Consider the following 72,089-nt stretch of genomic DNA (forward strand, 5'->3'; position numbering starts at 1 on the left):
TGTCTGTGTGCTTGGGACAGGTAAGGTTTGGATTGTGAATAGATAAGTGGTGGGAGGTATTGTGAGGGGGAAATGACTGACATCAATGAGGAGGCCAGAACCTGAAATGATCTCTGTAGGCCAGGCATGGTACTATGTATGCCTTCCAGGTACACAACCATCTGCTGAGGCTGGCTGCCCCAAACCTGGATGGCATTCAAAATGGCAGTGTGACCCACACACATACTCCTCAAGAGGTCAACAGCCTCCTCACTCAGGGCAGCAGGGGTAACAGGTGGAGGGTGTGAGGTGCCTGGGGCGATGGAAATGCCCACCCTCTTGGGTGAGCGGACATGGCCAACTGGGTGAAGAGCAACTGAGAGGGTGGAGATGGAAATGGGGGGCATACAAGGATGGAACAGGAGCAGGTCCTGAAGGGTTCACCACCACTAGGGAGTGGCCACTGGAGGAAGAATCTGGCTGTGGCGTTATGTATTCTCTGAAGTCTAGTTTGGAGTTTGTTGTTGATTTTGGCATAGCGAGCGTTGCCATGGTTGAATTTACTGCTGATGAGTGCGTGGGTGACTGTCCTTCTTGCTCGATGGGTATCCACTTTAAGATCTTCCGGAGCAGGCGGAGAGTGTGGAAGCATGTGGATGAGACGGTGTTGACTTAACGGGGCATGGAAAGTGGCAAGTCGAGGTTGATGATGCCGAGGTTGCATGCGTGGCCGGTAGGAGAGGGGGCAGTTCCAAGCACACTAGTCCACGCGAGTTGTCCCAAGCAGTGGCAGTGGGGATCAGGATGAGGTTCTCCATCTTGTCCAAGTTGAGCTTGAGGCAGCTGTCTCTCATCCAGTCGGTGACTGCCTTAATTCCGTTGTGAAAGTTCTCTTTGGCTGTTGATGGTTTGTCGGTGAGCGAGAGAATGACCTGTGTGTCGTCGGCATATGAGATGATGTTGAGCCCGTGGTGTCTGATGATTTTGGTGAGCAGGGTCATGTAGAGGTGGAACAGTGTGGGGCTCAGGGAGGATCTCTAGGGCACTCTCCATCTGGTTTCTGTCTGCATTGAGGTGAAGGGTGGGAGTCTGACTCTCTGGGTTTGGCCTGTGAGGAAGGATCGGATCCACTCCAGGGCTTTGCGCGGATGCCAGCATTATGTAGTCTGGTGCACTAGGTGGTATGTGAGACAGTGTTGAAGGCAGCAGAGACGTCTAGGAGGATGAGGGCTGCTGTTTCCCCACAGTCCAGCAGAGAGCGGATGTCATCCGTAGCTGCTAGGAGTGTGGTTTTGGTGCTTGGGTTGCTCCTGAATGCGGCCTGGGAGGGGTCGAGGATGTGGTTGGTCTTAATTAAGTCAGTGAGCTTTTCTTTGATTGCTTCCTCAATTACCTTGGCTGGAAAAGGGAGCAGTGTGATAGGCCTTTAGGTTTCCAGATCTGTTGGGTTTGCGGAGGCTTCTTCAGTGGGGGATTTATCTCCGCGTGTTTCCAGGCGTCAGGGAAGGTGGCAGTCTCAATGGAGCAATTGATGGTGTGGCATAGTTCGGGTACGATGGTGGGGCCGGCTCAATTGAAGATGTGGTGGGGGCATAGGTCCAAGGGTGCCCCAGAGTGGATGGTGTTCATGAACTTGATTGGTGGCTAGAGTCCGTGGTGTTGCTGGTGGGCAAAGGGGTGGGCCTTTGTTTGTGAATTCCTCGTAGATGTCTCGTATCTTCCGGTGGAAGAAAGTGGTGAGGTTATTGTAGAGATCCTGGGAGGGCGGGAGGGTGGTGGAGTCCGTGCCAGGTTTAGTGAATTCCTTGACTATGGTGAAGAGTTCCTTGCTGTTGCGTGCATTGGTATTGATTCTCTCCTGAATGTCCGATTTTCTAGCTGTACTGATGAGTCTGTGGCGTGTTGTGTTGGGATGGTGTCCTTGAAGGCTTTGTGGTCTGTTGGGCTTTTTCCTGCTTCTCCACTTTTGTCTCGAGTCGTCTGCATGCGCTCTTTGATTCTTGGAGGTCAGGGGAGAACCAGTTGGGTCTCATTGCCAGTTGCTTCCCCACTTGGTCCTACCCTGTCTCCTCTGCTTGCCTGGGATGATGCTGAAGTTACAAAGACAAACAGGGTCTCTACATGTTCCTGATCACACTTGCACACCAGCTGTGATTAGCAAACATTACCATGATGTACAGTAGCCCCTAGCCAAAAGCTCCAGCAAAGTGGCTCCAACATTTGCCCCACCATATACATGAACTGTCAACAGTTTCCCACAGGAAATTTAGAATCACAGACAACCAGAGTTGCACGGGTGAAGTTGTGCAGTCACAGTTGCCATTGAACAGGTATGAGTCCTTATCACCTTCAATGGTTTGCCTCACGTAGTATCCCTCAGTTACCTGTTGTCACACAATGGTAGGGCAATGCCAAGTTAATCTACACAGATCCCACATAAGGTAATGCATCTAGCTAATCTACATATACCCAATGCCACATCATGAAGAAATGATGGCCAAATAATCCAGCCATGTTGCTGACAGAAGTACAACAGCCTGAAGAAGGTGACATGGAAACACCCATGTCACACTGGAAACAAATCCACAGTGGTCAGTTCGCTATGTGTACATTGTCCAAATGGACTTACAGAGGTTGTGCTAATGTTGCTCAGATAGATAACACATCTTGCACTGAAATGTGCACTGGAGATAAGTTGGGCAAAATGTCAGGGAGAAATGTCTACAAAATCCACACTACAATGAATCAGCTAGCCCAGGGATAACAGCTCTCTCGACTGGTACTCCTAACAATACCATACTCTGATTGCATCAATAGAAGCCAATAGTCCTTTCAATGTTGCAGAGGTCCAGGGATTCTCAAGTACTTGTAGAAGGCACTTAGCATGTTAGATATGCCGTTATGAACAAGGCTACACTGTTATCAACAAAGTTTTATTGCTGCACCCAGGGATGGAATAGTGATGACTGAAGTTACGATGTCAGGAAACAAAGATGTACTGTGGCATCTAAGAAGCAAAAGTGTGTTTACTGTACTGATACATATATGAGTGACACTGTGATCCAGGAACTTGTTGTATCAAAAAGATCGATGGTGGACATAAGGACTTACAGACGCTACTAGCATTGGGTTGCTCTGAGGATATTTAGAGTCTGTATTTAAGAAGCATTTTGCTTCTGATACCAAGGTTTTTCTGATGGCTGCCAAGTCCTCCTGGAAGCACCTAATACTGGCTGGACTTAACTCTAGAAGGGTATGCAAGGGTTTGTGCCATTTTACCCCTGGCCACCTCCTTTAAACGTCTGTCACATGTATGATGGCCACCTTCACATGACAGACAGTAGTGAGGTACCAGTACTCGTGACACCCTGAAGACAAGTGGCTTCAGGAGGACAGATGCTAATATACTCACTTGAGCAGGCACATGACTGACAACAGTGATCTATTATTTCATGTTGTTTGGGCTATCACACTGAAGAGTAGTGGGCTGTGTACATATTACACCCACAACAACAAACAGCATCACCTGATTGATCACTGTACTCAGCCATGTGTTGGCCTTGGAGAGTAAATTGGTTGCAGACTGTACTCTGTTGTGTCCTAGGTCACTAGGCTAATAGGCAAGGCACATCAGCATGCACCAAGTTCCATACCTACACAGTTACTCATCATGTGTGTCACACATGGCCCATCCCCAATCTTCAGGGGGAGATGGCAGAACCTAACACATTAACGTGGCAATGATACAGGCAGGAATATGCCCTGGACTCCCCCCTTGTAGCTGTTGTGCTCCCCTCAAACACCCATCAAGCTCTGTGGGCCATTAGAGAAGTCAAGCTTCTACATGCACCCCTCCTACACTGGGAGAACAGCCCCAGCAGGACTTCAGCGATCTTCCAGGCCCAGGGTCTCAGGTCCTCCAACCTTTTGCGACAGTGGGTGCTCCATCAGCTATGGACCTCCCCGGGGCCACACCTTCTGGGGGATGGCTCTCCAAATCCCCTTCGTCTGATGGGCATTGACCTGTATGGCTGCAAAGGCAAATCAAAAGTTTACAAACGCAAGTTTTTGCCCAAATGGTTGTGTCACACATGTCAGAAATACCAGGCACAAAATGTATAACTTGTCAACACATCACAATTGTAAAGCACACATGCTGATATGTACAGGGACATGACTACACACTTTTGGATTCATCTGCAGGCTAACCCACTACCCTGCTCATGGCATACTCTGACTAAGTAAGCCTACTGATATCAAGTATCCCAGGCTCAAGCAATATAGACTGTGATGTGAGCCACAATGACACACAACACACCATTGTGGCCTTCTGAAGGGTAAACTCCTTGAGCCTAACTAGACAGACACACGTACACTCTGCAACACTGACTCACTGCACACAATCTCTACAGGCAATTACCATAGAACGGACTTCACCCTAAGACTTGAGTGACAATGAAAGGGCTGCCATGGTGGGCACGGAAAGATTCTTCCCTGTGCATGTGTGGACACGTGGCCTACAAAATGTAGACTCATGCCACTTCAGGGTGGGTTGTGTGGTATGTACTTGTACCACAGAACACACATTTGACCATATGTGGCAAACCTACAGACATGCCACCCAACATACAAAGGTATGTTTGGTCTACATTTTGGCATGTAACCAAGCTGCTGAGTCACATGTCATGGCCTCCCTGTAATCTAGAAACTATATGCACTGTGAGTTTGTCACTTGTGCAATACGCCTGAACTGGACAAATGCGACAACAAAGCTCTGGGGGTAAGGGACCTGTCATAAGTCAATGACACACATTGACAATGATGCAAACTGCACCTATGTACTAGTTCAGGTATTTACCTCAGTACCCATTCCTAATCTAGTCAATGGGCTAAGGCATTCAGGCCACTTCTTGCCACTAGAGCCTTATATTGGCCGCATGCCAGGATCTGCAGGTCTACTGGGAGTGGGCACAGTGCCACAGTTACATAGCCACAGCAACTCTACCCCAGCCTGGACTATGCCCCATACTGGAAGATACATTTGACAGGCCCTGGTCACTGCAGGCTGGGAATACAGATCATACATGACACTCACATTTCCATCACTTCCATGCATGACAGTACCTCATTTGGCCATCATCGATGTGGCTTGTGACGTGTGTACCGCTCTGAAGGGCAGAGTGATTCATTATATGCCTCTGATACAAAAGTTTGGTAAGGCTAGAGGTGGGCTGAATTATTTGTGGCACTATACACATTCTTTAGAAGATCTTCAAATGACTCAAATAATATGCATACACAACTTGTGCTGTCATGAACTTACATGTCATTTGACATTTACAACCATCATATCCTATGATGTATCATTGTATGGCTGTAAAGTCTCCTTGCCTAGATATATGAATGCAACACAAGGATGATCTAGGCCTCAAAACACATCACAGAACACAATGTGAAGGTGCAATATATAGAGTACTTTTCTCCAATACCTGCACCATGTACGTCCCATTTATGCCACACAAAATTTGACAACATGCACACAAGAAGTCTAACTGGCACAGAGGGGCACATTGTAGCCTGTGAGGAGGGAAAGGATGGTGTTGAACAGAGTCAAATACGCCTATATGGTTCTTACCTGCTCCTCTGGTGAGCCATAGAGCTGATCATACAGGGGAAGGACCTCGTCCAAAAGTTTCTTCAGCTCCTCGGGGGAGAAGGCAGGAACCCTTTCACCTGCTGGCCATAGCATGATTTCTCTTAGAGGTGGCACAAAGCAGCTGAAGTGGTGGAGGTGTTGATGGCAGCAGTGTCAGGAGTCAAGTGAGTGAATTTGCAAAACATGGCGTACACGTACGCCACATATGCGGTCATCACTATCGACGGGCACAACTATTGGCCCGTGACTGACACAGGCAACAACATTAGCCAAAGGCTGCATCCTCCATAGTTGAAACCACCCACTGGGTGGACAACTTCTGCCGGCGGCTGCAGGCAGTTCCTAATGTCCAGTGAAGTAGGTCAGGCATCTGCCATTTTGCCGATTCGAAGTGTAGTATTGGGCCCTGTTAAATGCATCACAACACCAATATATGTGTTGGATCATCCTCAAGCAGTCTTGTTGTGTAGGTTATACTACAAAATCACCAGTGTAGTGTAGTTTTTTGCTGGGCACAGATGACATATGATGGTGGTGCACTGTCTACCCCTGTTGATGGTATTTTTGGTGGTCCACACAGACTGTTAAATTTTGTGGGGCAATTGAGGAGCAGATAGTTGGGTGTTGCCCAAATCTATGTTGTGGACACATGTTGACAACCATAGGGGTCACATTTGACCTTGCGTAGTTGACAGCTGTGATGTGTACTGAATGTAATGTATTTCCAGTCAGAAATGCCTTCTCACATGAATTTGTTTCTATCCATCATGTATGTTGTGTGGACACAGTGACTAATGCTCCAACTCATGTATTTTCACACATAGGTACCCTGGGAGAGGTAGGAGGCTACAACCTCCAGTGTGTCATCCATTGCAGACCTTTAAACCATGGAAGAACGTCACATCATAAAACAGTACCTCCTGAATGGGAAAACAGTTGTGGATTCATGCCGTCAGTTGGAGCCAGATTTGATGCCTGAAAACAGTAATCCAACCTGCATACCACACATTGTCCAACTCATGGCAGTATTGCACTTCCTGGCCACAGGGTCATTCCAATATACAGTGCCCATATCTAGTGATATGTCGAAACCTATTTTCAGTCTTGTATTAAGACATGTCCTATCAGCAATGATTAAACACATTGACAGTTATATCAGGTTCCCCCAAAGGGAGGATTTCGCTAATGTGAAGGCTGATGTCTATGGTTTTGCCGCCTACCACATGTAGTGGGAGCCATTGATGGCACACATGTTGCCTTAATGGCACCGCAGGCCAGTGAACAAGTGTATCGCAACAGGAAAATCTTCCATTCTATGAACATGCAATCTGCTTGTCAGATCTCTACATCTCAAAAATCTGTGCCCAATTCCCTGGTTCAGCCCATGAGTCCTTTGTAATGTGGAACAATGCCATACTCCAGCTGATGTCACAACTGCAACCAGAGAGGGCCTGGCTGGTTGGTAAGTCATATCTGTCCTGACTTTGTGTGTGAAATGTCAGGTGCTACAATCATGAAGTGAGTGACTCATTTTTGCACTTATGTCTCATTCCTGAACAGGCCACAGTGAGACTCACTGTTGCTGTCTGACCAGGTTGCCTGGATGGGAAAGTGAACCCTGGGACGTTGGTTGGAATTACAGACATAGGGCCTCCCGGGAGTTGCAGTCAGGTCACTTCCTCTACTTCCAAACACTTGACAAATATTGAGTATTACATATCTATAGGGAGACTGCATTTAGGTTTGTGCACACATTTACATGTTGAAACATACCATAAATCCTAGGATGATTTCATGATATGGAAAGACTTACAGGCACCATTTTGAGTTATGACATGTGATGGGCCTTGGTAGCTGTGCTGTTGGGCCCAACGATACACATTGACAGTGTTATAGCTCAGACACTCTGGGTATTTAATGTTGGTGAAGTACATAAACAACACAATGGCAAAGGCTGAGCTGTGAACATGCAGGACATTGCATTTTTGCAACAGTTTTTGTGTGGTAACTTACCAGACGCCATTCCCCCAGGTATTCCTGTCAAGCCCTCAGGATGCAGGATTGGCAGGACCTTCTCCTCTCCAGGAAAGGGTCTTAATGAGGCACTGAGAGGGCCGCATCCTGTCTTCTTGGCATGCAGCTGACGCCTGGAGGCCAGGGAAAGCACCTTGCCTCTCAGGTAATTCCACCTCTTCCTAATGTCCTCTATGTGTTCAGAGCGGTGCCTACAGCATTCACTCTGCTGATGATCCTTTGCCACAGTTCTATTTTTATACTGAGAGAAGCATGCTGGACTTGGGCTCCAAACCATTTTGGCTTTACTCGTATGATTTCATCCACCATGACTCTCAACTCATCTTCAGAGATACGGGGATTTTTTTGCATGTGACGTGGTAGACAACTAAAGTGGGTGACAAGGACTTACTTAACAGGTGACCTGCAATAGGGAGTGAATGGACAAAAGTGTGTGCAAGGTGTGAAATGGAATGGTGAAAAAAGGGAGCCTTATCTGTCAGTATTAACAAAATGGTGGTCTCTGGTGTCTTTCTTGCTGGGGAGGTGTAAAGGATTGTGGTCTGTGACAGGGTGTGTTTTATAGTGTGATTTGAAGCTGTGTCCACTGGACCAATGTGTCTCAGCTGTGTTGTTTTTTAATTTGTCCATTATCCGTTTGTCTGTTACTTTGCAGAACGCGTACCATGGTGGTCGACTACCATTGGCCAACCACTGCTTGGAGACGGTGACTGTGTGTTTGTGATAGCCTGGGTAGTCGGCTGCTGCGCTGGAAGTTTGACCACTTAGATACAAGACCGCTGCATCGCTGGAGTTCTGTCTTTTTGCTTGGCGGGCAGTGGTTCTCCCTTTTTCAATCGTAACACGACGGGATAGGGACTGCCAGTGTAGCAGCTTTTTTTAGACTACTAACATGGCAGTCTGGCGGTCCCTAGCCCGCCATAATCTGGCCCATAATGACAGAACGTGTAAAATTTATAACATCAGAAGGGGGAAAGATCTACTGTGTTACATGGGATACATGTAGAGTCAAAAAAAAACTTTTTGTTAACATATTAATTGGAAATGTACCAATTATAATTCTAATGCATGTTATGAGAGAACAACTGCCAAAGAAACTGTAGTAATCAGTGTTAAAAAGCATAACCACCCTCCCAATGTAACAGAACTAGAAGTGAGAGAAGTATTAGAACCTATAATGGAAGCAAGCACTAGTTACCACGGACCCACAGCACAACTGCATAAAGACATACTACCCCATGTACCAGGTCATATAACAGGCCAGTTACCATCAATACCCACCCTAAAATGCCTGATAACACAAACTAAAAGAGCCACCATCGAAACCTTACCTGCTCCTTAAACATTCAGAGAAACAGACATCCCACCCAAGCTTATAAGAACCCACAGAGAGGAAGAATTCCTATTCCATGATAATAAAAGCCATGACAAATGTATACTTATATTTCCTACCCCTGAAAACCTACTAATACTAGCCCAATTTCAAATATGGATGATGGATGGCATATTTAAAATGTGTCTCAAACCATCCCATCAACTACACACCATACATGGTGAACCTCATAAAGCGAATATACCTTTTGTGTATGCATTACTCCCAAACAAACAAGGCAGTACCTATGTGGAACTGATAAGCTACATTAAACAACATTTAAACAACTACTATCCCCCCAAAAATTATTATTGATTTTGAGCAGCCCATGATATACTCTATGCTTAAAATATACCCCCACACAACCATACAAGGATGTTACTATCATTTTAATCAAAGTACCTGGCATCACCTACATAAATCTGCACTTAGGGCCTGATTACGAGTTTGGCGGTTGGACCGCCGTATTGCGAGTTTGGCAGTCATAACAACAAAAGTGTGCCAGTGCTCTGCCGACACCGCTAGGCAGCACAGACCGTCATGGTCACGAGGAAGCACAAACAGGCCAGCAGAGTCCATGATTCCACCGCACCCATTACGAGGTTGCAAACCGCCAAAGTGACCATGGCGGACCAATCACCATGTGCAAGCTGGCGGAAATGGACAGTATGAAGGGAGTCACTCACCTGCAGAAAGCCTTACATGTCCAGTGCTGCCATGGAGCCCTTCACAAACATCATGCCACTGCTCATCGAAAGACAACGAAATCAACGCTGCCATTGATGCAAACAAAAGTACACACACCTACCTGTATCATAAACCTAAAAACTGTCTTTTGTGCCAGCTCACACATCAAAGGGGGGGGCACGCCAAGGGCAGCAGGTACACATCTCAATCTACACACACTCACAAACATACATCAACACGAACACGCAAACAGTCACAATATGTACCCTTTGGGCAGCACACGTACACTGCACTGCAACACTACACAAATACACACGGCCACACAGCTCAGGCACAGGCAGACTGAAGGCTACACAACATTGTCATACACATCAACCACAACACACCTATAGCACCTATACAAATACAAATCAAACACTCACATTCACCACTGGCCAGTGTCCGTCCTCACATGCAACGCACACATGTATCTATGTGGATTGCAACATAAACACCACCACCATTAAACAACCCTGCAATGGACATATACTTCACACACACACAGCACAATGGAAGCACAATGGCATGCAGAAAACACAGAGATGTAAAAAGACAAAGAACAACAGGCCAACTATACCATCTCAATTGGGAGGGGAGCATCTGGGATACCCAGGGAAGGAGTCTGCACTGGCCCTTCAAATAATATGTGCATAGGAAATGGCCATACATGGGTCTCAGGGGCAAACAGTGCTAAACACAAATGTCATGCACATCTGCACAATGTGAAAGGGAAAGTCAACAGAGCACATAAAGCTCATACTTCATGGGACATACCTCTACAGGAACTAGCTGCAAGGGACACACACCTAAATGGATACATGCACAGACAAATGTAAACACATCTAGCACAACTTATCAAACTCTGGCGGTCATTACAACATTTGCGGTAAATGCCGCTTACCGCCGTTCAGAAGACCGTCAACACACCGCCGCGGCCGCGGAAATCCGCCACAGCTATTATGACCCACAGCTCGGAATCTGCCAAAGTTCAGACACCCACACAAGTCCGCCACACCAAAGGTCAGTGATAAACTGGCGAAAACAAAACCTCCACCTTCACGCCAACAGAAATACGCCCACACTATCATGACACACGAATCCACGCAGCGGTCTTTCAACCGCCGTAGTCCATTGGTGGTACACACCGCCACGCTCAAAATACACACATGTTTACAAAACACAGCCACATTGGACAATTCAAAATACACACACCTGATACACATACACACACCACTCCCACACACCCATTACAATGTAAAACACACACCCACATCACCCACAAACCTCTACAACCACAATTACTGAGAGAAGGCCAGAGAGAGACACTACAAACAACTACCAAGCATCCACAGGCACACAATACCATCACCCACATAACTTCCACGCACCTCACACAACACACCACTAAATACCACCCCACTTATCACTACACACACCACCCCACACATCACCCACACGACCCCATGGCACGACAAAGACACCCCAGGTTCTCTGAGGAGGAGCTTAGGGTCATGGTGGAGGAAATCCATAGCTAGGAAGATGGAGCTATGGCGAACAATAGTGGACAGGGTGAACGCAGTGGGACAGTACCCAAGAAATAGGGATGACATCAGGAAGAGGTGGAACGACCTACGGGGGAAGGTGCGTTCTGTGGTCTCAAGACACCACCTTGCGGTTCAGCGGACTGGCGGCGGACCCCCACCTCCTCCCCCACAACTAACAACATGGAAGGAGCAGGTCTTAGCGATTCTGCATCCGGAGGGCCTCGCAGGAGTAGATGGAGGAATGGTCTCTGGTAAGTCAAATCTTAACTATTACATCCCCCACCCTACCTGCATGCCACACATACCCCCACCCCCACCCCATCACTCCAACTCCTCACAAAAGTCCCAACATCACAAACCACACATCCTAACACCAATCCCTGTATGCATCAACAAAGCATGGACACCCATCACCAAAGCATGGCCACTGCACATACCCATACACCCCCCTAAACCACCATCACACAAGGTCTCACACAGGAATGCAAGCACTGGGGTACACGGTCACCCACCTATTGCACACCATGGCACACACAGATGTAATAAACATCCTTGTACCACTGCAGGACCCCTACCCAATGTCACCGGACTGGAGGGTCCACACATGTCCACACCACCAACAGAAGAGGCCCACAGTGATGACAGCAGCTCTGTCCAACTGGATCTAGATGACCAGCCTGGCCCATCGGGGACCTTGGGACAGTCGGTTCCCCTGACACAGTCACAGGCCACTACAGAGCTTCCCCCCTCTGGAAACACCAGCACAACACCCACCCAGCGGGCTCATACCTCTGTCCCCAGGACACATCAATCAGCAGTGTGTCCACCACTACAGGGAACCCAGGCTAACCCACCACCCCAACAACAACAGGGACCTGGGGGCAGTGGTAGTGGGCACACGGTCCAGGGGACGAGGCCCAGGAACAAAGGGGAACTGGGAGGGCTGCTGTGCGATGGGGGAGGACAGGCCAAGGGAGCCCACTCTCCACAAGGCCCTCTCCAACATCATGGGAGCCTACCACCACTCCGAGGAGATGATGGCAACGGTACTGGCCAAGTTTCAGGAGACCCAGCGCCTGCAGGAGGAGCAGTATTTGGGCTTCAGGGAGGAACTCAGAGCCATCAGTTCCACCCTGGGCACCATAGTAGGGGTGCTGAAGGAAGCACTAAACATCAGGAGGGACACTGTGGCACAACAAGGGGCCCCTGACACTAGCCTGGACGATGAACTGCCCACCGCCTCCGCCGGCGCTAGTGGACAGGAGGCACCGCCACAGGACTACCACACCAGCACCCCACCCCCTGCAGAGGGAGAACCACCCCACAAACGGTCCCTGAGATCCAGGAAAAAGACAGAGAACGATGCCAAGACCCCCGCCAAGAAATTAGACCACCCTGAATGTCATCCTTCTGTCCCACTTTGTCACCCTGTCCATCCTCAAAGTGCCCCAGCTCCACTTCCTATGCCCATTTGGCCAATGCACCTGTGAGACTAATAGACTGGACTCTGCCATGGACATTCCTCCACCATCACCCCTCACCATTTTACAACCCCCTCCAATATTGAGCACTTAAATAAACACCCTTGAAGCACAAAACAATCTGGAGTCAGTCTGTGATTTCGAAATAGTGTAGTAGCAATTACAGTGACAAAATGCTCTTTCAAATGTAATGTCAACATACCTATGTCACACAGCTCTAGTCCACGAGGAAACAAAGCAGATGTCACACTGTGGGACCCACATCTGTGAAATCGTAAGGGAAAGTGACAACTCAGTGACCATACACTTGATGAAAACGACAGACAGTAGAGAGGTAGTAGTGTTAAAGTACATGTAGTAGGCAGGTTTGTATTCTTACCTGTGTCTCACTGGAAATATTGCAGGATCACCGAGTTTCTGTTGTCGATGTCCTCTTATTCTGCTTCCTCGTCTTCACTGTCCACAGGCTCCACAGCTGCAACAACACCGCCATCTGGACCATCCGCCTGCAGAAAAGGCACCTGTCGTCGCTAAGCTAAGTTGTGAAGCATACACAGGCCACGATGATCTGGCACACCTTCTTTGGTGAGTAGAATAGGGATTCACCTGTCATATGGAGGCACCTGAACCTGGCCTTCAGGAGGCCGAAGGTCCGCTGTATTATCCGCCGAGTTCATCCATGGGCCTCATTGTAGCGTTCCTCTGCCCTTGTCCTCGGATTCCTCACTGGGGTCAGTAGCCATGACAGGTTGGGGTAACCAGAGTCACCTGCAAATGGCGAGGGACAACTGTTAGACACACACTAACCTGTAGGGATATCCCCAGACTCAGACAACCATTCCCACTGACTTGCTTCCAGGTGCTCACCTAATAGCCACACACAGTGCCTCTGGAGTTGAGACATCACATAAGGGATGCTGCTATTCCACAGGATGTAAGCGTCATGCACTGAGCCAGGGAATTTGGCATTAACATGGGTGATGTACTGGTCTGCCAAACACACCATCTGCACATTCATGAAATTATAACTCTTCCGGTTTCTGTACACCTGTTCAATCCTGCGGGGGGGTACCAAAGCCACATGTGCCCCATCAATGGCACCTATGATGTTGGGGATATGTCCCAGGGCATAGAAGTCACCTTTCACTGTAGGCAAATCCTCCACCTGAGGGAAAACGATGTAGCTCCGCATGTGTTTCAGCAGGGCAGACAACACTCTGGACAACACGTTGGAAAACATAGGCTGGGACATCCCTGATGCTATGGCCACTGTAGTTTGAAAAGGCCCACTTGCTAGGAAATGGAGTACTGACAGCACCTGCACTTGAGGGGGGATTCTTGTGGGATGGCGGATAGCTGACATCAGGTCTGGCTCCAGCTGGGCAGACAGTTTCAGGATTGTGGCACGATCAAGCCTATAGGTGATGATCACATGTCTTTCCTCCATTGTCGACAGGTCCACCAGCGGTCTGTACACCGGAGGATGCCGCCATCTCCTCACATGTCCCAGCGGATGGTGCCTATGAAGGACAACCAACTCAGAGGTACGTACCCACAGCTTACACAGAACAGAAATCATAATCCGAAATTTGGCCTGTATGAGTGTTGAGGCAAGGCCTAGGTATGTGTGACACAGTTAAAAATTAAGCCATGTGGGCCCCTGAAATGGCGGCTGCCTGACCTGTAAAGTGGGACAATGGGTTGTGAGGTAACTGCGCTGGTGTTGTACACCGTCGCGGTAGGCGGTCAAAGACGGCGGCACAATTCTGCATTGGTTAACATTGGACCCTATGGGTTCCAGGAGCCACTGACGATGTACGCCGGCGGTGACAGTACGCACGGCTGTGGATGTGACTGCCATTTTCTATCTGTGCAATCACTCGATACCTGATCTTCGACAGAAGAGAACCTACACTGCAAGTGCTGCTGTGACCTCGGTCTGGAAGAGACAATGGCTAGTGCGTCTGGGGAAAGGGCCCCTGCCTTCACATCGGAGGAGTTGGAGAAACTTGTGGATTGGGTCCTCCCCCAGTACACACTACTCTACGGTCCTCCAGACAAACAGGTAAGTACACTGGGAGCATGCTGTATGGGCTATGCCTGTGTGCAGTGGGGTGGATGAAAGATGGGGGGAGAGATTGAGGCGTGCATGAAACAACGGTGAGTGCATGTGCATCATGGCAAGGCTAGGGATGGGGGCCAATTACTGTGACGGTCCATTTGGTAATAACTTTTCTTTTCCCCGTGTAAAATTCATGTAGGTCAGCGCCCACCAGAAAAAAGATATTTGGCGTGCCATCGCCAAGGACGTCCGGACCCTGGGGGTCTATCACAGACGGAGCACCCACTGCCGGAAGAGATAGGAGGACATTCGCCGCTGGAGCAAGAAGACGGCGGAGGCCCAGCTAGGGATGGCCTTCCAACGTGGGAGGGGTGCCCGTCGCACCATGACCCCCCTGATGTTCAGGATCCTGGCGGTGGCGTACCAGGAGTTGGATGGGTGCTTGAGGGCGTCACAGCAGCCACAAGGGGGTGAGTACACTCTCATTCAGCTGAATTTGCGCGCATTGGAGGTGTCTGGGTGGGGTAGGTGGGCTGTGGGTTTCCCTAGGACAGGGCGCGTATGCTAGTTAGGTCCCCTTGTTCTGGAAGACCCTGTGGCACCCCACCCCACCTGTGTCATCCATATTTGCAGATGTCGGCCATAGTCTTGTAGGCCATGTCCCAGTGATTGTACTGTGGAGCCCAAGTGCGCGGTGTAGTGCAGGGGGCTTCTGTGTCTGTCGTGTCCGCCAACGGTAGCGGTAATGCATGCACTCAACATGTCTTTCTTCTGTCGTCCCCCCCCATTTTTGTGGTCTCCCTGTTCTTGTGTGCATTAGCGTCATCATGCGGAGGAGCAGTGGCACCGGAGCAGGAGGGAGCTGCATCCCACATGGCCCTGGAGGGCGACACTATGGACTCGGAGTTCACCAGTGGGACGGAGGGCGAGGGGAGCTCCACGGCGGGGACAGGAGCTGACACCAGTGACAAGGACTCATCCTCTGATGGGAGCTCCCTTGTGGTGGCGGTAACATCTGTGCCCCCCACATCCACAGGTACAGCCGCCACCCTCCCTACCAGCACCACCCTCCCAGCAGCCCCTCAGCCTTTGTCCCGTGCCCGCTCACCCAGGAGGGTGGGCATCACCTTCACCCCAGGCACCTCAGGCCCTGCCCCAGTCAGCCCTGCTGCCCTCAGTGAGGAGGCCATTGACCTCCTCAGGTCCCTCACTGTTGGGCAGTCTACCATTTTGAATGCCATCCAGGGTGTAGAAAGGGAGTTGCAACAAACAAATGCATTCCTGGAGGGCATTCATTCTGGTCAGGCGGCCCTTCAGTGAGCTTTTCAGACCCTGGCCTCAGCACTGATGGCAGCCATTGTCCCTGTCTCTAGCCTCCCCCCTCCAACTTCCTCCACCCAGAGCCAATCCCCTGTACCTCAGCCTTTCCCAAGCACACCTTGAGACCAGCATGCACACAAGTCAACACTCAAGGGAAGCTCTGGCAAACATAAGCACCACACATCCCACAAGTACTCACGCAAGCATCACACACATGCAGACACACCAACATCCAATGCCTCCACTGTGTCCCCCTCCTCCTCGTCTCCCTCCTCCCTCCCAATCTTGTCTACACTCAGACCTGCATGCTCTACATCTACAGCCACTACTTCCATCACCAGCACACCCACCACCACACCCCACTCACGTGCAGTCACCACCCCCACTGCCATTCACACGTCCCAAGATAGACAAACGCAGGCACACAGCCACCCAACAGCCACCCACCTCACGACAGCCTCCAGCGCATGCACCTTCACCCAAAGTCACCAAACGAACACCTCCTACAACCACAACCTCTTCCTCCACTCCCAAACCCCCTCCACCTACCCGTCCCAGTGTTTCCAAGAAACCTTTCCTGTCCAACCTTGACCTCTTTCCCTCACCTCCCTCACCCCGTCCGTCTCCTAGGGCCCGACTCTCCAGGTCCCAACCCAGCACCTCAGCCACAACATCTCCGGGACCAGTGGTGCCTGTAGTCACCAGAATCTGGAGTGCACCGGCCACCAGGGCAGCCAGTGTGGCACGGAGCCACAGCACGGACAGTCCCCCACCTGTGAAGCATCAAAAGTTGGCCAGTGCCCGGCGGGAGTGGGGGAAGACTCCAGCCACCAAAGCCGCTCCAAAGGGTACAGGTGAGAGTATGTCAGCTGCGACACCTTCCAAGGTGTGAAAGGGCCACAAGAAAGTCAGCAAGTCTGGGAAGAGCAGCACGGCGTAGAAGACCGCCATCATCCCCGCTGCCCAGGAGGCCAGCACCAGCCCAGCTGCCCAGGAGACGACCGCCATCATCCCCGCTTCCCAGGAGGCCACCGCCACCAGCCCTGCTGCCCAGGAGGCCACCGCCACAAGCCCAGCTGCCCAGGAGGTGACCGCCATCATCCCCGCTGCCCAGGCGGCCACCGCCACCAGCCCTGCTGCCCAGGAGGCCACCGCCACCAGCTCTGCTGCCCAGGAGGCCACTGCCAGCACCAGCCCCGCTGGGCCAGCCAGGACTGCCAGCACCAGCCCCACTGGGCCATGAAGGACCGCAAACACCAACCCCGCTGGGCCAGACAGGACCGCCAGCACCAGCCCCGCTGGGCCAGACCGGACCGCCAGCACCAGCCCCGCTGGGCCATGAAGGACTGCCAGCACCAGCCCCACTGGGCCAGACAGGACCGCCAGCAGCTGAGTCACTGCAAAGGACCCCTCCGCCACAAGCACCACTGAACAGGGCACCGCCGCCACAAGCACTGCTTAACAGGGCACTGCCGCCACAAGCACCGCTGAACAGGGCACCGCCACAAGCACCGCTGAACAGGGCACCGCAACAACAAGCACCGCTGGCCCATGAGCGCCAAGGGCACTGACGCTACTGAGTCTGTCACGAGCAGGATGAAGCACTCTGGTCACCAAGCCCCCTCCAGAACCAGTGGAGTATCACATCCACTACCTCTGTCATTGGCAGGATGAAGCATTCTGGGCACCAAGCCCCCTCCAGAACCAGTGGAGAAAGGCATCCACTTGAGAGGCTGTGGCTTTGCAGTCCCCAGGATTGAAAGGGGGCAAACCACCCACTGTAGAGATTTGAGGGACTGTGGCTTTGCACTCCCCAGGATGGAACAGTGGGCAAACCACCCACTGTAGAGACTTGAGAGACTGTGGCTTTGCACTCCCCAGGATGGAACAGTGGGCAAACCACCCACTGTAGAGACTTGAGAGACTTTGGCTTTGCACTCCCCAGGATGGAGCAGTGGGCATGTGGCCCCCTCGTGGATTTGACGTTGTGCCCCCCCTTTCCCTTCCCCCTGAGGTGCCTGTTTTATTGCTATCTGATGTCCCTGCAGTGTTCTCTCCGTCATGTTCGGGGATTGAGTGTGGGCCTCGCCCAAACCGTGTGGGCCCAGTGTTCCACGGACTTCAATGGAGCACTACCTGGACTACTATTCTTGGTGTACATTTTGTTTATAGTGTATATATATATTTTTGCGTACTGGATTTTAATATATTACAATGGTTACACTCATTTTCTTTGGTCTTTGCATTCTTCCGGTGGGGGTTGCAGGGTGTAACTGTAACGTATCATGCTGTATTAGTGTGTGTGTTGTCGTGGGTGAGGGTGGGGGTGGGGGTGTTGCGTATTGCGTGTGTGTGTCCATGTTTTTTCCCTCCCCCTCCCCTGTGTTGTAGGTGCAGTACTCACCATTGTCTTCGCCACCGGCGTCCGTGCTCCTGGTAGAGGAGCAAGAAGATAAGGGCTGGCAGGATCTGGAGCTCGGGTTCCATGGCGTCCTGGTTCCTCGTGGGGTGTGTAGTGGTGAGCGTTTTCCCTTCAAAGTCCTGCTTCCGCCGTGTTTTTGTCTGCGGTGAATCCGCCCCGGAAAATATGGCGGATTGGTAGGTTGTGATACTGTGGGCGGTACATTGGCCTCCGCCTGTCTGTTGGCGGTGACCGCCAAGCTGTTTGTTTGTACCGCCGTGGCGGTCTGAGTGTTAAAGTGGCTGTCTTTGTTGGCGGTTTCCGCCACAGTCGTGATTCCATTTTTTTTTCCGCTGGCCTGTTTGCGGTTTTACTGCCGCTTTAACACCGACCGCCAGGGTTGTAATGACCACCTCTATGTCTGTGCAAACAGAAATCCAGCTGACACACATCACATGAATGCATAAGCCATATCAGGGTTAGAAGTCTAAAACCATACATTCCCACATTGGGCAACACAAAAAGACAGTACTACAACAATCAGTACACAATGCCATTACACCACCATTGCATACACATAAACCCATCCACACAACATATACCCTCCTCTTCAGGGACACCAGCACTGACCACAAACTCACATACTGCTCACAACAGCACATGGAGCAGCAAGCAGGCTCAAACACACACAACTGGAGGCATACAATACAAGTAAATCAGGTACAACATTAAGGTAGGAAAAGAGTTGCAGGACAAATGTATTCCCAAAATAACCAACTGTTTCAGGTCTATTCAATAGAAAAATATAAATGTTCAAAGGCCATTGGCCAGTCTATACATATAGTCCCAAAGATAGAACAGTATTGTACCAAAACGTGATTCCTAACTGCCAGGGAACCCCCAAAGGAAGGGGCATCAAGGGGGCAAGCAGGCACTTCAGTGATTATCCAGGGGTGGGGTGGATCGGATTTGGGAGGGGGAGGTTTGGGATTGGGAAGGGTAGGGTGGTCTTCTTCTTGGGAGTGGAGGGGTGGACTTCTTCGTCAGTATGGCTACTTGCAGGGGGCAGTAGAGGCCCTAGAGGTGGAAGGAATGGCCTGGGAGCTAGGTGGGGTCCTTTTGGGTCTGGGATGGTTGGGAGGGAAAGAGGCCAAAGGTCAAGGCTAGTCAAAAAGCAATTTTTGGACACATGAGGATGGTCATCAGAAGATTTTGAAGTTGAGGGAGTGGTTGTAGGCTGTGTAGATGTGGATGTCCTGGGTGCCTGCTTATGGGAGGTGTGCTTGTGTGTGGTCTGTGTCTGTTAGGTTTGTGAGTTTGGGCGTTGGTGGGACGGGAGGAGGAGGAGGTGCTGTGTGATGTAGGAGTGGCAGTTGTGTGTGTCTGTTGGGGTGGTGACTGTGGGTTGGCAGGATGTGGTAGATATATGTGTGTCTGTAGTTGTGGTATCTGCAGGTGTGGTGCTTGTGGTGGACATCTACGCATCTGCTGGGGTGGTGTCCGCAGGCTTGATGGGTGTACTGGGTGTGCATGTGGCTGTTGGTGTTGTACCTGTCAGTGTGGTTGATGTAGTGTCCTGTGATGCTGGGGGTGGTGGGAGTGTCCAGGAAAGTAGGGAATGTTGTGTCTGTAGGTGGATGTTGTTTGTGTGTGTTCTGTGTGTGTTTTGTGGTGCTTGTGTTTGTGTGAAATACTTTTGATGGTTAAGATGGATGTCTGTGGATCTGTCTGTGTGCCTTGGGTAGGTAAGGGGAGGGGAGATTTGTATTGGGAAGAGGGAGGAGGAGGGGAAGAAAGGTGGGGGGTGCTGTCAGTGAGGAGGACAGAGCCTAAAAAGATCTCTGTAGGCAAGCCAGTGCACCATGAATGCCTTCCAGAAATGCATTTGTCTTTTGGAGAGAAGTCGCCAATACTTGGATGGCATTCACAATGGCTGACTGACCCACAGAGATACTCCTCAGGAGGTCAATAGCCTCCTCACTGAGGGCAGCAGGGGTAACAGAGGCTGGGGCGGAGGTGCCTGCGACGAAGGAGACACCCAACCTCTTAGGTGGGTGGGCATGGCCAACTGGGTGTGGAGCAACAGAGAGGACGGTGATAGAATGGGGGTGGCAGACAAAGATAGTACAGGTGGTTGCCCCAATGGGTCCACCACCACTAGGGAGTGGCCACTGTAGGAGGAATCCAAGGATGATGAGCATGCAGATCCGGTCTCCCCCGTGGCACTCCCCTTGACCTCCAGGCCACTGGGTCCCTCTGTGTTGGTAGAGTCTTCACCTGAGGTCCTGTGGCCAGATGCTTCCCCACTTGGCTCTGTCCTGTCTCCTTGGCTTGCTGCTGCAAGGACCAAGAGGAATCTGGTCATCACATGTCCATGATAACACTTGACCCACAACTCTGCTTGATAAACACTACTAGTATGTCAAGTAGGCCCCAGCAAAAACTTACACCTTAGAGTCACCTACATGTGCCATTACTTATGCACCCATGCCATGTGGATTTCCAAAAGATGCCCTCAGGAAAATCAGGATCTCAGACAGTTACCATTGAATGGCTGAAGTCTTGGAAACACAATAACCATACAACAACTAGGAGACCTCTTCATCCTCAAAGCTGTCCCACATGCAGCAGACCTCAGTCAGCTAATGGAAATCAATAGTATCCCATTGCCACATACCCCACACAAGGTCATGCACACATCCCCTTGGCACATATGTAATGAACCAACAATTAGAAATGATGCCCTGGCATCCTGCAATGTTTCTTAGAAAATTATAATATCCTGGAGTAGGTGACATGGAAATACCTATGTCACACTGGAAACATATCAACACTGTACACTTTTCAAAGTGACATCTGTCGCAAAAGAGTCAAGGAGGTAGTATCACGTCACTCAGATAGTCCACACATGACGCATTGAAAGGAACACTGTTGAGGTTGGGTTCAAAAAACACAAAACAATGAATCAGCAACCCCAGGATAGTCAGCACTAATGTCTGACACACATTACAATGACATCCTCGGAGTGTTTCTGTTGAAGCTATCTGTCCTTTGCATGTTGGAGAGACACAGAACATGCAAGGACTAATGGAAGGCCCTTGACCTGTTGCCCAATGAGAAGCCACAATACTATCCACATCTTGGACATAGCAAGCCTGGTGGCTGTCTGTGGATGAATGACTGCTCCCAAACACATGTTATGTCAATATCACTGCAAGTCACTGTATGATGCATGCCAACAGTCAGGCCACAATCCTTAACCATTACACATGTGCAGTGCACTCTTCCACATGATTCCACATTAAGGACATAGATATACACAAAGTGGTTACACACTCTAGGTCTACCCGTCATGCCCCTCATTGCTAGATGATAAATGACATGTCACGACACATGTAGTCATTTGTCAGACAAATACAATGGTGACACTCTCCTGGCTGTGACACAAGATGAAATCTATCCCCATTGTAAATGTGCAATTCCACAAACAGGTTGCCATGCACATTTATGTGAGGGAATACAGACATCATCCCATCAACATACCTAGAACATGCATGAAACTACAGCTTACAAATGTTTCCCAAAGAGAAAGGGACACATGCCGACATGTTGGCACAAGGAAAGTTGGAAAGAGTGATAGAACATAAATCCAGCCATTTGACATTCCCCACTTACTAAGGGAAAGTACTTTCCTACACCAGCAAACAATTAGCCATGTAAGCCATGTCACATGTATGATGGACACCTACACATCACACACTCCAATAAGGCACCAGCATCCATCACATACTGAGAATAAGTAGCTTTTGTATGGCAGATATCTACATACACAAATATACAGACACATGGCAGAGTATAGTGATCCATATCCTACCAACCTTTGAGCCTGTGACATGGAGGAGTAGTGATCTCCTGGAGATAAATTACATCCACTACAACAACAAACAGTACATGAATGATCACTGAACACAGTCATTTGTGCTCCCTGCATAGCAAGTGGTTTGTGGATTCAACCTGTTTTGTCCTAGGCCCCAGGTCCAAAAGTCTAGGCACACCAGTTTAATGCACTTGACAAGTCAACACAAACGGTCTCCCATCTACTCTGTGATGCATAGCTCTTCCCTCATTGTCAGGGGGAGCAGTCAGTACCTTACTCAATCACCTGGAAAAGGGCAGACAGGAATGTTCTGTGTACTCACCCCCTTGTGGCTGCTGTGGTGCCCTCAAATCTCATCAAGCTTTGGGTAGGCCACCTCCAAAATGCCAAACGTGTACCCCATCCACATAGGGAGGACAGCCCTAGCTGGGCCTCCAAAATCTTTCAGGCTCAGCATCTCAGGTCCTCTCACCTCTTGGGACAGTGGGCCCTCCGCCAGCTGTGGACCCCCAGGGTCCACACCTTCTAGTCAATGTCTCTCCACAACCCTTTCTTCTGATGGGTGTTGACCCGCATGGATGCAATAGACAAGGCAAGAATTTATTTCAAAGGTCTCATCCTAAATGTCTGAGTCACATACATGTCAGTACACCAAGCGGATGATATTCTGTTTTGTCCATACTGCCAAAGTGTGGCATACACTAGCTATCGAGTACAGGGAGATGACCACAAACACTTCCCAGTCAGCATACCATCCCACCACCCTGCTCAGGGCCTGCACTGACTAGCTAGGTCAACTGTCACCTTGTGGGACATGATCTAGCTAACTGACAGAGATCTGATAAACTATGTGATACGTCACACCTCTCTGGCCTCTGAAAGGTAGACTCATTAGGCATGAATGCATTAAAACACCCTGCAATCGCTGAGTATGGTCCTCTGCATACAGTCCCTACAGGCTACTGCCAGGGCACAAGCTGAAATATTGCACATGGGTAACAATGAAGAGAATGGCTTGGTGGGTACTGAAAGAGTCTAGCCTGTGCATGTGTGGACATTTGCAGATACAAATGCAGACTCATTCCACTTCTGGGGGCGGGGTTCTGTGTGTCTTATCATTAACAAATAACACACTTTTGGAAATATGTGTCCATATTACATAGATTGCAGCCAAAACAACATAGGCATGCATTATCCATTTCCAGCTATGTGACCAGACTACTGAATCACATATCATAGGTTCCCAGGAAACAGCACATAGTTTGCACTTTTGAAATGTCAGCAATGCAATGAGCCTGCACAGGACATAGGTGACCTGTATGAAGGTGACAACAAGGCTGTGGGATTAAGGTACCTGTCAGGGGTCGGAGACACACGTTAACAATGATGGCAAGTGCACTTTAGTCTCCCCTGACTCTCCCCTAAAACCATTTACATTCTTTTCAGAGTAAAGAGCCTCATTTAGCTGAATATAAGCATGTAGCCAAGATGTGGCCTCATAATTGTATATGCTGGGATACAGGGAGTAGGCACAGTGCCACACTTGCATAGCAAAAGTAATTTAACACCAGCCTAGACTTGGACCCATTCTGTGAGATATATTTGACAGGCCCTGGTCTCTGCAGACTGAGCAGACAGAACCTACATGAAACTCCTTTCCCATCACTTCTATGCATGACAGTACACCATGTAGCCAACAGCATTTTGAGATGTGGTGTGTGTTTAGCAGAGGTAATGTGGATTGGAATCTCTGTGGAAACAATCACATAGCTCACTTCAAACACAACTGACACATACAACATACATACACAGTTCATGCTGTCATGCAAATACATGTTGTCTCACATTGACAACATCCATGAGGTAAGAGATGTCTAAGGATGGTTGTTATGTCACCTCAACTAGTCATGCATCCAACACAAGGTGGATCAGACAACACTCAATGCACACACACCACAATGTATTAGAACTAAACATCTGGCACAGAACACAAATACATGCACATTGACTTTCCTATTAAAGCCACAGTGACTGCACCTACATGCCCTTCAATTGACATTCTGGCACACATGGGCACCATCCAGCCTGTGAGGGGGGAATATATGGTGAAGTAACCAGAACATTTGTGCACATGAGGCACTTACCTGCTCCTCTGGTGCACCACAGAGTTGTTCATACAGGGGTAGGACCTCAGACACCAGCTTCTCCAATGCCTGTGGTGAGAAGGCTGCGGCCCTATCACCTGCTGGTCGTGGCATGATTGCTCCCAGAGGTGTTACACAGCAGCTCAGCTAGTGGAAGTTTTGCTGGCAAGAGTGTCAGGAGTCAAGTAAGGGATTTTACAGAACATGGCGGTCATGTCTGCCACGTACATGGCCGTCACCACAAGCGGATACAGCCATTGGCCTGTGATTGCCACTGGCAACAATGTTAGCCTATGGCTGTGTCTGCTGCGGTTGCAAACGCCTACTGCCGTGATGACTTCTGCCGGTGGTCGCAGATGGTTCCTATTGTCCAGTCAAATCAAATCAAATCAAATCATTAACATTTATAAAGCGCGCTACTCACCCGTGCGGGTCTCAAGGTGCTAGGGGAAATGGGGCGGTTATCGCTGCTCGAACAGCCAGGTCTTTAGGAGTCTCCGGAAAGCGGAGTGGTCCTGGGTGGTCCTGAGGCTGGTGGGGAGGGAGTTCCAGGTCTTGGCCGCCAGGAAGGAGAAAGATCTCCCACCCGCCGTGGAGCGGCGGATGCGAGGGACAGCAGCGAGGCCAGAGGAGCGGAGGAGGCGGGTGGGGACGTAGAAGCTGAGGCGTCTGTTGAGGTATTCCGGTCCCTTGTCGTGGAGGGCTTTGTGTGCGTGGGTGAGAAGTCGGAAGGTGATCCTTTTGCTGACTGGGAGCCAATGCAGGTGTCTCAGGTGTGCGGAGATGTGGCTGCTGCGGGGTACGTCGAGGATGAGGCGGGCCGAGGCGTTTTGAATGCGTTGCAGGCGATTTTGGAATTTGGCTGTGGTCCCGGCGTAGAGGGTGGACCAGTGGAGTAGGTCAGGCTGTCGCCATTTTAGAAACTAGTTTTAAGGCTCTGAATGATGCGTCACACCTCCAAAAATGTTTGTATATGCAGTAACTAGTGCTTGTCTTGTCATGCCATGTAGTTCCTACTACTCAAACACCATTGGTGTACATTGCTAGGCTCATATGGCAATTTGCATTGGTGTTCAGCCCCCCTCCCCGACAAAGGTCATTTTTAAGCTTGGTACATCGAGTCACAATATGAATGAACTTTTTTATGCACAAAATGTTGATTACCGATACATAATGGGGGTCATTCCGACCCTGGCGGTCCATGACCGCCAGAGCCGGGGACCGCGGAAGCACCGCCAACAGGCTGGCGGTGCTTCCAGGGCCATTCTGACCGCGGCGGTAAAGCCGCGGTGAGAAAAGGGCAACCGGCGGTTTCCCACCGGTTTACCCCTGGCCCAAGGAATCCGCCATGGCGGCGCTGCTTGCAGCACCGCCATGGGGATTCCGACCCCCTTCCCGCCATCCTGGTCCTGGCGGTAAATACTGCCAGGAACAGGATGGCGGGAACGGGTGTCGGGGGACCCCTGGGGGCCCCTGCACTGCATGGGCAGTGCAGGGGCCCCCTCACAGGGCCCCATAATGATTTTCAGTGTCTGCAAAGCAGACACTGAAAATCGCGACGGGTGCCACTGCACCCGTCGCACACCAGCAACTCCGCCGGCTCCATTCGGAGCCGGCTTCATCGTTGCTGGGGTTTTCCCGCTGGGCCGGCGGGCGGCCTTTTGGCGGACGCCCACCGGCCCAGCGGGAAAGCCAGAATGGCCGCCGCGGTCCGCGGTGCGGTCATTCGGCGGTAACCGCATGGCGGGCGGCTACTGCCGCCCGCCACGGTTGGAATGACCGCCAATGTGTACATATGTGTTGCAAAGCAAGGCGGTAAAATGAGACTTATGTGTGATCATCAGTTGTGATGTGTACTGGATATCATGTCCTCACGTTACTACATGCTTTGTCACATTTTATCATTGACATTCATCCTGTATGTTGGAAGGGACATAGGTGGTCATTACAACGCTTGCGGTCGGGGTTAAAGCGGCGGTAAAACTGCCAACAGGCCAGCGGAAAATAAAATGGAATTACGACAGTGGCGGAAACCGCCAACATAGACAGCCACTTTAACACTCCGACTGCCACGGCGTTACAAACAAACACCGCGGCGGTAACCACCAACAGACAGGCGTAGGACAATGTACCGCGCACACTATTACAACCGACCAATCCGCCACCTTTTCCAGGGCGGATTCACCGTGAACAAAAACACAGAGGAAACAGGACTTCGAAGGGAAAACGCTCACCTCTACATACCCCACGAGGAACCAGGACGCCATGGAACCGGAGCTCCAAATTCTGCCAGCCTTTATCTTCCTGCTCCTCTACCAGGAGCACGAACGCCGGCGGCGAAGACAACGGTGAGTACTGCACCTACGACACAGGGGAGGGGGGAGGGAAAAAACAGTGACACACCCACGCAACACGCAAAACCCACACCCCCACCCTCACCCACTACAACACACACACAAGTACATGTTGATACATCACAGATACACTCCCCAACCTCCCCTGGAAGAATGCAAGGACAAAAGGAAATGAGTAGAATAATTGTGATATATTCAAAGACATGAATCAAAAATATATACAAATATATACATTTATACTATATACAATTATATACACCAAGAACACAAGTCCAAGGGATTCCACCATCATAGTCCGTGGATCACTGGGCCCAAAAGGCATGGGCGAGGCCCACACAAGATACACGATCAAGACGGAGAGAACACTGCAGGGGCATCAGTTGGAAATAAAACAGGCACCTCAGGAGGAAGGGAAGGGGGGGCACCTCAGCCAGTTGAGTGCACGACACCAGATCCACGAGGGGGCTCCATGCCCACAGTGCAATCCTGGGGAGTGCAAAGCCACAGTCTCTCAAGTTTCTACAGTGGGTAGTTTGCCCACGGTTCAATCCTGGGAAGTGCAAAGCCACAGTCTCTCAAGTCTCTACAGTGGGTGGTTTGCCCACTGTTCAATCCTGGGGAGTGCAAAGCCACAGTCTCTCAAGTCTCTACAGTTGGTGGTTTTCCCACTGTTCAATCCTGGTCGATAACATTCTCCACTGGTTCTGGAGGGGGCTTTGTGCCCAGAGTGCTTCATCCTGCCAAGGACAGAGGTAGTGGATGTAAGTCTCCACTGGTTCTGGAGGGGGCTTTGTGCCCAGAGTGCTTCATCCTGCTTGTGGCGGTCTCAGTAGCATCAGAGCTTTTTACGCTCATTGTCCTGCGGTGCTGGTGGCGCGGTGTCCCGTTCAGCGGTGCTTCTGGTGGTCTTGTCCTGTTCAGCGGTGCTGGTGGCGGCTGTGTCCTTGGCAGCGGTGCTTGTGGTGGCGGTGTCCTTGGCAGCGGTTCAGCTGGTGGCGGTCTTGTCCTGTTCAGCGGTGCTGGTAGCGGCGGTGTCCTGTTCAGCGGGGCTTGTGGCGGTCTTGTCCTGTTCAGCGGTGCTTGTGGCGGTGGTGTCCTTGGCAGCGGTTCAGCTGGTGGCGGTCTTGTCCTGTTCAGCGGTGCTGGTGGCGGCGGTGTCCTGTTCAGCGGGGCTTGTGGCGGTCTTGTCCTGTTCAGCGGTGCTGGTGGCGGCGGTGTCCTTGCTGCTACAGAGGCAAGGATGTCTGAGGCAGGTCCATCCACTGACAGGGCCTTCCTTCCTGTGACTGCCATTGATGTTGAAGGGACTTGTGTTACTTGGCCAAAGGAAGGGGTGTGGTGTTGCTCACGGCCCTTGATCAGGGTACTGCTTATCTTCCTGAACACTCCTGATAGGGAGGCCAGGATGGTGTTGGTGACCTCCCTCTTTTACAGTGACTCATCATGGAAGTCTCTCTGCAGCTGCTTTCAATCAATCAATCAAGAAATTTGTATAGCGCGCTACTCACCCGGAGGGTCTCAAGGAGCTGGGGGAGGGGGGAACGCTACTGCTCGAACAGCCAGGTCTTGAGTTGCTTCCTGAAGGAGAGGTGGTCTTGGGTCAGGCGGAGGTGGATGGGGAGGGAGTTCCAAGTCTTGGCTGCCAGGTAGGAAAAGGATCTACTTCCCATGGTGGCTTTTCTAATGCGTGGCACGGCGGCGAGGGCGTGGCTGGTCGATCGTAGCTGGCGGGTGGGAGTGTAGAAGGTCAGGCGGTTGTTGAGGTACCTGGGGCCCAGGTCGTGGAGGGCCTTGTGTGCGTGGGTGAGGAGACAGAACGTGATTCTCTTGCTGACGGGGAGCCATTGCAAGTCTCTCAGGTGTCCGGAGATGTGGCTGTGACGGGGGATGTTAAGGATGAGGTGTGCGGAGGCGTTCTGGATGCGTTGGAGTCTTTTCTGTAGTTTGGCCGTGGTTCCGGTGTAGAGGGTGTTACCGTAGTCCAGTCGGCTGGTGACGAGTGCCTGGGTGACCGTCTTCCTGGTTTCGGTGTGGATCCATCGGAAGATCTTTCGGAGCATGCGTAGGATGTTGAAGCATGATGATGAGACGGCGTTGACTTGTTTGGTCATTGAGAGGGAGGAGTCCAGGATGAAGCCCAGGTTGCGTGCGTGGTCCATTGGTTTGGGTGCGCTGCCCAGGGCAGGGGGCCACCAGGAGTCGTCCCAGGCAGAGGGTGATGATCCAAGGATGAGGACTTCCGTCTTGTCTGAGTTCAGTTTCAGGCGGCTGTTCATCATCCACTCGGCTACGTCTTTCATCCCTTCGTGCAGGTTGGTTCTGGCGGTGGCTGGGTCGTTGGTGAGGGAGAGGATCAGCTGGGTGTCGTCGGCGTAGGAGATGATGTTGAGGTTGTGTTGGCGTGCGATGGCTGCGAGGGGGCTCATGTAGACGTTGAGGAGGGTGGGGCTGAGTGATGATCCTTGTGGTACGCCGCAGCTGACTTCGGTGGCCTCGGATCTGAACGGGGGGAGGCGGACTCTCTGGGTTCTTCCGGCGAGGAACGAGATGATCCACTCTAGTGCCTTCTCTTGGATTCCGATTTTGCTGAGGCGCTGCACTAGGGTGCGGTGGCAGACAGTGTCGAACGCTGCGGAGAGGTCCAGGAGGATGAGGGCCGCTGTCTCTCGTTGTCGAGCAGGGCTCGGATGTCGTTGGTGGCTGCGATGAGGGCGGTCTCGGTGCAGTGGTTGGCTCGGAAGCCGGACTGCGAGTGGTCGAGGGATCCATTAGTCTCGAGGAAGGCAGCTAGCTGTCTGTTGACGGTCTTCTCGATGACTTTGGCAGGAAACGGGAGGAGCAAGATGGGGCGGTAGTTCTTGAGGTCGGTGGGGTCTGCTGATGGTTTCTTCAGGAGGGCGCTGAGTTCGGCATGTTTCCAGCTCTCCGGGAAGGTGGCGGTATTGAAGGAGCAGTTGATGATGTCCCGGAGATGGGGTGCGATGACTGAGTCGGCTTTGTTGAAGACGTGGTGGGGGCATGGGTCGGTTGGAGAACCGGAATGGATGGTGTTCATCATCTGGATGGTATCTTCGGTGCTGACCGGGGTCCAGGCGCGGAGGGTGGTGTTGGGGGGCGTCGGTTTGGTGGTTGGGTGCGTGGTCTGTGCGCCAAAGCTATTGTTTATGTCGGCGATCTTGCGGTGAAAGAACGAGGCGAGTGAGTCGCAGAGGTCTTGTGAGGGAGTGATGTCGTTGTTTCCGGCGCTGGGGTTGGAGAGCTCTTTGACGATGCTGAAGAGTTCCTTGCTGTTGTGTGCGTTTTTGTCTAGTCGCTCTTTGAATGCTGTCTTCTTGGTGGTGTGGATCAGCTGGTGGTGTTTGCGGGAGGCGTGCTTGAGGACGGTCATGTTGTCTGTGGTCGGGTTTTTTCGCCAGGCTTTCTCGAGGGTGCGGCAGTTCTTCTTGGAGTTCTTGAGGTCGTTGTTGAACCAGGAGGCTTTCTTGCTATTGGGCCTGGTGGGATGGGTTTTCAGAGGTGCGAGGTTGTCAGCGCAGTTGGTGATCCACTGTGTGAGGTTGTTGGCTGCTTGGTTGGGGTCCGCTGAGCTGGCGGGAGGGTTCTGGCTCAGTGATGTGGAGAGCTGGTCGGTGGTGATCTTGTTCCAGCTCCTGCGGGGAGCCTGTTGTGGGTGGTGGTGAGTCGTGGTTCTTCTGAAGCTGAAGTGGACGCAACTGTGGTCTGTCCAGTGGAGTCCGGTGGAGTGGCTGAAGGAGATGTACTTGCTGGAGGAGAAGACTGGGTCAAGTGTGTGTCCGGCGTAGTGGGTGGGGGTGTTCACCAGTTGCTTGAGTCCGAGGTTGGCGAGGTTATCCAGCAGGGTGGTGGTGTTGTGGTCGTTGTTGTTCTCCAGGTGGAAGTTCAGGTCCCCTAGGAGGATGTAGTCATGGGAGGGGAGGGCGTGTTGGCTGATGAAGTCTGCGATGTCTTCGCTGAATTGTGTGCTGGGTCCTGGGGGTCTGTAGATGAGGGTGCCTCTGAGTGTGGTCTTGGGGTCGGTGTGTATCTGGAAGTGGAGATGTTCGGCGGCTGTGAGGGTGTCGTCAGAGTTGGTCGTGATGCGGATGGTGTTCTTGTGGACGATGGCAATGCCTCCTCCTGTCTGGTTGACGCGGTCCCGCCGGGTTATCTTGTATCCGTCTGGGATGGCGATGGCGATGTCGGGCGCTGAGAAGGCGTTCATCCAGGTTTCTGTGAGGAAGGCGACGTCTGGAGATGTGGTGTCGAGCAGGTTCCAGAGTTCCACGGCGTGTCTGTGGATAGAGCGGGTGTTGAGCAGGATGCACTTCAGGTGGTTGCTGCTGGTGCTTGGCTTGGCGGGAGCGGTCCGTGTCTGAATGCAGGAGAACTTGCAGGATTGACAGGTGAAGGGCCCGTGGGTGCGTCTAGGGGTGGCTCTGCAGCAGCCGGGGATCCGTCCGGTGTTGATTGCGATGAGGGTGGCGGCGTTGTAGGTCTTGCGGGTGGGCTGGCCTCTGCAGGGGCCAGGGGGTCTGGCGCTGGGCGCGGGCCAGGTGCGGACGGGCGCAGACGGGCTTGCCTTAGGCGCGCCTTAGGCGGCCTCCATATGAGTGGGAGAGGGAGGGAGGAGCAGCTGGGAGGTGGGAGCGGGGCGGCCAATGGGGTGCGAGGGGGCGGAGCTACGGGACGCGGCGGCGGGAAACGGGCAGCGAGGGGGAGACGCGGTGCGCAGGGAAACAGAGATTTAGGACCACAAACTGGGCAGAAAAAGGTGAGGGGAGCAGTACAAGGCAGCAAAAGGACACAGGAATAAAGCAGCGGTCAGCGGTCTCACAGGGGCTGCATGGCGGTGAGGGGAGCGACCTGCCTGGTAAACAGGGTCAGAGGTCGCTCTCTCTACCACTGCGCGGCCTCCATATGAGTGGGAGAGGGAGGGAGGAGCAGCTGGGAGGTGGGAGCGGGGCGACCAATGGGATGCGAGGGGGGCGGAGCTACGGGACGTGGCGGCGGGAAACGGACGGCGAGGGGGAGACGCGGTGCGCAGGGAAACAGAGATTTAGGACCACAAACTGGGCAGAAAAAGGTGAAGGGAGCAGTACAAGGCAGCAAAAGGACACAGGAATAAAGCAGCGGTCAGCGGTCTCACAGGGGCTGCGTGGCGGTGAGGGGAGCGACCTGCCTGGTAAACAGGGTCAGAGGTCGCTCTCTCTACCGCTGCGCGGCCTCCATATGAGTGGGAGAGGGAGGGAGGAGCAGCTGGGAGGTGGGAGCGGGGCGGGCAATGGGGTGCGAGGGGGGCAGAGCTACAGGACGCGGCGGCGGGAAACGGGCGGCGAGGGGGAGACGCGGTGCGCAGGGAAACAGAGATTTAGGACCACAAACTGGGCAGAAAAAGGTGATGGGAGCAGTACAAAAGGACACAGGAATAAAGCAGCGGTCAGCGGTCTCACAGGGGCTGCGTGGCGGTGAGGGGAGCGACCTGCCTGGTAAACAGGGTCAGAGGTCGCTCTCTCTACCGCTGCGCGGCCTCCATATGAATGGGAGAGGGAGGGAGGAGCAGCTGGGAGGTGGGAGCGGGGCGGCCAATGGGGTGCGAGGGGGGCGGAGCTACGGGACACGGCTGCGGGAAACGGGCAGTGAGGGGGAGACGCGGTGCGCAGGGAAACAGAGATTTAGGACCACAAACTGGGCAGAAAAAGGTGAGAGGAGCAGTACAAGGCAGCAAAAGGACACAGGAATAAAGCAGCGGTCAGCGGTCTCACAGGGGCTGCGTGGCGGTGAGGGGAGCGACTTGCCTGGTAAACAGGGTCAGAGGTCGCTCTCTCTACCGCTGCGCGGCCTCCATATGAGTGGGAGAGGGAGGGAGGAGCAGCTGGGAGGTGGGAGCAGGGCGGCCAATGGGGTGCGAGGGGGGCGGAGCTACGGGACGCGGCGGCGGGAAACGGGCGGCGAGGGGGAGACGCGGTGCGCAGGGAAACAGAGATTTAGGACCACAAACTGGGCAGAAAAAGGTGAGGGGAGCAGTACAAGGCAGCAAAAGGACACAGGAATAAAACAGCGGTCAGCGGTCTCACAGGGGCTGCGTGGTGGTGAGGGGAGCGACCTGCCTGGTAAACAGGGTCAGAGGTCGCTCTCTCTACCGCTGCGCGGCCTCCATATGAGTGGGAGAGGGAGGGAGGAGCAGCTGGGAGGTGGGAGTGGGGCGGCCAATGGGGTACGAGGGGGGCGGAGCTATGGGACGCGGCGGCGGGAAACGGGCAGCGAGGGGGAGACGCGGTGCGCAGGGAAACAGAGATTTAGGACCACAAACTGGGCAGAAAAAGGTGAGGGGAGCAGTACAAGGCAGCAAAAGGACACAGGAATAAAGCAGCGGTCAGCGGTCTCACAGGGGCTGCGTGGCGGTGAGGGGAGCGACCTGCCTGGTAAACAGGGTCAGAGGTCGCTCTCTCTACTGCTGCGCGGCCTCCATATGAGTGGGAGAGGGAGGGAGGAGCAGCTGGGAGGTGGGAGTGGGGCGGCCAATGGGGTGCGAGGGGGGCGGAGCTATGGGACACGGCGGCGGGAAACGGGCGGCGAGGGGGAGACGCGGTGCGCAGGGAAACAGAGATTTAGGACCACAAACTGGGCAGAAAAAGGTGAGGGGAGCAGTACAAGGCAGCAAAAGGACACAGGAATAAAGCAGCGGTCAGCGGTCTCACAGGGGCTGCGTGGCGGTGAGGGGAGCGACCTGCCTGGTAAACAGGGTCAGAGGTCGCTTTATTTCCCTGAGTTCGGTAAGTACCTGGCCCATCATGCCTTGGGATTCATGATAGGCTTCCAAGACTTGGCTGATGGTGTCCTGGCCAGGACCATCCCCAATGGCCTCATTCCTCTGGCCCACAACATTCCTCCCACGCACCCCACCATCACATGCCTGCATTCTTGCCTCAGATTGCCCACTACCACTGGTTCCAGGACCGTCATTGTCAGAGGTGTGTTGTTGTGACTCAGGATCCTGGAGTGAGGGACGAATGGCTATCTGCGATGTTGATGCAACCGGGCTGGGAGGAATTGATGTGTTCATGGTGAGGCTCACTGGTGTTTTCTGACCAGGTTGTCCTGATGGGCCAGAACTGTCCTCAATGTCCAGACATCCAGGAGTGTTGTCCTCACTGAAGGTTTCATCCATGGGGGTAGTGGCAGTCTCTTCAGTGGTCTCAGTGTCCCCAGTGGCAGCTCCACCTGTTGATGTGAGCGATACAATGGTACAGTTGTATTTTGACACATAACACCAATAGTTGAAAGTGACATTTAGCAAAGGCTATGTACACATTGGATTAGCAGGTTTCCCTTTTGTGAAAGGTACACATGGTATACATGTCAGTGACCTAACATTTGTGAAACGTACTAATTCCATTTCAGCCAACCAGCTGCAGGATCTTATGAATTCATTAGCACTTGGGAGGATGGGCATAGACTTATATATTGGCACCGGTGCAGGCAAACCAGTGGCTGGGCAGGATGTGGCTTTGAACCTTTTAAGGCCTTGCTGACTATTATGCAGGCAGAGCCAGCACTTTGTTGTAAATGTAATTGCAGTCATCATGTGGTCAGTGCACTGGGAATGTGTCTGCTGCCAATAACAATTAGTTGTTGAATTTTGAGACCTTTGGTTCTTGTTTTTTTTTCACACAGGTTGAGCTGTCCTTCCTGTCTACAATATTTTCATCTTGGCTTAGCTATTCAAGTTGGATCTAGGTGGTTAGCCACTTCACAGAGTGTACCATGATCTGTATCTTGGCTAGTCCCAGGTGAGTAAACTTTATTTGTGAGTTCACAAACAGATACTGGAATGGTGATTTAAGTTACAGGGACTGGCCCTCCTGGGATTTACAGTCATGTTACTCCATGTACTACACACAGTATACATAAATCATCCTCCCAGGGTGAGATAACTTCCATTGTGAGTTAACAAAGATATTTGAACAAATGCACACTATGGCCCTCATTACAACCCAGGCGGTTGGTGTAAAAGTGGCGGTAATACCTCCAAAAGGCTGGTAGCTATTACTGCCAAATTATGGCCATTCTGGATAGATCTCAGATAGACAGCCACTTTACCACACTGACCGCCAGGGCGGAAACAACAGGCACCACGGCGGTAGCCACCTACAGCCAGACAGAAGTCAATGTTCCTCCCACCATATTAAGACATGCCAATCTGCCTTTTCCCTCGGCGGTACCAATGACATCAAAAGCCTGGAAGAAACTGAGCTCAGAAGGGAAAGGACTCACCATTGGAGACACAGGGAACAACCATGCTACCATGGAGCCCGCATGATCTTCTGTGTGCTGCTCCCCCACGAACACCAACAACAGCGAAGATGATGATGGTGAGTACAGCCGCCTAGCTCACAAGGGGGGAAGGAAAAAGAGAGCGGCACACACACGCACAACACACACCCGACATACGCACACCATACACACAACCAAATGCACAAGTTATTCCCCCTAAATCGGCTGAGTAATGCAAGGACAAAATGAATTTACTAAAGTGAGTGTAATAATATCAACACAGTATAAAAATAATTCAGCCAATGTTACAGATATTTACAATTGTACAGTTCAAGGGACACTGCCCAGTCCACAGTTTGCGTGGCCAAAGTCCAAGGCCCCACTTGTCACCTGCATTAACACAGAGAGAACACTGCAGGGGCATCAGCTGGTAAATAGGCAGGCAAGGCAGGGGGACGGAAGGGGGCACCTCCGCCGGGAGATGAAACAAGACCACTGGTTCTGGAGGGGGCAAGATGCCCTGTGCTTGGTCCTGGGGAGTGCAAGGCCACAGTCTCTCCAGTGGGTGACTTACCCACATGCTCTGGAGGGGGAAACTTGCCCTGTGCTTGGTCCTGGGGAGTGCAAGGCCACAGTCTCTCGAGTGGGTGTCTTGCCCACATGCTCTGGAGTGGGCAACATACCCTGTGTGTGGTCCTGGGGAGTGCAAGGCCACAGTCTCTCGAGTGGGTGACGTGCCCGGATGCTCTGGAGGGGGCAACATGCCCTGTGCTTGGTCCTGGGGAGTGCAAGGCCACAGTCTTTCGAGTGGGTGACTTCCCCACTGGTTCTGGAGGTGGTATCGTGCCCTGTGCTATTGATCCTTGGGAGGCTGGGGTTGGTGGGTGTCTTATCCACTCATTCTGGAAGGGGCATCGTGCCCTGTGCTCTTGATCCTGGGGAGGTTGGGGTTGATGGGTGTCTTACCCACTGGTTCTGGAGGGGGCATCGTGCCCTGTGCTGTTAATCCTGGGGAGTGCAAGGTCACAGTCTCTCAGGTGGGTGTCATACCCACTGGATTTGCAGGGGGCAGGCCGCACAGGAGCCCATGGAGGCAGGACTACATACAGTCCGCTAGCGGTGACGGCTGCTCAGTGGTGGTAGTGGTGGTGCTGCAGCCTCTGGTGGGGGGAAGCTCAAGCCCATCCCCTGCAGCCTCAGACGGCTGCCCAATGGAGGTGGTGGTGCTGCTGCTGCTGGTGGAGGGAGGCTCCAGCCCATCCCCTGCAGCCTCGGAAAACTGCCCAATGGAGGTGGTGGTGCTGCTGCTACTGGTGAGAGGAGTCTCCAGCCTATCTCCTGCAGCCTCGGATGGCTGCCCAATGGAGGTGGTGCTGCTGCTGCAGGTGGGGAAGGCTTCTGCACATCCCCTGCAGCCTCAGACGGCTGCCTAATGGAGGTGGTGGTGGTGCTGCTGCTAGTGGGGGGAGGTGCCTGCCCATCCCCTGCAGCCTCAGACTGCTGTCCACTGGTGGTGTTGGTGCTGCAGCTGCTGGTGGGGGGAGGCTCCTGCCCATCTCCTGTAGCCTCAGATGGCTGCACAACCATAGTTGGTGGTGGGGGATCCATCAGAGTTCTTGTCCCAGGCCCCTTGCCCTTCCTGCCTGTTGGTGCTGGCTCCTTGGTCTTCCTGGCAGCAGCTGGGGCAGGCTCCTAACCCTTGAGTCTGCCTGGTGCAGGCTCCTTCACCCTCAGGACATGTGCTCTGGATCCATTCCTACCACGAGTGGGTGTGGTGACTACTGGGCCATTGGACTGGGTACTTGTCTGGGTTTTTGCCACCCTGGCCAGATGTGCAGGCTGCGGAGCAGGGGTAGGGAACAGGTCAATGGTGGATAGGAAAAGCTTTTTAGGGACATTAGCCCGGGAAGAGGGAGAAGATTTGGGAGTGGAGGAAGAGGGAGTGGTTGTAGGAGGTGTCTGTCTGCTGATTTTGGGTGCAGGTGCATGGGCTGTATTCTGTTGTGAGGTGGATGGCTGTTGGGTGGGGGGACAGACACAGTGGGAGAGGACACAGGGGACGTGTGCATGGCTGTTATGGAGGTGTCTGCCAGTGAGGTGTGTATTCTGCTAGGTGTGGTGGTGATACTGTAGTGGATGAGGATGTAATGAATGCAGGTGTGAGTGTAGACAGAACTGGGAGGGAGGTGGAGGCCGAGAGTGAGACAGTGGAAATTGTGGATGTTGGTATGTCTGCATTTGGATGGTGTTTGTGTGAGTGCCTGTGGGATGATGTGTGGTGCTTCTGTTTGCCTGTGCCACTCTTGTGTGTTGTTTTGTGTGCATGCTCGTCTGCCTGTGTGCTTGGGATAGGTTGGGGTTGAGGGGAATGGGATTGGGAAGAGGAAGTTGGAGGAGGGGAGGGTGGAAACAGGGACAATGGCTGCCATCAGAGAGGAGGCCAGAGCCTGAATCCATCTCTATTGGACCGCCAAGCCAGTGTGAATGCCCTCCAGAAATGCATTACTCTGTTGCATCTGGGCATCCAGCCCTTGGATTGCATTCACAATGGTTGACTGCCCTACAGAGATGGATCTCAGGAAGTCTTTAGCCTCCTTACTCAGGGCAGCAGGGGTCACTGGGGCAGGGCCTGAGGTGCCTGGGGCGAAGGAGATACCCACTCTCCTGGGTGAGCGGGCACGGGCAACTTGATGAGGGGCTGCTGGGAGGGTGGTGCTGGGTGGCAGCTGTACCTGTAGATGAGGTGGTCACAGAGGTATCCGCCACCACCAGGGAGCTTCCATCGAAGGAGGTATCTGTGTCTGAACTGTCCCCTCCAGTCTCCTTGTGGTGCTCCCCTCGCCCTCCGTCCCACTGGTGCCATCACCATCAGTGGACTCTGCCTCATGGGTCCTGTGGATGCAGCTCCCTCCGTCACCGGAGTCTCTGCTCCTCCACCAGATGATGCTAATGCACATAAGGACAGGGTGACAAAACAAAAAGGAGGGGGGTGGGACAAAGGATACACTTGGTCAATTCCTGCACCAACACCACTGTTGGCATACAGAGCACACTCACACACAGGGTACAGGCCTAAGCACTATGCATTGCACTACCAGTGATATTGCTAGCCACCAAGGCATGGAGAGGGGCACACACCAGCAAATCCAGCACACCTAGGACCCACGCAGCCTTGACCAGTAGTGGATGCCTACGAGATAGGTAGCAGGATTATACCTTCTGGACCCTTGCCACCAGGGGACCTATGCTGCAATGTCAGGCCTGGCCTAGGGGCACCCACTGACACACATCCCCCACCCGTATACCACCTTACCATGCATAAGCTGTTATGATGGGCACTGTACTCACCCCCTTGTGGCTGCTGTGATGCCCTCAAACGCCCATCCAGCTCAGACTAGGCCACCGCCAGTATGCGGGCCATCAGCGGGAACAGGGTTCGACGGGCACGCCTTCTTCGTTGGAAGGCCATCCCCAGCTGGTCCTCCGCTGTCTTCCATGCCCAGGGTCTCAGGTCCTCCCACTGTTTCCGACAGTGGGTGCTCCTCCTGCCATGGACCCCCATGGTCCACACCTACTTGGCGATGGCACGCCATATACCCTTCTTTTGATGGGCACTGACCTGCAAAGGGAATACAGACAGGAAAATAGTATTAGTCAAACAGTCCTGCCTGTTACACTTATGGCCCACCATACCCCTTCACATCACATTTACACACACATGGCCCAGCACACAACCTGTAGGCCACCCAGGGGACATCCACCCACCCCCCCTTACACAAGGCCTTTACACACCACGCATTGTGCCAACAGTGTACTCACCTGTTGGTCTGGAGGCCCATACAGCAGTCCGTACTGGGGTAGGACCCCATCCACCAGTCTCTCCAACTCCGCCAAAGTGAAGGCAGGGGCCCCTTCCCTAGTGACACAAACCAAGGTAGGTTCCAGACACAGGTCACAGACAGCACATGCAGTGTAGGTCCTCTCCTGTTGAAGGTCAGGTAGCAAGTGAGGAATCAGATAGAAAATGGCGGTCACGTCCACGACGGTGCATACCGTCACCACTGACGTACATCACCATTGGCCACTGTAACCCATAGGGCCTAATGTTAGCCAATGAGGAGTTGAGTTGCACGGCACTTCCCGACCGCCTCCTGCAACGGCGCACAACGTCAGCGGAATAACCTCACTTCCACCTGTCCCTCCATACAGGACAGGTAGATGCCATTTCAGGGGGTGGGGGGCAGGCCCTGGATAATTACTGAGTCACTGTTTAAATTTGGACAAACAGGACAATTCTCACTGACCCATTACAATTTGACAGCATGCATTTTACTGTTGTTGCCCCATTGTTCAGTTTGTGACTGGCTCCTCACTCTTTTGTCCCTTAGATTGCTACCACTGCGGATGAATAGGAGATGGAGGCATACCTCCATGTACAGACCCCTGGTGGACTTGGCAACAATGGAGGACAGGCACATTATCCTCACCTATAGACTGGACAAGGCCACCATCACAGAGCTGTGTGCCCAATTGGAGCCTGACCTGATATCTGCTATCTGTCACCCCACTGGGATCCCCCCTCTTGTGCAAGTTCTATCAGTGCTCCATTTCCTGGCAACTGGTTCTTTCCAAGTGACAGTGGGCTTGGCAGCAGGAATTTCACAGCCAATGTTCTCAATTGTGCTGACAAGAGTGTTGTCTACCCTGATTAAACACATGTGCAGCTGCATTGTATTTCCCCAGGTGGAAGATTTAGCCACAGTGAAGGCTGACTTCAATGTAACATAATTGGGGCGATTGGTGGAACACATATTGCATTTATTCCCCCCCCATCAAAATGAACAGGTGTACAGAAATCGTAAGAGCTTCCACTCAATGAATGTACAGATGGTGCGCTTGGCAAACCAGGACATCTCCCATGTCAATATTAAGTATCCTGGGCCATAATGCCTTTGTCCTGAGGAATAGCAGCATCCCAAATGTGATGGGCCAACTACAGAGGCACAGGGTGTGGCTAATAGGTGAGCCCTGGTCCCCACCTAATATATGTTGGTGCATGGGTATGGTTTGGGTCGTATGGGATAGTTTGTAGCTAAATGTTGTCCCTCAGTATTTGCAGGTGACTCTGGTTACCCCAACCCATCATGGCTACTGACCCCTGTGAGGACTGTCAGGACAAGGGCAGAAGAATGTTACAATGAAGCACATGGGTGAACCAGAAGGATCAACGAAAGAACCTTTGGCCTCCTGAAGACTAGGTTTTGGTGCCTCCATCTAACAGGTGGATCCCTGTGCTACTCACCCAATAAGGTCTGCCAAAAAATAGTGACAAGCTGCATGTTTCACAACCTTGCCCTGAGCCGTCATGTCCCTTTTCTGCAGGAGGAGGAGGCTGGAGATGCCGGTGTGGCAGCAGGGACCCTGTGGATAGTGAGGATGAGGAGGCAGAGGATGAGGACAAAAGAACAGCATTGATCAGACAATATTTCCAATGACACACAGTTAAAACAGTGTTACTTCACATTTCGCTGTCATAATTTTGAAATTCTTTAGCACTGACATGCTGTTATTTCCTACTTCTATGCCCACTTACTGTACCCTTTGGCAATTCATTTTACAGTTGTTGGCCACACAATAGCTCCTGGTGTGATCACTGCAGCCGACTACAGGTCTTTCATATGTGCTCATTTACTGTAGAGTTGAATTGCAACATTTGCACATGGTTAACGTAAACATACTTTAAAAATGTGACATACTCCATAAGGGGAACAATGGCAGTTCAAGGTGGACAGGGTGACAGAGTGGGGCACAAGGGTGACAATCAGGAGAGTCTCATTTCCTGATGGGGGTCTTGACAATAGTCTCTGGATTCTGCCTGGATCGCAGGGAACATTTGCGGGGTAGTTCTCCTTCCATAGGGGGATGGGTGATGGTGGCCTGTGAGTCCTGTGGCGGGCCTCCTGTCCACTAGTGGCAGCGGAGGTGGAAGGCAGTTCAGAGGTCTGGCTAGTGGCTGGGACCCGCAGTTGTGTGACTGCCTCCCTCATAATAGTGGCCATGTCTGCCAGCACCCCTGCCATGGAGACCAGGGTGGTGTTAATGGCGTGCAAGTCCTCCCTGATCCCCTGGTACTATCCCTTCTGCAGCACATTGTTCAGGATATGGCCCATCGTGTCCTGGGAATGTTGGTATGCTCCCAGGATCTCTGCAAGTGCCTCCTGGAGACTCGGTTCCCTGGGCCTGTACTCCCTCTGGCGCACAGCAGTCCTCCCAGTTTCCCTGTTGTCATGTGCCTCTGCCTCTGTCCCCTGAACCGTATGCCCACTGCCACTTACCCCGGGTCCCTGATTGTCATGGGTTTGAGGTGTGCCGTGGGGTCCCTGTAGAGGTGGACACACTGCTGATTGACGTGGCCTGGGGACAGAGGTGTGGGTACGCTGGGTGGGTGCTGTGGTGGTCTTTCCAGATGGGGGAGGCTCTGTGGTTGTCTGTGCCTGGGCTTGGGTAACCAACTGTCCAGAGGTCCCTGATTGGCCAGGTTGGTCATCCAGATCCAGGCGGCCAGAGTTGCTATCATCACTGTGGACCTCTTCAGTTGGGGGACTGGATATTGCTGGCACCTCCTCTCCGGTGACATTGGCTGGGGTACCTGTGGGGATGTAAATGATGTGTTATTGTTTCTGTGTGTGACATATTGTGCATTAGTTGTGTAAGTTGGTATGTGGTGGGCTAGCTGATTCTCTCTCTAGAATGCATGCTTTAGTGATAGGTGTCCATGCAGGGCTGTGTGTAATGTCCATGCATTGGTAGGGCATGCAGGGCTTGGCATTGTGATGAGTGAGATGTTATGGTGGGGTGTGTGGGAGGTGGTGGAGTGATGGAATGAGGGTGAGGGTGAGGGTATGTGATGGCAGTGGGGTTAGTAGTAGTAGAGAGTTGACTTACCAGAGTCCAGTCCTCCTCCTACTCTGGCCATGATTGCCAAGACTTGCTCCTCCCATTCTGTGAGTTGTGGGGGAGGAGGTAGGGGTCCACCGCCAGACCTCTGTACAGTGAGTTGGTGTCTTGCAGCAATGGAACGTATATTCCCCCTTAGGTTGTTCCACCTCTTCCTGATGTCATCCCTAGTTCGTGGGTTCTGTTCCACAGCGTTGACCCTGTCCATGATTCTCTGCCATAGCTCCATCTTCCTAGCTATCGATATCTGCTGCACATGTGCTCCAAATAACTCCACAATGACCCTTAGCTCCTCCTCTAAGAATCGGGGGTGTCTTTGTGCTGCCATGGGTGTTGTGTGAGGTGTGGAGGTGAGGTGTGTAGGGTAATGTGTTGGGGTGTGTGATGTGGGATACGTGAGTGGTGTGTAGGTGTGAGTAGTGTGTGGCTCTGGTTGTGTCAGTGGTCTTGCTGTCTCCCTCTGGTGGCAATTGTTTGTAGTCATAAAGGGTTGTGGGTAAGGTGGGTGTGTGTTTTATAGTGGTGTGGGTGTGGTGTGTGTATGGTTGTCAGGTGTGTGTAGTTCGAATTGACCAACGTGGTGTTGCTTTGTTTGTGTGTGTGTATTTTGAGCGCAGCGATATGGACCGGCAATGGTTTACCGCCGTTGAATGTCCGCCGTGGTGATTCGTAGGTCATAATGTGGGGGGCATTGTTCTGTTCACGTAACGGTATGGGTTTGGATACCACCAGTTTATCACTAACCGTTGGCGCGGCAGAATTGTGTATGTGGCTGAATAGTGATGGATTGGTGTGTGTGTGTCATAATATGGCGAACGGATATCCGCCGCTGCGTTGGTATGTTGGTGGCACTCAGTGTGGCGGTAAGTGGGATTTACTGCCAATGTCATAATGAGTGCCTATGTGTTTGGAGTTAGAGAGACAGAGCTTCCTGGCCTTGGCATTCATGTCACTTTCTGTACTTCATGCACTTGTTATATGTCATCCCCCTAGGTGAATGGACTTCATGTGTTAATTCCCAAAGAAGGGTATATTTGCAACTGTGCGACTGTACACCCTAATATTGGTTGGAGTGACAGTAAAGGAACCTCCTATGATTTTCAGCCATTTTACTTCCTGTCTTACACACACTATACTTATGGTTTCCTCCCAGGTGACAACATTTCAATTATGATTTGGTACACATGGGTATTTTGGGGAGAACACTGTTTTGTTGCTTGGAGATGGGGGGACGGTGCCTGCTGTGAGTTGCAGTCCTGTCACTCTCACTGCTCCCCAATACCTGACAGATGCCTACTTCCCCAGTGAGTACACATCATATGAGAAGAGGGCACTGTTCTAGTGTTTGTAGTGACAGTATCGGTGCCTCCTGGCCTTAGCAGTCTTGTCAGTCCCTGTACAACACACAAAATGCAGATGTTACCCATCCAGGTAAGTAGATGTGACACAGGGCTATTTGTTGCAGGGGACACTGGGCTGATTGAGTGGAGTAACAGTGACAGAGCCTCCTGGCCTTAGCAGTCATGTCAGTCCCTGTACTACACATACAATACAAATGTTATCCACCCAGGTGAGTACACTTCAATTGGGAGCTGACAAACAAGGGTCTTTGGAGTAGCTGTCAATGAGCTGGTTGAGTGGAGTAACAGAGCCTCCTGGCCTTGGCAGTCCTGCCAGTCCCTGTACTACACCCGCTGCACAAATGTTATCCTCCGAGGTGAGTAGACTTCAATAGAGGGTTGGGACACAGGGGTCTTTGGTATAGGGGACCCTGGTATTCAGAGTAGAGTTACAATTACAGTGCCTGCTGGGAGCTGTAGTCCGGACAGTGCCTGTATTACACACACACTATACAAAGGTCATCCTCTCAGGTGAGTACACTTCAATGGAGAGTTGACAAACAAGTTAATTTAGAGAACGATACACTGTTCTGGTTTTAGTGACTGTAGAACAGTGCCTGCTGTGAATTGTAGTACTTTCAATCCCTGTACTACGCACACTATATACAGATGTTATTCCCCCAGGTGAGTCTACTTCACATGTGAGATGCCAGTCAGGGGTCTCTGAACAGGTGGACACTGGGCTGGTGAGCAGGGTGACAGTGAAGGTGGCAAAAGGTGAGCAGTGAGCATGCATGACAATACATTTTGGTGAAATATGTTTGTGTTGTGACTTATCAGACTCCACTACCCCAGGTATTTCTGTCAAGCCCTCAGGATGTAGGATGGCCAACATCTTCTCCTCCCAGGATGTGAGTTGTAAGGGAGGAGCGGGTGGACCACCGCCAGTCTTCTGGACCTGCAGCTGGTGCCTGGATGCCATGGAAAGGGACCTTCCCCCTAAGGCCGTTCCACGTATTTCTGATGTTGTTCCTTGTGCCTGGGGTGGGGCCTACAGAATTCACTCTGTCGACTGTCCTTGCGCTCATTTTCATTTTCCTGGTGATAGCAGTGTTTTGGACTTGGGCTCCAAATAAATGTGTCTATAATCTTCAGAGTTTATCCACCATGAATCTTTACTCATCTGCAGTGAAACTAGGATTTTTCTGCGGTGACATGGTGGTGACAAAAAATAAGGGGCAAGTTAACAGTTGACGGTGAGTTTATGAATTTGGGAAGTGCAAATGGTTGTGATAGAAAACAGAAGTGTGTTGAGGGTGTGGGATATGTGCTAGGATGGAGGGCAGCTTATTCTGCTGTTTAATATTATTTGGATGCGCTCTGGCTTCTGTGTTTCACGTTGGAGATGCAAAGGATTGTGATGTGTGAAGGTGTGTGTACTTTGCAGGTGTATCGAGTGTGGCAATGTGTGTCAGCTGTGTTGTTTTTAAATCCACCAAAAGTGTTGCTGTGTATTACTTTGGTGGATGCGAACTGCCGTGGTTTGGACAGCCATTGGCAGACCGGTACAGCTGACCACCGCTATGACTTTGACTTGTAATACGGTCAGTGGTTGGTCAAGGGGCTGTCAGTGCTGATGATCTGACCGCCCAATTCCTGCCCTCAACAGAACTGGTGGGCTGACATTTTTGGCTGAAATTTGGCGAGCCTTCCTGTGTAACTCGTAACACGGAGATCTGTAAGTCTGCCAATATGGTGGTCTTTTGGCGACCGCCAATATGGCAATCTTTTGGCGACTGCCATTATGGCGGTCTGACCGACAAACTCATAATGAGGCCCTCAGTATGGAATACACCATAAGCAGTCAATTTGCCTTTGAAATAAAAAAAACAAAATACACTAACCTATGTCCTGGAGACAGAAGTAGCCAACCATTACAACATCTTGACAGAAAGTCCCTGTTGCCAAAATAATGAAGAAAAATTATCTCCCTTAATGGACTACTTTGAGGACACATGGGTAAGCAGACTACATGGGTCAGGAGGCAAAATAAACAACACAGTGAAAAGATGGCATGGTGCTTTCCAATCCATCCGACACAGAACTCAACCAGGACTACACAAATTTATAGAAGATATACAAAAAATACTAAGCTACCAAAAACTTAGAATAGAACAATCTGTTACAGAAATATGTCCTAAAGTACCCAAACAAACAAGAAACAAATATGAAATGCTACAATTCAAAGTAAGACTATTTCTAAACAACAAAGGACTCGGCTACCTAGAACTAATAGCCAAATCTATCCCCTAAACCACATATTCAATCTACAAGGCAGCTAACAAACTACAACATAGTACACCATAAAAAATTAAATATATTGTTTAAAACAATAGTAAAATATTACTACATCAGTGAAAAATAATTCTAAATTTAGCATTACTCACTGAGATAATAAAAATATTAATACTATTTTTAGATATGGCATCCTTGGCATGGTCTCCCCTAACTTTTTGCCTCTGTTTCCCAGGTTGTTGATATGTGCTAGACTCTGTTTTTGCTGTTTTATGATACTATGGGCACTTTACCGCTTCTATCCAGCACTAAAGTGCAAGTGCTCCTATGTAAAAAGTATGTACTATTGGCTTTCCATGATTGGCATATTTGATTTACTAGTAAGCCCCTAGTACAGTGCACTACAGCAGCCCAGGCCTGTAACTCAAATGCTACTAGTGTGCCTGCATCACTGGTTGTGCCACCCATATTAGTGCCCTATGAACATGGCTCGGACCTGCCACATGCAGTGTCTGTGTGTGCAATTTTAAACTGACAATTCAAATTGGCAAGTGTACCCACTGCCAAGCCTAAACCTTCCCTTTTCTTACATGTAAGTCATTCCTAAGGTAGGCCCTAGGTAGCCCTATGGGCAGGGTGCAGTGTATGTTTAAGGAAGGACATATACTAATGTGTTTTATATGTCCTGAGTGAAATACTTCTAAATTAGATTTTCACTGTGCCAGGCCTATTTCTCAAATAGGTTCACATGGGGGCTGCCTTTAAATATTATTAAAGTGCAGTTCCCTTTGGGAGCAGATAGAAATTTGGAGTTTAGGGTCTCTGAATTTAAATTTTAAAAATACATCTTTTAGTAAAGTTTGTTTTTGGATTGTGTGTTTGAAAATGCCACTTTTAGAAAGTAGGCATTTTCTTGCTTAAACCATTCTGTGACTCTGCTTGTGGATTCCGTGTCTGGGTCAGTTTCACAGTTTGACTGTTTGCACCTCTCCTCTAGACAGTGACTCAAAGGGAGCTGGGGTGTAGCCTGCATATCCTGATGAGCCATCTGTGCTAGGAGGCAGGGGTGGAGTGGACACTCACACATGAAAGGGCTATGCCTGGCCTCACACAATGCAGTCTCCAACTCCCTGGTGGGTGTCTGGGGCCTGGCCTGGGCAAGGAAGGATCTTACAAACAAGAGAGACTTTCCTTTGATGTCTGCCTACTTCAAAGGCAGAAAGGGATATAAGTAGTGGACCTAAAGCCCCTGAAAAATAGATCACTTCTGGAATCAAGAGGAACCTCTGCCAAGGAAAAGAGCTGAAGAGCTGAGAAGTGCTGCCCCTGCCTGTAACTGTGCTTTGTTGGGCTATCCTGCAGTTGCTGTTTCTATCTGTGAAAGGGGACAAAGAATGGACTTTGTTGTGTATTCCTGCTTGAGAAGAATCTCCAAGGGCTTGAACTGAACTTGCCTCCTGTTATTGAAGTCTCAGGGCCACCGAAGACTTCCCCTGTCAGCACCTGGACTCTTTGCTGAGACTCCTGCCCTGCCAAGTGGTGCCATATCCAGTCCCTAGGCCCTTAAGAGGTAAAGCTGGCAGCTGAGAACTGAAAATCCACGCGCAGACCGCCATGGGGGAAATTTTAGACACACCTTCTGCAGCATGGCTGATAAACAACACACTGTGAGAGTTGCAGCTGAAATCGACACTCCTGGATCGTGGCTGGGAGATCGACGCATTGCGGCTGGAGAAATGATGCACACCACCCCCTTTCATAGGCTGATAATGTCGCAAACCCCATCACAGCGTGGTTTTCCGATACCGTGCAACCGGATTTTCCATGCATCGTCCTGGGGTGTCAAAGTCAACCCGACTCTGCGCGGATCCGAGGTGCCCCACCCAGAAATCGATGCATCGTTCTCCTGCAAGGGAGAAAAACAACGCATCGCCGACTGGACCGGAGAAGCAAACGACGCACGGCCTCACTTGCGAGTGAGGAATCAACGCATCGCTACCCTTTTCCAATGCACTCTTGCCTGTGCAGCTTTATATTTGATGCTAACCAGGTACTTTGCGTAACAACAGCATTCTTACTGTTTTCTAAGGATTAGGACTCTTAGGCCCTTATTTTGACCTCAGTGGTCTTTTGGCGGAGGTACCGCCGCACTGAGGACCGCCAGTGCAGTCGGTTTTCCGCGCAGTGTATTATAACTGCTGGCAGCCTTCCATCCTTTTTTGGACGGAGAGCCACCAGCAGCCATGCTGGCAGTCGGCGGGGAAGTGGAGGCTGCTCCACCCCCACCGCCCTGTCATCAGAACACCGCCCACTGAATCATGGGACGTGATTCTGGTGACGGGGTGCTGGTGGTGGAGCAGCCCCCATGGATCCCGTCCCCTCCCGGAGGATCACCGGAACAGGTAAGGTGATCATCCGTTAGGGGAGGGGGGTGGACGGTGCTATGTGGTGTGTGCGTGCATGGGGGTGTGTGTGTGTAGAGGGGGTGTGTGAGTGCATGTATGCATGCAGGGGGTGTTGTGTGTTTGGAAATGTGTGCGTGTCTGTCTGTATGTTTGACTGTGAGTATGTGTGCATGTATGTCTGCATGTATGTATTTGTGCTCGTATGACTGTGTGTGTCTGCAGGAATGTTTGTGAGTATGTGTGCGGGTATGTGTGGTGGTGGTGTCTGTGTGCGTGAAGGGGGGGTGTGTGTCAATGTGGGGGGGTGGGGAGTGGGGTACTACCACCATTCGCTGTCACTGAAAGTGCCTACGGCCATGGATTCTGTGGCGGTTCCAAACCACATGAAATCCATGGCGGTATGCAGGGTCATGATACTGCCAGCGGTCTGGTGATGGCCGCCTGGCTGGAGACCGAAGTCTCCAGCCCAGTGGTCGTCACCGCCCTGGCGGTCGGAGTGGAGAAGTGGCAGATGACCATGGCGGTAACCGCCATGGTCATAATTCCATATTTTTTTCCGCCGGCCTGTTGCCGGTATTACCGCCACTTCTCCCCCGTCCGCCAGGGTCGTAATGAGAGCCTTAGTGTTTTTGAAAATTCATATCTTGACTTGTGTATGTTGGATTTTTGTCATTTGTGGTCTTATTTTGTTTAGATAAATATTACCTATTTTTCTAAACCTGTGTTGTGTCATTTTTTAGTGGTTCACTCTATTAAAGTGTGTGTTCAAATACCTTACACATTGCTTCTTAAGTTAAGCCTGCCCGCCTGTGCCAAGCTACCAAGGGGGCAAGTGGGGGTTAACTGAGTGTGATTCTCCTTTACCCTGACTAGAGTGAGGGTCCTTGCTTGGACAGGGGGGTGACCTGACTGCCAACCAAAGACCCCATTTCTAACAACTATTATTTAAAAAAGATTTGACATTATTTAATACATAAAGCAAACTAACAAACTACCTACACATAATTTTTAAAATACAACACATAGTTCAACAAACCAACATAATAAATATATCAACATAACATAATTACCAATATTTAACATTTTCCACCCACAGTAAATTAATGGAATTAACTTATGATTTTACTGCTGCAGATCTCTCCCCAAATCCGCATACTTCTAAAAAGTATTCCACCAAAAAGTTGGAAAGACTATAGTAAAAAGCCCCTAAAAATGCAAAAATTTAAAATCCAAACACTAAAGGCAATCAACATTCTGTAGTTTCCATAAAGACCCACAACATTGTTGTAAAAAAAAGAACCACTCCAGGAAACCTGAAAAACAAGGAAATCTATTTTAAAAAAATGAGTTTATTGAAAAACAAAGGGCCCTTTTATGAGTTTGGCGTTAAGGTCAGCACTGTGGGAACAGCCTGGTTCTCCATGACTGCCAATTCGGCAGCCCAATTACAAGTTAAAGGGGTGCATATATGAGAGAGCACTGTGAAATTACATCACCGCCATGAAATCCAGATCGTGGTAGTCGACGTTAATGTTTATGACTGAGGGCGAATCACCAGTTCCACCTCCGGTCCAATCATGATGAACCTTGAAGCCGTCATGACTGTGGTGACCAAACCTCCAGACCTGATCTGGAAGAAAAAGAAGGATAAAGGGCAGAAAGTCACCTGCCCACATCCACTGCCATCATGGAGCCAATCGTACATGTGCTGCTGCTGCTGGTGCTGCTTGATGACCACCATCATGGACGCAGGCGACAGTAAGTCCCCATCTCACCTTTTTCTATTACTTTCCAGTTAACGGATGCACAGACAGGTGCAAGATAAGGTTCGGGGGACCCTAGAACAAAGTTATTTTGTTGGTCCCTGTCTGGAACAGCTAATAATGCTTGCTCCCAAGTAACCTCTCGGATGACCTCTTTGGCCAGCTCACTGACAATGCACAGGGACACTCCTTCAATATTTAAATGTGCGCCTCAAAAATTGTCAGGGATAGTGATGTGTGTCCATAGTACAGTAACACAACAGCAGGTCCACACTAATATCACAGCAAATAATCACGGTGACACCTTCCAACTTCTCACAGGCTAGGTCCAGTATCGAAAAGACAAGAAGCTTAAGTAGAGATGTTGCAGAAACTGAAAAACACCTTCTATGTTACATTACTGCAATAGACTTTTGCACATCAGGCACACTAAGCAATCCCATTTGTAAAATGCTGTCCTAAATAATGCACCTGAGAAGTAATGCAACCCCACCATGGAAACACCATCTGCAGAACAGGGCCGTCTCAATCAGGGGCATTCTTAAAGTCTGGGTCCCTGGGCCACAGACCACTTTGACCAAATCTCAAAATGTCTCTGTGCACAGACCCATGGCTTAAAGTATGGTATGGATAACCAATAGCATCACCAAGTGCATCACCATGCATATGTCTTTAATGTGGAAATGCAAGATATGTGAACAAACACATCAGTAACTACATTCCTCACATTCAACTAAAGTAGGTGTATGCTACAGAGAAAACAATAGACACATGTCACAAAAAGAAGACAAAAAGCCATGCCAACAAACTACGCAGGTGTGAATAAATAAATGACTAACTTGCACACAGTCAACACATATCCAACATACATCATGGGGAGAAGTGTAAGACAAATGAAGTTGACAACGCGCACAACTAGATGAACCCTCTATTATTTGAAATACCACACAAAACAATACCTGGCACAAGTTGGAGATATCACACATATACATCCCTGCAACAGTGCCCCTTAACCTATGTAAGTCATGTATGCGTCACAAAATCAAAATATACAACCTGGTCACATTGATCACCATTAAGGGGGAAAATAACACACCTGCAGTCACGCATCCCAATGTCACAAATCACAAAAAATAGGTGGGGAAAGTGCGTACCACCATGATGAATGCCTGCCCAGAAAAGTCCATCTCCAACACATACCTTTAAAATTTGTGCATGTCCATAATAAAGTACATCAAAAACATATGTGTAGCAAAACCTGCCTTAATGTATCGACATTATGACATTGTGTCACAATCAAACTGTTGTCACATTTGCATGCACCCAAAAGTAGCTGGGAAAAAGTAAAACAAGGACCAACGTGTTCCTGTAAAATACTCTTCATAATTGTGAATGAAAAAACAATTAATACATTACACAAAGGCCAATGGGCAGTCCAAACAGAATGTGTTGTGCACAGTGCTGTGCCACAACACTTACCTCATCAGACAATGCCAGGTAACCTCCTCACAAAGAGGCATCCGTTGGGCATGGCAGGCACCACTAAGATCTAATTTAGGTGGGGGACACTTGGGTTTGCAGGGGTGGACTTGGTCTGCTAAGTGTTGGGTTGGGAAGAGGAAGGGGTGGATCAATGCTTAGGAGAGGGGTCTGGGAAGTGGAAGGGGTAGAAACTCTTTTGGATGGGATGGCTTGAGACCTGGAACGAGTGGATGGGTGGATACTAGAGGTGTTTTGGGAGGTGGGAGAGGTGGTCTTCGGTGTGGGAGTGATGTGAATCTTTTTGGGGTTGAGGCATGAGGTTTGGGAGGGTTCAGGGACAGGGAAAAGGAAGGGTCATCCACAGGACTGGGTTTAGCAAGAGGGGGGCTCTTGGAGGGAGACGGAGTGACTTGGTCTGATGTCCCTGGGACTGTTGTGGGTGCAGGTGCATTGGGCCTGGTGAATGTGCTGCAAGTATGTGTGTGTCAACCAAACAGACTGTGTGTTGGGTACCTGCTTGTGTGCGTCTGTGTTTTTTTGGTGTGTAAGAGTTGAATGTTGTGTTAGTGGTGCTTGCTGCTGTGGAAGTGGAGGGTATGGTGGCTGTTGATGTGAGGGTGACTGTGGGTGTGGTTGTGTGTGCTGTGTGAATGGATGTGACTGGAGGGGGTGCATGTGGTTGTGGTGTTGTCAATACTGGCTGTGGATGAGGTGGTGGGTGTATGTTGTGTGCATGTGTGCATAGTATCAGATGTGCTGTGTGTGGATGTAATGGAGGAGTGGTGTGAGTAAGTGGATGTGGTGTTGTCAGTGGTGGTTGTGGTGGTAATGCATGTGACAGAGGTGGTCATTCTGACCTCGGCGGTAAAAGGCGCCTACCGCCGGTCAGAAATCCTCCATAATCCCGCCGCGGTCGCGGAAACCCGCCACGGTCATTCTGACCCGCAGAAGGCAAACCTCCGAAAATCCGACCGCCACAACAGACCGCCAGACCAGCGGTCGGCGGAAAGGTGGAGATGACCAAACCTCCACCGCCACTCCAACAGAAATACGCCCATCCCATTACGACCCACGAATCCACGCGGCGGTCATTCAAACGCGGTATTCCATTGGCGGGACACACCGCCGCGGTCAGAATACACACAAACGAACAAAACTCAGCCACATTGGACGATTTGAATCCCACACACCTGATACACATACACACACCACTCCCACACACACAATACAATATAAAACACACACCCACATCACCCACAAACCCCTACGCTAAAAAATTCGGAAAGAAGGCAAGAGCGAGACACCAGCATCCAAAAAATAACAGCCACAGCCACTCAACACCATCACCCACACACTATCCACACACAAAACAACACACACCACCACACTCAACTCACTTAAATACACATACTCCACCCCACACATCATACACACCACCCCATGGCACCCCAAAGACAACCCCGCTTCACAGACGAAGAACTCAGGGTCATGGTGGAGGAAATCGTTCGGGTAGAGCCCCAGCTGTTCGGCACACAGATACAATACACCAGCATTACCCGGAGGACGGAGCTATGGCAGAGGATTGTCGACAGGGTGAACGCAGTGGGACAGCACTCCAGAAATCGGGAAGACATCAGGAAGCGATGGAACGACCTACGGGGGAAGGTGCGTTCCATGGTATCCAGGCACAACATCGCCGTGCAGAAGACTGGCGGAGGACCCCCACCTCAACCCCCACAATTCACATCATGGGAGGAGGAAGTCTTGAACATCCTGCATCCTGACGGCCTCGCAGGAGTCGGCGGAGGAATGGATACTGGTAAGTTGAAGCTTCAATACTGCTTCCCCCCCACCTGCATGCCAAATCAGACCCCAACCCTCACCCCCATCCTCGAACCCCACCCTCACCCCCACCCCCATCCTCACCCCCACCCTCACCCCCACCACCATCCTCACCCCCACCACCATCCTCACCCCCACCACCATCCTCACCCCCACCCCCAGCACACCTATTCCCCGCCAATGTCTCACCATCACAACCCACACATCCCAAAACCTAGGCCTGCATGCGTCCACTAAGCATGGACACCCATCACCAAAGCATGCCCAATGCATATACACATCCCCCCCACAAGCCACCCTCACCAAAGCCCCCACACACGAATGCCAGCACTTGGGGACACGAGAACCCACAGATACACCCATATGCGACACATTTAAACTATAACCATACCTCTATACCCCTGCAGGACCCGACCGTCAACACACCGCGGCGGAGGGGCCAGAATTCTCCACACCCCCCACCCAAGAGGCCGTCAGCGATGACAGCAGCTCTGTCGACCTGGACACCGATGACCAGCCCGGACCATCGGGGACCTCTGGACAGTCGGTTCCCCTCACACAGGCCCAGGCCACTACAGACCCAAACCCCTCTGGGAACACCAGCACAGCTCCCACCCAGCGGGCCCATGCCTCTGTCTCCAGGGCGCGTCAATCTGCGGTGTGTCTACCACTACAGGGCACCCAGGATAACCCACCACCCCAACAACAACAGGGACCTGGGGGCAGTGGTAGTGGGCACACCGGCCAGGGGGCAGAGGCCCAGGGAAACAGGGGAACTCGGCGGGCAGCTGTGCGACAGGGGGGGGAGGAGAGGCCCAGGGAACCCACTCTCCACGAGGTCCTCACCACCATCATGGGAGCATACAACCGCTCCCAGGAGACGATGGCGACGGTACTGGCCCGGTTCCAGGAGATCCAGGTGCTGCAGGAGGAACACTATCGGGGGTACAGGGAGGACATCAGAGCCATCAACACCACCCTGGTTACCATGGTAGGGCTGCTGCAGGACCTCGTAAACAGCAGGGCGGACACTGAACAACACCCAAGGGCCCCTGCCACTAGCCTGGACCAAGAACAGCCATCCACCTCCGCCGGCGCTAGTGGACAGGAGGCCCCCGCACAGCAGCAGCCCACCAGACCCCCACCTCCTGCAGGAGAAGAACCACCCCGCAAGAGGGCCCTGAGATCTCGCAAGAAGACAGAGTAGGATGTCAAGACCCCCGCCAGCAAAGGATACCACCTGATGTCATCCCACTGTCCCACATTGTCACCCTGTCCATCCTTGAACTGCCCATGCTCCATCTCTCCACAGGCCTCTGGACAATGCACCTGTGTGACTGTTACTCTGGACTCTGCCATGGACATTCCTTCACCATAGCCCCCACCCACTTGAAACCACCCATCCCATTTTGAGCACTTCAATAAACACCTATTTTGCACCAAAATATCAGGAGTCTGGTTGTGATTTCAATAGATTGTAATTGACATGACAGTGCAAATATGTCCTTGTACATGGTGAAGTCAACAAACAGCTGCCACAAAGCTGTAGTCCATGGGGAAACGAAGCACAGGACTCGTAGTGGGGACCCCAGATCTGAAATAGGGAGGGAAAAGCCAAAACTCAGCCATCATACACTGGGGCAAATAGACAGGCAGCAGAGATGCTGGAGAGTAGTTAACATTTACTAAATTATCTTTGAAATGTTACCTGTGTCCTATTGGAAGTACTGTTCAATGATTCTGTCCCTGTTGTCTGTTTCAGCCCCGTCGTCTTCCTCCTCGTCACTCTCCTCAGGTTCCACCGCTGCCACAACACCACCGTCTCGACCATCCTCCTGCAGGAAAGGCACCTGGCGGCGCAAAGCCAGGTTGTGAAGCATGCAGCAGGCCACGATGATGTGACACACCTTCTTAGGTGAGTACATTAGGGATCCACCTGTCATATGCAGGCAGCGAAACCTGGCCTTTAGGAGGCCAAAGGTGCGTTCGATCACCCTCCTAGTACGCCCATGGGCCTCATTGTACCGTTCCTCTGCCCTTGTCCGGGGATTCCTTACTGGGGTCAGTAGCCACGACAGGTTGGGGTACCCAGAGTCCCCCACTAGCCATACACGGTGTCTCTGTAGCTGTTCCATCACGTAAGGGATGCTGCTATTCCTGAGGATGTAGGCGTCATGCACTGACCCTGGGAATTTGGCATTTACATGCGAGATGTACTGGTCAGCCAAACACACCACCTGGATGTTCATTGAATGGTAATTTTTTCTGTTCCTGTACACCTGCTCCCTGTCTCTTGGGGGAACCAAAGCCACATGGGTCCCATCAATGGCACCAATTACGTTGGGAATATGTCCAAGGGCGTAGAAATCACCCTTCACTGTAGCCAATTCGCCCACCTCAGGGAAAATGATGTAGTTCCTCACGGATTTCATCAGGGCAGACAACACTCTGGATAACACCTTCGAAAACATGGGCTGAGACATCCCGGAAGCAATTCCCACGGTTGTCTGAAATGACCCACTTGCCAAGAAATGTAGTACTGACATGACCTGCACCAGAGGGGGAATCCCTGTGGGTTGGCGGATGGGGGACATCAGGTCGGGCTCCAGCTGGGCACACAGTTCATGGATAGTGGCACGGTTAAGACGGTAGGTCAGGATAATGTGGCGTTCTTCCATTGTCGACAGGTCCACCAGCGGTCGGTACATGGGAGGATTCATCCCTCTCCTCGCCCAACCCAGCGGACGGTGCCTAGGAAGGACAACATGGAGCACACAGTCAAGCAACCCACAGGTACGTACTCACAGCTAGCACAGTATACGATTCTCTATGCAGTGAATGGCGTGTCTGAGTGGCTATGCAAGGCCTAGGCTTGTGTGACGCAGTTGAAATTGAGCCATGTGGGCCCTGGAAATGGCGGCTGCCTGACCTGTGAAGTGTGACAATGGGATGTGAGGTCAATGCGCTGGCGTGGCACACCACGGCGGGCGGCGGGCGAAGACCGCGGCGCGAAGCCGCATTGGTTAACATTGAAGCCTATGGGTTTCAGGAGCCAATGGCGAAGGGCGCCGGCGGTGGCGGGACGCACCGCCGCGGTACGCACCGCCGCGGACGTGACCGCCATTTTCTATCTACTTATCCACTTGCGACTTGAACTTTCACAGGAGAGGACCTATACTGCAAGTGTTGCTGTGACCTCGGTCTGGAAGGGACAATGGCTGCTGCGACTGGGGAAAGGGCCCCTGCCTTCACTGGAGAGGAGTTGGAGAAACTTGTGGATGGGGTCCTCCCCCAGTATGCGCTACTCTACGGTCCTCCAGACCAACAAGTGAGTTTAATTCAATATGGATTTGGGGCCACTGGCTGGCTTGGGGGCCTGGCGGGGATGGGGGGCATGTTGGGGCTGGCGGGGGGCCTGGCGGGGGGCCTGGCGGGGATGGGGGGCATGTTGGGCATGGCGGGGGGCCTGGCAGGGATGGGGGGCATGTTGGGCATGGCGGGGGGCCTGGCGGGGATGGGGGGCATGTTGGGCATGGCGGGGGGCCTGGCGGGGATGGGGGGCATGCTGGGCATGGCGGGGGGCCTGGCGGGGATGGGGGGCATGTTGGGCATGGCGGGGGGCATGGCGGGGGGCCTGGCGGGGATGGGGGGCATGGTGGGCATGGCGGGGGGCATGGCGGGGGGCTTGGCGGGGATGGGGGGCATGTTGGGCATGGCGGGGGGCCTGGCGGGGATGGGGGGCATGTTGGGCATGGCGGGGGGCCTGGCGGGGATGGGGGGCATGTTGGGCATGGCGGGGGGCATGGCGGGGATGGGGGGCATGTTGGGGCTGGCGGGGGGCCTGGCGGGGGGCCTGGCGGGGATGGGGGCGTTGGGCCACTGGAAAGGAAAATGCTGAGAAACTTGAACGTGGTATTTCTCCCTCCCTGTACGTGTCACATAGGTCCGCGCCCATGAGAAGATCGGGATTTGGCGTGCCATCGCCAAGGAAGTCCGGGCCCTGGGGGTCCACCATCGACGGGGCACCCACTGCCGCAAGAGGTGGGAGGACATCCGCCGCGGGACCAAGAAGACCGCCGAGTCTCTGCTGGGGATGGCCTCCCAACGTAGGCGGGGTGCCTGCCGTCAACTGAGCCCCCTGATGTTCCGGATCCTGGCGGTGGCCTACCCTGAATTGGATGGGCGCGTGAGGGCAGCACAGCAGACACAAGGGGGTGAGTACAAGCATTATCTACTCTGTTGTCGCGCAGTGGAGGTGTCTGGGTGGGGGAGGAGGGCTGGGGGTCCCCCTAGGCCAGGGCGATATCTGTAGGCTGGGCACCCCCGTAAGCCCCTGTGTCCCCAGCCACCACCCTCAGTAGTTTGTCAGTACAGCCATCCCTGGGCCGTGTCATCCATGGGTGCAGTTGTCAACTCTAGGCGTGTAGGGCATGTTCCACGGAATGCGTAGCGTACCCCAAGTGCGCAAGTTAGTGCAGGGGGCATCTGTGTCTGTCATGTCCGCTAACTGTACCGGAGATCCATGTACTCAATATCCCTTTATTTCTCTCTCCCCCCCCTTTTTGTTTGTCTTTCTGTGCTTGTGTGCATCAGCATCATCAGGCGGAGGAGAAGTGGCATCGGGGCAGGAGGGAGCTGCATCTCACATGGCCCAGGAGGGCCATGCCACAGAGTCAGACTGGACCAGTGAGACGGAGGGCGAGGGGAGCTCCACGACGGGGACGACTGGACCCTGCAGCGACACGGACACGTCCTCGGAAGGGGGCTCCCTTGCGGGGGTGGCACCATCCGTGCCCCCCGCCATTACAGGTACAGCCGCCACCCAGCGCACCATCTCCGCCCTCCCAGCAGCCCCTCAGCGTTCGCCCCGTGCCCGCTCTGCCAGGAAGCCGGGCATCTCCTTCGCCCCAGGCACCTCAGGCCCTGCCCCTGTTACCCCCGCTGCCCTCAGTGAGGAGGTCATTGACCTCCTCCGAACGCTCATTGTTGGGCAGACTACCCTTTTGAATGCCATCCAGGGGGTGGAGAGGGAGGTTCATCGCAGCAATGCGTACCTGGAGGGCATTCATTCGGGTCAGGCTGCCCATCAGCGATCGTTCCAGGCTCTGGCCTCAGCACTGACGGCAGCCATTGTCCCTGTCTCCTGCCTGCCTCTACTAACTCCCTCCTCCCAGTCTCCTGTTCCTCTGCCTGTCCCACCCACACCATCAGACCAGCCTGCACACACCTCAACACCCAAGAGAAGCTCATCCAAACATAAGCACCACAGATCACACAGACATTCACACACGCAACATTCCGATGCAGACATGCCAACAGTCACTACCACCTCTGTGACCCCACCTCCTCGTCTCCCTCCTCCCTCCCTGTGACGTCTACACTCACACCTCCATTCACCTCACCATCAGCCAATGTTTCCATCACCAGCACACCCTCCACTCCAGTCCGCACACGTGCAGTCACCACCCCCACTGCCATTTACACGTCCCCTGTGTCCTCTCCCACTGTGTCTGTCACCCCCTCTTCCACACCACACAAACGCAGCCACCCACCCACCCAACAGCCATCCACCTCACGACAGCCTATCCCTCCTGCACCTGCACCCAAAGACAGCAAACGTGACTCACCTACAACCACATCCTCTCCCTCCACTCCCATTCCCACTGTACCTACCACTCTCCATTGTCCCAAGAAGCTCTTCCTCGCCACTACTAACTTCTTTCCTGACCCTGAGCCCCCCCCTCCTTCTCGTCGGGGTAAGAAGAGCACCTCAGCCACCACCAGCCCTGCAGCCCCCTTGACAAGGGTGCAGGGGTATTGGAGCCCGCCAGCCCGCATGTCTGGATCTTCGCCCAGCAGCAAGGGGACAGGCAGCCCACCCCCTGGGAAGAGGAGCAGAAGGCGGAAGGGGCGCCGCAGGAGCCCGCCTTCTACATCCCCCCCGGACACCACCCAGAGACAGTCACCAGCCACAGCTCCAAAGGGAGGAAAGGGCCACAGGCCGACGACTAAGGAGGGCAAGGGCAACAAGTCGGAGAGGTCAGGCAGCAGGCCTGCTGCCCAGGAGGAGCCCACAACCCCCATAGCCGCTGCCCCGGGAGGAACCGGCACAGCTGCCCCGGGAGAGCCCACCACCCCCAGAGCCGCTGCCCAGGGAGGACCCAGCCCAGCTGGCCAGGAGGGCCCCACCACCCACAGCCCAGGTGGGCATTGAAGGAGCACCATCCCCGCTGCCCAGGAGGGCACCACCAGGCAATTAGCAGTTGGCCATAGACCGGCCGCCGTCTCAAGAACCGCTGAACTGGGCCCCGCCGTCTCAAGAACCGCTGAACTGGGCCCCGCCGTCTCAAGAACCGCTGAACTGGGCCCTTCAAGGCAAGTAGCGCTGACCTGGGCCCCACCGTCTCAAGAACCGCTGAACTGGGCCCCGCCGTCTCAAGAACCGCTGAACTGGGCCCCGCCGTCTCAAGAACCGCTGAACTGGGCCCCGCCATCTCAAGAACCGCTGAACTGGGCCCCGCCGTCTCAAGAACCGCTGAACTGGGCCCTTCAAGGCAAGGAGCGCTGAACTGGGCCCTTCAAGGCAAGGAGCGCTGACCTGGGCCCCGCCGTCTCAAGAACCGCTGAACTGGGCCCCGCCGTCTCAAGAACCGCTGAACTGGGCCCCGCCGTCTCAAGAACCGCTGAACTGGGCCCCGCCGTCTCAAGAACTGCTGAACTGGGCCCCGCCATCTCAAGAACCGCTGAACTGGGCCCCGCCGTCTCAAGAACCGCTGAACTGGGCCCTTCAGGGCAAGGAGCGCTGACCTGGGCCCCGCCGTCTCAAGAACCGCTGAACTGGGCCCCGCCATCTCAAGAACCGCTGAACTGGGCCCCGCCGTCTCAAGAACCGCTGAACTGGGCCCCGCCGTCTCAAGAACCGCTGAACTGGGCCCTTCAAGGCAAGGAGCGCTGACCTGGGCCCCGCCGTCTCAAGAACCGCTGAACTGGGCCCCGCCATCTCAAGAACCGCTGAACTGGGCCCCGCCGTCTCAAGAACCGCTGAACTAGGCCCTTCAAGGCAAGGAGCGCTGAACTGGGCCCTTCAAGGCAAGGAGCGCTGACTTGGGCCCCGCCGTCTCAAGAACCGCTGAACTGGGCCCCGCCGTCTCAAGAACCGCTGAACTGGGCCCTTCAAGGCAAGTAGCGCTGACCTGGGCCCCACCGTCTCAAGAACCGCTGAACTGGGCCCCGCCGTCTCAAGAACCGCTGAACTGGGCCCCGCCGTCTCAAGAACCGCTGAACTGGGCCCCGCCGTCTCAAGAACCGCTGAACTGGGCCCGCCGTCTCAAGAACCGCTGAACTGGGCCCTTCAAGGCAAGGAGCGCTGAACTGGGCCCCGCCGTCTCAAGAACCGCTGAACTGGGCCCCGCCGTCTCAAGAACCGCTGAACTGGGCCCTTCAGGGCAAGGAGCGCTGAACTGGGCCCCGCCGTCTCAGGAACCGCTGAACTGGGCCCCGCCGTCTCAAGAACCGCTGAACTGGGCCCTTCAAGGCAAGGAGCGCTGAACTGGGCCCCGCCGTCTCAAGAACCGCTGAACTGGGCCCTTCAGGGCAAGAACCGCTGAACTGGGCCCCGCCGTCTCAAGAACCGCTGAACTGGGCCCTTCAGGGCAAGAACCGCTGAACTGGGCCCCGCCGTCTCAAGAACCGCTGAACTGGGCCCCGCCGTCTCAAGAACCGCTGAACTGGGCCCTTCAGGGCAAGAACCGCTGGCCCTTTGGCAGACGTGGCAGGGCAGGATCTATCTCGGGCAGGGCTGCAGGATGTCCTCTGGCCAACTTGCCTCCTCCAGTGGCAGTGGGGTCTGTTATGGACTGTATGGACTGTGGCTTTGCTCTCCCCAGGATGGCCCAGTGGGCAGGCCACCCACTGTATGGACTGTATGGACTGTGGCTTTGCTCTCCCCAGGATGGCCCAGTGGGCAGGCCACCCACTGTATGGACTGTTTGGACTGTGGCTTTGCTCTCCCCAGGATGGGCCAGTGGTCATGGAGTCCCCTCGTGGATCTGGCGTCGTGTACTCAAGTGGCTGAGGTGCCCCCCCTTCCCTTCCCCCTGAGGTGCCTGTCCTATTTTCTTTCTGATGCCCCTGCAGTGTTCTCTCCGTGGAGTTCTTGTCGTGGGACTGGGCCTTGCCCCTTTGCACAGGACCCCTGTGATCCACGGACAGTGGTTGGACTACATTTAGTAGCTGTATATATTTTGTACATAGTTTATTTATTTATTGGGATTACTGGTGTACATATTTCAATATATCTGCCCGTTTATGATCTCTTCTTTTGGTCTTTGCATTATTTCGGAGGGGGGTGGTTTGTGGGTTGTGACAGTGATCTGTGGGAATGCATTGATGTGTGTGTTGTAGTGGGTGTGGGTGGGTGGGTGTGTGCCGGTAATCTTTTCCCTCCCCTGTGTCGTAGGTGCCGTACTCACCGATGTCTTCCGCGCCGCCGGGCGTGCTCCTGGTATATGAGCAGGAATAGGAGTGCGGGGATGACCTGCAACTCTGGCTCCATACTGCCGGAATCTCGCGTGGAGTGCGTAGAGGTGAGCGTTTTCCCGTTCGTAGTCTGTTTCCGCCGTGTTCTTATCGGCGGTGCTCCCGCCCCGGAAAAGGTGGCAGATTGGTGGGTCGTAATAGGGTGGGCGGTACTTTGTCTGCCGCCGGGCTGTTGGCGGGAACCGCCGCGCTGTTTGTTTGTACCGCTGTGGCGGTCGGAGTGTTAAGTTGGCGGGCTGTGTTGGCGGTTCCCGCCAGGGTCAGAATTGCATATTTTAGACCGCCGGCCTGTTGGCGGCTTGGCCGCCGCTTTATCACCGACCGCCAGGGTCAGAATGAGGGCCAGAGTCTGTAATGGTGGTGTGTAGTGTCTGTGTGTTTGTATGCATGCCTTGCTTGTGTTTTTGTCTATGTGTGGAAATGATCCTTGGGTCTGTATGGGTGTGTGACTCTAAATGTGTGCTTGTGCTTTGGACAGGTAGGGGAATAGGGCTTTGGTATGGGGAAGGGGTAGGGAGGGTCAATAGGTTGTGGATGTGGTAAGCTGCACAGAGGGATGAGGCCAGAGCCTAAACAAATCTCTATAGGCCAGTCATTGCACTATGAATGCCTTCCAGGTAAGCCACAATCTGCTGCAGATGGCTACCTTACTCCTGGATGGTATTCAGAATGGCAGTCTGACCCACATAGATTGTCCTTAGGAGGTCAATAACCTCCTTGCTCTGCACAGTGGGAGGGACAGGGCCAGGGGCTGAGGTGCCTGGAGCAGAGGAGATGGGCTCCCCTCTTAGGAGAGCATGCCCAACCAACTGGGTGGGGAGCAACAGGGAGGGTGCTGATGAAACTGGTGGTGGCAGACATGGATGAAGATGGTAGAGATCCTGTGGGGTCTGCCACCATTCGGAAGTGTCCACTGGAGAAGGTCTCGGATGATGAAGAGCTTGAACTAGCATCCTTTGTGGCACTCCCTGCACCCTCTCTGCCGCTAGGTCCCTTGGTACCCTTAGACTCATAGCCAGAACCACTATGGCCAAATGCCTCCCCAACGTTGTTGGCACTGTCTCCTTCGCTTGCCCTGGATGAACCTGAAATGACATATTAAAAATGGTTGAGTGCATCTGCCTAAACACACCTGACCATCAGATTCAATCACAAAATATTTCAGAAGGGCACAGTCTACTGCAGCTGTATGGCTTACTACATTGGGCTTCAACATTAGCAGGAGCATGCACATTCAATCTGGATCAGCACAAAATAGTTGGCCACAGTGATGTCATAACCCCCCCAAAAACCCCACACCATGAATTAACTTATGAACACTCCTGCCTCATGTATGTAGTCGGACAGTTGACCACCTTGCCTTCTTCTAGCATAGCGTTTTTAACTGATGGCACAAAATATGATGGCTAACAATAAGAATTCCCTTCAGTGACCACACAAGCCCCAGATTCCCAGTAATGCTCATTTCCCTGAAACAACATCATGACGTGATGATGGGCAAGTCGTTCAGCAAGGTAGATGCAATAAGTGCTGTGGCAGGAATCATGTCACATGCAAAGGCTCAGTTCACACTGATTTCATTTTTCTAGTCATAATTCATCATATATCCAGTTTCAAGACAGTAAAATCAAAGCTGTGGGAGATATCTACTACAATTGCACACATCATAATGGTACAGATGGCACTATGAACATCCATAATAAGGCTTGGTACTGGTGACAACACCATTCTCAGTTTGCATTCCTAAAAGCCCATATACCTTTGTTGAAGACCAATGGCTCTGTAAAACTGAGTTCAGGCACTCACATATTATTCAACAACATTGTCACATATCACTCCCTGATGCATGTCACCAGTCAGTGAATGCACCTTGAAACAGTATTGCAGATGAAACAACAACAGGGACAGATACACTGGATAACATGTAGGCACAAATACAGTTGCCATCAATGAGGTTTGCATACTCATGCCAATGGGTTGGACATGGCACACACACAATGTTGTTTGGGAAATGGCTACGAGGAAAAAATATAGTAAGTATGGTAACATGGATAGCTCTGGCCATGACTCACCCCCTTCAAGCTCCTGTTGGGCCCTCAATTGCCCATCAAGCTCAGGATATTCCACCACCAGAATGCGGGCCATTAGGGGGTCAGCTGCCGGTGCGCACCCCGTCCCCACTGAGAGGACTTCTCCAACTAGACCTCAGTGATCTTCCTGTTCCAGTGCCTCAGGTCCTCCCACCACATCCTACAATGGATGCAACAATGGCTTTCCATATTGTGCACTTCTGATGGGCATTGACCTGTATGGACACAAGAGAGGAAAGAATCGTATGTCACTGCAATTACTTGCCTTTCTTTTGTTGTCATACAATTTGTCTACAAATTAGCACAAGCGAAAATCCAAAGTGAACGTATTACAAGTTTGGTTTCCACATGTTGAGCACTATTAAGATGTGTATAAACTTGGGTAGTTATCTGCTTACCAACCTCATCCCTGGTCATGTCCTACTCCAACTAAGCCAACACACTATCATCACATAGCCTAGGCCATCATACATATACTGTGTTGCTAGCCACTTTGAAAAATGACACAACATTCTGAACTGAAGAACAGCACACTATGGGCCTCATTATGACCCTGGCGGGCGGCGGAGGCCGCCCGCCCTCCAAATTACCGCGCCGCGGTCAAAAGACCGCGGCGGGTATTGCGAGTTTTCCCCTGGGCTGGCGGGCGGTTCCAGTAAAACCGCCCGCCAGCCCAGGGGAAAACGACCTTCCCATGAGGATGCCGGCTCGTAATCGAGCCGGCGGAGTGGGAAGGTGCGACGGGTGCAGTGGCACCCGTCGCGTATTTCAGTGTCTGCAAGGCAGACACTGAAATACTTTTCGGGGCCCTCTTACGGGGGCCCCTGCCGTGCCCATGCCATTGGCATGGGCACGGCAGGGGCCCCCAGGGGCCCCGCGACCCCCCCCTACCGCCATCCTGTTCATGGCGGCTTTCCCGCCATGAACTGGATGGCGGTAGGGGGGGTCAGAATCCTCATGGCTGCGGAGCGCGCTCCGCAGCCATGGAGGATTCCAAAGAGCAGCGGAAAGTCAGCGGGAGACCGCTGACTTTCCGCTTCTGACCGCGGCTGAACCGCCGCGGTCAGAATGCTCATTGGAGCACCGCCAGCCTGTTGCCGGTGCTCCCGTGGTCGGTGGCCCTGGCGGCCACCGGCCGCCAGGGTCAGAATGACCCTCTATATCTGCTTCATTGTACAAGCACCTTTACAGCCTGGCATATTGTCTTCATGCATATGTTCCATACAGCTTGGAAGCATAGTATAGATTACATCCTAAGACTTGGACACTCATGACAGCCCTTCCATCATGACCAGAGATAGCTTCCTCTATGCTGATATGTGGACATATGGACAACTTAACGTAATATCATACCACGTCTGTTTAAGTGTTTGTAGTATGTATCAACATTCCATTGATGTCTTTAGTGTGGATGGATGTTCATAAGGTGTTAATACATACATCAGACCACTTCTAACCCAAGAAATATCTGCACTGTAAATGTGTAACATGTGCAATAGGCCTGTTCAGTGCAATCATAAATTATGGAAAATAGATTCTAGACCTGTAGGTGTAAGGGACCTGTCATCATAACATATGGTACATTGCCAATGTGGGTCAGTGAAATGAGGTATCAGATCAAAGGAGTTACCTCAGTCACCATTCCAAATGTATTCCCTGTAAAACCAATAATAGCTACTAATGTGTGTTCACAATCTTTCAGTGCTTATTTAGGGATTCAGAGATTTACTGGGAAAAAAGAACTGTTGACATCAGTTGTAGTGCCACAAAACCCCTGCCCGAGCCTGGCCTAAGGTAATGAATGGGGCACAACTCAATCTCAGGCCTTGCTAACTGCAGGTGGAGTGTACTAACCCCACCCGAACATAACATTTCAAGCATCTCAAAATATAATGTTGCACCTTAAGATAGTTGCATGTGTGCTCAAGACTGCGTGGCACTCTGAAGGTGTCTGTGAGCTATTGGTAGTTCACAGACTACATATTTTTTGAGACATGATCTACATTGAGTGATAGGTGGGAACATACAACTACCTAACATCATTCTAAGCAGTTTAGTCCAGGATACATTCCCTCTCATTCAGTAAGGCCCACCTTTTGTTTGCAGAGTTAGCATGCTCTGAATGCTGAACTGGTCACAGATACAATGAAAGTTATTTATGCATATATGTCTACATACATCACAAATAGAATATAGGGCTTAACACACTTCACACATCCCAGTGATGATGTTCAGTTCACAATTAATAGTGCTGGCCAATCCCTGACATTATTACTCCATGTTGGGAACACAATACTTTACACAATTAATCAGACTGTACAATAGGACTCAGAGGCACATTGTTACCTGTGGGAAGGAACATTGAAACATATGCATGTTAGCGAGTTACCTGTTTCTCTGGTGAGCCACAGAGCTGGCTATACATAAAAAGGACCTCAGTTGCCAGCAGCTCCAGCTCCTCTGCTGAGAAGGCATGGGTCCACTTACCTGCTTGGTCTACCATGATTGCTCCCAGAGGTGGCAAACAGCAGCTAAAATGGAGGCGGTCTTGATGGCAGCAGTGTCAGGAGGCAAGTGAGATTCTTTGCAAACCACTGCGTACATGTACGTGAAGTATGCTGTCGTCATCATATACGGACACAGCCATTGGCCTTCGACCGCCACGATCACCAATTTTAGCATATGGCTGAGTCCCTCATGCATTCCTCTGCCCACTGCACGGTCGACTTCCACCGACAACGCCAAACGCACAATGTCCAATATGCGAAGTCAGGCAGTGGCCATTTTAGTGTCTGAAAATGCTGTAATGGAGACTGCTAACTGCATCACCACCACTTAAATGAGGGGACATGTCCCTTAACTTGTGAATGACCATTGACAAATATTTTTATGGAACTTATCATCTATATGGTGCGTTAGTGTGCTTTTAGGCTTTATTAGCATGGTGCACTGTACACGCTGTTGACAATATTTTCTCCAATGCCACATTTTTATGAGCTATGTGAAAGTGCAAATAATACATCACTGATGTATAATTTACACATCAATAGACAAACGACACGTCAAGGCAACAATGTGGATTTGTGATGGATATTGAACAATGCATAATTTAGATTTAAATGCCTATGTTGAAATCTGAAACAGCTATGCTCTGTCACATGGGTTTTGCTTACTCTTCACATTCGTCACTATGGACATTGTAACCAAGGTTCATATAGTGTTTTCAATTCTCATGTAGGTAACTTTGAAGGGGGAGAAGATGACAGCCTCCAGTGTACTGCCCATTTCCAGACCTACACACAATGGAAGAAAAGAACATCATCTGAAAGTTTTGATTGGATAGGCAAACCATACTGGATCTATATCATCATTTCGAGCCTGATCTCCTGCCTTATAACACAAATTCCACATGTGTAACACCAATATTGAAAGTGATGGAAGTATTGCATTTTCTGGCAACACGTTCATTCCAATACACAGTAGCAATTTGCGGTGGTATGTCTCAACAAATGTTCTGTCATGTGCTAAGGGATGTACTTTCAGCAATGATGAGACGCCTGGACAGCTACATCCAGTTCTCCAGGCATGAGGATTTAGCCAATGTGAAGGCTGGATTCTAAGGAGTTGTTAGGATACCTCATGCTGTTGGAGCCATTGATGGCACACATATTGCCTTAGGACCACCACATTAAGAGGAACAAATTTACAAAAACTGGAAAAACGACCATTCTTTTCTTTCAACTTCCCAGTTGTCTGCTTGGCAGAATTGTACATTTCCAGCATATGTGCCCGCTTCCTAGAACACATGATTTGTTTGTCATGCGGAACAGCACCATGTCACCACTCCAACCAGAGAGGGCCTGGTTTGTTGGTGGGTATGACCTGAACTAACTTTGGGGGGGGGAGTGTCAGGTAGTATAAACAGGAACTGTGTAACTTATTGTTGCACCTCTATCTGTCGACCATCTAGGAGACTCAGCCTATCCCAATTGGCCATGGTTGTTGTCCCCGCTAAGGAATCCTACAACGCCAGGGGGAGTCTGATTCAATGAGGCCCATTGAAAGACAAGGCAGCCAGTTGGATGGGCTTTTGGGCTCCTTAAGGCCAGATTCTGCTGTTTGGACAAAACTGCAGGAGCACTCCTCTACTCACCCGGGAAGGTATGTCAGATCGCTGCGGCCTGCTGCACGCTCCACAACCTAGCTCTGCGACGGAACATACCTTTCATCGCAGAGGATGGTGACCCTGAAGTGCCATCGGATGAGGATCCTGGCATGACAAATGATGATAGTGGTGAGGAGGAAGGAGCTGACTTGCGGCAAGATCTCATCAGCAACTTCTCCCCACGAGTGTAAGTGTTTTGGTAACACGTCATGACTTGTACTGCAACAACACCTCTTGTTGTGATGATGAGAGGAGTAAATTATGGACAATAATCATGAAAGGCAAACTTTGGTTAATCCAGGTGTAAGGTGTTTGGTGAACAAGATTATGACACATGGAGATGATGTTTGTGTTGCTTTGTTCTGCTCTGATATTTTGCCATGGCCGGCACTCCAGGATTTGGCTTTCTGAATTGTCTCTCCCATATAGGTTGACATCTAATTTTCATTTCTTATCTGTTTTAGCTATCTTTATCATGGCACCATCTTTTGGACATTTCAGAGTTGCGACATTTGTGGGTATATGGTGCTGTTTGGATATACAATGGGGACATTGGTTGTTGCTGGGTATGACATACACAGACGTTTGGTATACAAATCCTGTACCAGGTAAGCTTGCACAGTGGTAGGGTGGAAGTAATGATAAAATCATTGGACTTAGTCCTTGTCATGTGGTCGTCCTAATGCAATCTGTGTGCCATCATTTGCTACAACAAAATGTTGTGGTGGAGGCAAAACATGCTATCCTCCCTCCAGAATGGCTAATTCTTCATTTTGCATGATGTGTATGTAGCTGTTGATGTGTCTCATCACTGTAGGGCAAGATGCTTGTAGCACGGCACAGATATTTGCTGTTGACATTCCAGCAGATACTGGCAATGTGGTTTGGAATGATCCTGTGATCAGACACAGTAGTACTGCCATAACTACGTCTATTGGTGTTACTGATAAGGGGTTAACTTTGTAGGTTAGGCGAGATGGCTCCAGTAGGTGACATAGACCAATTAAATTTGCCTATTCACAATACATTTATCAGATGTATTCCCTCTTTCCATGTTGTGCATGTTTGCACAATAAATTATGAGTACTGTTCAAAATTATTGGTGTCATGTTTGAATTGCTAAGTTTTTTACATAATGCCTGGCTATTGGTGATGTAATTTACTTATGCTAGTGTATGAGCTTGCACTTGTATGCATGTCTGGGTGAGAGGTGTTTTGTTGTCCTGAGCTAAACATTGTACATATCCAACATATCCATACTTACACAAGTAGATTTATCTGCCATTGTCAAGTTCATGTTGAATTACATGCATATACTTCTAGATGTGGGCTATATACAGCAGCAGAAAATGAGTTAAATACTGGTGGATTTATTTTAGGTAACATGGATAAAAGAAACATTGGGTAATACAAACATGAGAAAATGAAAAGTTAAGTATTCAATCATGGTGAATGAAACTATAGTTGAAGTTGCCACATTATTTCGAGTCCAACGTCCACAATACTGCTGCTGACAGAGAGATAGATGTGTCCAGAAATAATCCACAGGGTGAATGTGTAACACACACTGGAGGAAACTAGGTTTGAGGTTTCTTGGTGGTGGAGGTCTTGCGATCCTCACCTCCTGGTAATTTGCATGGATGTCCCTCTTGGCAGTGCAGGGGGCATCCACAACTGCAGGGACAAGGGTGTGTGAAGGTGTGTCTTCCTCTGGCAGGGCCTCCCTTCTTGAGGCTGCTGGCGATGTTGATGGTCCAGATGCAGCTGGACCACAGGAAGAGGTAGATGGTGCTGGGAAAGACCTGCACAGGTAGGTATAGATGTCCATCAGCACTGCTATTTGTGAGCCCATGTTGTAGTTATGGGCTGCCAACTGATTGTGTATTTTCCCATTCAGCTACTTCATCTCCCTGAGTTCAGTAAGTACCTGGCCCATCACACCTTGGGACTCCTGGTAGACTCCCAAAACTTGGCCAATGGTGTCCTCGGTGTGAGTGTACACAGTAGCCTCACTCTGCCTGCCCACAGTTACCCTCCCAAGACTCCTCCCAGCACAAGCCTGTGCCCTTGGCCCAGGGTGCCCACTCCCACTGGATCGTAGCTCCTCTGTCACTGGAGTGGTGATTGCCACATCAAGATCCAGGACTGGGGGCACACTGGTGGTTACTGTACTAGGTACACAGGTTGTGGTGGATGATGTTTGCTGATGTGTTGTGGCTGGGGTGGGGAGTGTTGTGGGCCCAGTGACACTCACAGTTGATGTCTGCCCAGGCTGACCAGATGCATCAGCACCGTCCTCCTTATTCAGGTCACCAGGAGTATTGTCATCCCTGAAAGCTTAGTCCTGGGGTTGTGTGGGTGTTTCCTCTGCCTGCAAGCTCTGACCAGGTGTTCTGCCATATAGACCTGTGAAATAGATAACAATGTTATTGGTAGAAGTGTGTAATCTACCTCCTGAACTTTTGTAACACAGGACGTAGACACCTAGGAGAAGAAAAAGATAGAGGTTAATATTATGTGATATATTTAAGTAGTCTTATAATTGTCAACAAGACATTTGTAGACGTAAAATACATATCCTGGAATTATGCAGCTCACTAAGGGGGTCATTCTGACCCCGGCGGTCTCAGACCGCCGGGGCCAGGGTCGGCGGGAGCATCGCCGAGAGACCGGCGGTGCCCCGCAGGGCACTCTGACCGCGGCGGTTCGGCCGCGGTCAGACAAGGAAAACCGGCGGTCTCCCGCCAGTTTTCCGCTGCCCTTGGAATCCCCCATGGCGGCGCAGCTTGCTGCGCCGCCATGGGGGATTCTGACACCCCCTACCGCCATCCTGTTCCTGGCGGTTCGCCCGCCAGGAACAGGATGGCGGTAGGGGGTGCCGCGGGGCCCCTGGGGGCCCCTGCAGTGCCCATGCCAATGGCATGGGCACTGCAGGGGCCCCCGTAAGAGGGCCCCACTGTGTATTTCAGTGTCTGCAATGCAGACACTGAAATACGCGACGGGTGCAAACTGCACCCGTCGCACCCCTGCAACTACGCCGGCTCAATTCTGAGCCGGCGTCCTCGTTGCAGGGGCATTTCCTCTGGGCCGGCGGGCGCTCTTTTGGAGAGCGCCCGCCGGCCCAGAGGAAATGTCTGAATGGCCGCCGCGGTCTTTTGACCGCGGTGCGGTCATTTGGCGGCTCCCTCCAGGCGGGCGGCTCCCGCCGCCCGCCGGGCTCAGAATGAGCCCCTAAATGTCCTGAAGTGTTTACCTTTTGCATTGAAGGATAAATGTGGTATCTCCCAAACACTCTAGCCAACACAGTGGAGAGTGAACAAGTGTATATGACCATTCCAAAGGCCTAGCTGTGTATAACACAGGCAATCACACAACTTAATTGAATACTTCACATTAGTCATCATGTGATCGGTGCAAAGACAATGGCTCAACAACAATTTCTAGACAGCTGAGTTGACTCCATGCCTTGCAAAGATTTGGCTAACACACTTGGTATGAGATCAGTCATTCCATCAATTGTTTCAATTGGGGAGTCCAGGATAACATAAAGAAAAATGTGTAGAATTGTCTCTGAGTAGAGCATTGTATTTTGATTGCTCACTCCATTTTAAAGGGTGCATCAGTTGTGATATGTCAGACAAGTGAGAATGGTCAAAATCCCATTTTTGTTATGTTTTGATTTGCTAAAACAAGTCCTCATGGTAGTTATATTCATTTCAATATCTACCTGCCAACATTTACAAAACGGTTGGTGTAGCATTCCTGTTCACTAACTCCATTTGGGATGGACCATCTACTTTCTAATTGACACATATTATGGGTCCCATAATGAGATTTTTGGTGGGGCTATACTTACAGACTCCACTGCAACAAGTGGCATATGATGGTATTTGATACATTTGATCTTATCTGCTGCAACACACATTGACAATGATAAGAAAACCTCTCTGCTACTTTGTGGATTGCATGTTAGGAAATTAGGCAGACA

Source organism: Pleurodeles waltl, chromosome 2_2 (assembly GCF_031143425.1).
Source record: "Pleurodeles waltl isolate 20211129_DDA chromosome 2_2, aPleWal1.hap1.20221129, whole genome shotgun sequence".
Lineage (NCBI taxonomy): Eukaryota > Metazoa > Chordata > Amphibia > Caudata > Salamandridae > Pleurodeles > Pleurodeles waltl.